The sequence below is a fragment of the Seriola aureovittata genome, chromosome 5, assembly GCF_021018895.1.
Source record: "Seriola aureovittata isolate HTS-2021-v1 ecotype China chromosome 5, ASM2101889v1, whole genome shotgun sequence".
Classification (NCBI taxonomy): domain Eukaryota; kingdom Metazoa; phylum Chordata; class Actinopteri; order Carangiformes; family Carangidae; genus Seriola; species Seriola aureovittata.
The window spans coordinates 5676950-5743576 of NC_079368.1; the positions used below are offsets into that span (position 1 = coordinate 5676950).

Consider the following 66627-nt stretch of genomic DNA (forward strand, 5'->3'; position numbering starts at 1 on the left):
CAAAATGCACAATTACAAAGCAGAGTGAAACATGCTGACTCAAAGCAAGTGGAGATACACTGTACCACCAATACACATTAAAGCTACCTAAGTTGTCACAACATCAAAAAATCATCAGCTGTGATTGTGATCACGTGTACAAACCAGTGATCAAAAGCAAACACATGCAAACCTCAACCTTTTACTTTACTTTACCCTTTACTTACTAAGCTGCTGGGGACACAGGTTTCCTTTTTACTCGGTCTCTATGAGAATGAACATACCAAGCGTGTTTTGGAAGCCTGTGTTCATAGTGTTTACATTCTGAGAGTGAAAGATCATCTCCAGCTTGTACCTTTATAAAGCAGACATGAGCGCACGTTCTTGCCAGACTGCTGAACATAACCACAAGAGCCAGAGGGGAAATGTTACTGTCCAAATCAGCAACCAGATACCACTGCAAAATGCATTTTATCTTTTTTAACGAAACACTCAAAAAAAAAAAAGCTGTCACTGATCAGCTTCTCTCAAACGGAAAGTTTAACAAAAAAAAACAAATAGTGAAGCGAAGCGCGTGAAAGAAAGCAAAAAAAAAACAACCAAAATGTACAAGAGCAAAAGCGGTTGCTGAATTAGAAACCTCCGAAAGGACAAAACAAAGTCAGCGAAAGTTCAGGCAGGCTGGCGAAGACACAGCGGGTTGAGGCGAAAAAGACAGAAAGTGAGAGGCAGAGAGAGACACAGAGACACAGAGAGGGAAACGAAAGGAGAGAGGGAGCTGAAGTGTGGCGTAGGGAGGTGAGGCAGCCGCACAGTGACACAGCATTTCTAGTGTCTGTCTGACGCTTTCATGTGGCATGGGAAATCCCCTCTGCTGACGTCAGATGGACCACGTGTGTGTATGAATGTGTGTGAATGTGTGTGTTTATGTGTGAGCAGAGGCGTGTTTGTGGTAGCTGGACAGAGATAGCGGCTGCTTGGCTTCAGTGTGCGTTGTTACAGGTGGACGGGGTAGTTGCAGTACTTAAGGCAGTGATCGTACTACTACTATTGTCATGGTACAAGCGTTTTAGTGAAGGCAGCAGTGATAGTAGGAGTAACTGTGGTTATGATATTTAAACTGGTGGTAAAATTATAGTAAGTAAAAGCTATAGAGACAGAAAAAGCAGCGGTTGTAGTAGAACTATAAATAATGACAGTGATAGAAGAGGAAATAATACTTCCTCTGCTATGTATTTATCTCACGCTGATATAATTTCCAAATAGGGCCTGTCAAGGGAGGGGTGTTAGAAATATCTACAGTGTTAAGAGGAAGAAACATAATCTAGCACATCTTTCATTTGATCAAAGCTTCAGACTTCTTCGGTCTTCAACACACCTGCCAATTACTGACAGAACAAAATCACACACAGATGCAAATCCTGTCTACTTGCAGCCAGCGTCATAATCCTGGTGTACACACGCCTTCATTTAATTTCATCTCATTCACACATGTCCCATCTGTTGCTGTTACCCACTCACATTTAACAAGAGATTAGGGGTCTCCCAAGACCTGCAAACTTGTAACAAACCGTCACAGTCAAACACACATACTCTACTCACAGACACAGAGGAGAGAGGCTCTTTACAGCCATTCCGATAGCATGCTGTAAAAATTTGCATTTGGCTGCAGGAGGATGGATGGAGGAAGATGAGGGTGCTGGGTTAGTTTGCCTGCAATTAGACTAATTGGTGTAATTAATGGTATTGATTAAGCTAGTCTGTCTGGTGTTTATACTGACAAAAGCAGTGCACAAATCTACTCTCTATTTTACACACATGGATTCACAAATTTGCTCACAGTATGGAATCTCAACCAGTCTGTTAAATAAGAAAAGGTAATGTGAATGCAAAGGCTCATAGGTAAAACACATATTTGAGGGGCACATTCAATCTATTGCACCTTCAGTAGATTGTTAGATTTTTAACAGCCAGAGGTTAAAAGCTGCTGCAGAGCAGTTGTCACAGGAGAAGATGGAGGATGTGGTTGCCAGGCAATAAGGGACTCAGCTGCTGCATCCATACAGAGGTCAAAAGGAACAGGAGAGATTGTGGGGGAGGGATATTGATGGATGGATGGATGGATGGATGGATGGATGGATGGATGGATGGATGGATGGACACTTAGAAACTTAAAACTGTAGAGATAGTAGGTCAATTGAAGACTTTGAGCGCTAGTCATAGTAGTTTGGAATAAAGCTGTAGGTTGTTATCATTCTGTAACAATATTGAATATCTGATTGATTATCAGTAACAACAGTGTTAAAGGAAGAAGCCTGGCTGTGATCTGTGAGAACCTGCATTATAATAGTGGGACAACATAACAGCGCTAATGTCCTGCTTTTAGGATTTGCTCAGTGTGAGCTGAATAACCTTGGCAGCAATGCATTATGGACTGTTGGCATTTATTACCAATAAGAAAAGGCTACTTTTACTTTTCTCATTCAAAATGATTATTACTGGACTGCTAACTATGTGACTGCATGGCTAAATGGATCTAGGTGACATAAAATTAGTTCCTTTCTTCTCATGTTACATTTCATTTTAGTTGTGTATCTACACACAGAGCAGCCTGAAAGCAACAGTGGAAAATCCATCCCTATATTGTCCATTAAAAATTGCAGGTTAAGTTATGATAAAAAATAGTTATTTAGAGTAACTACGAGGCACAGTATCTATAGTACAGAGCAAGTTTAGGGGGGGTTTGCCGTAAACTAAATCTGAACAAGCATCACTGGTATGAGGTCAGAGCTATCCAGAGAATGGCAACAACAATATTCCTGTGTCCTTAAAGTGTTCATAATAGATACTGTAGATACTGGACCAAGAACTAAGAGGAGAGTGGGAAAGGTTTGGCTGAATAGGGGAAGAGTTCCCTCAGAGGTCAGGGGTTTTGAAATATGGAGAATGTAAATTTCTTTTACCCCTCAGCAATGAGAGAGCTTTGAAAAAGACAATGGCTACAATTAGGAAACCTCTTTCAACAAGACTGTTTCTCTCTCAGCTGCTGAACTCACATGGCACGATCCTGAAATTTTAAACTGTAATGCCCATTGTTAGTAACAGCTTTTGAATATGCTTAATGATTCTTGTTATGATTATGAACGTCAACTGCTTTTCTATCACACAAGTCTAACAGGTATGCAGATGTCTATTTATGCTTTGCAAAATGCAACATTAGCCCACATTTTTGTCCCATTAACCAGTTTGTTTTTGTTGGTTTAATACTGAATTGTGTTACTGTAAATTGTGCTTCCTTTCCAGGACACCCCCATGTGCTGTTGCTGCCACTTTAGAAAGCTCTTACCAGACAGGACAGGACAGGCCTGGAGTGCACTGATGGAAACCCTGATTACCTATTTGTACCTATTACCTAGACTTCAGCCTTGCTCTCTTCAACACTTACATGTCCTTATCTACAAAGGCATGTACACCTCTGATCTACAACTGTAGACACACTGGGTGGTGGGGAGGTATTGTTTGTCTATTGTTCTAGTTGTGCGAACAGTATCTTCACAGTAGTTATGAAGTCATGCTTTAGCAGCCCATTCTGTTTTTTCCTGCTCCTCCTTCTCTAGTAGTGCTGGCCATTTACTGCATCTTCCCATCCTCCTCCTTGACCTCACAGCCCATCCCCCATCTCATCCTGTTTAAGACTCTGATGCAAGTACAAACGCACACATACACACTTCCATTAACACACAAGTGAACACTTTCAAAACATGCACTCCTTCTCTTTCTTCTCACATCCACACACACACACAAATACAAAATGGCCTAAGGTTAACCCCCACTCTCATTCGAAGCCTCAGAGGTCAGAGGACAAAGCACAGGCAACTGCAGGAATTCTCCACTGCTGCTGTTTGGTAGCCGTCAAAGTCTCAGCCACGCAAACACACACACACACACAGTCCACACACACTGTTAAAACAGACTACAACTTTTCACTGGTTTGGAATATTTAAGTAGGATGTGAAACAATTGGCTTTGGTTTAAGATACACATCTGCATCCTCAGCAAACACACAAAATCATACACTAACATTAATTAACTACATTTAAGATGAATATAAGTGGGTGTGTCCCTCTGTTTTTCTGACAACTAAAGGCAAAGTACACAAAGTACTAGATGCTTGAAATAGTAATTGAGCACTTTCAACCATGCTTTATAATCTGATTTTTTTAATATACTATTTGTTTTAATAGCTATAGTCGTTGTTTAATCATATATGTAAAACATACAACATTGTGTCATTGTATTAGGTGTTCTCTGTAAATATATCTGGGTTGGCAGGAACATGACTTCCATCAGTTCTGGCTCTGTTACACAGTGATTACATTACATTAGTGACAAGCAGAAGCTGAGACAGAAGTGGAGTTGTCATGAGAAGAATAAAATATTACACTGTGGATCTTAATGTATCAATTACCATTTGGGAATTTAAGTGCAACATGTATCCACATTATAGTATCTGTCATTTGCTAAGGACAAGCAGGTCTAGATCTGACAGAACACAAACAGTAGCACCAGGGGCTGTTAAGCTTAAAGCCATTTGTGTGGATGGACAAAAAGATATTTATGGTCTATAATGAAAATACTGCATGTATGTATGTATGTATGTATGTATGTATGTATGTATGTATGTATGGATGGATGGATGGATGGATGGATCTCCAATGCCACAACCAGAACTTACTTTGTCTAAAAACAGAATGCTTCTACAGAGAAAACCCCTGATGTGAGTGTGTAACCTAATAACGCAAGTGTGTTTTAGGTGGACAGAAAGTAAAACTCACCTCCCACTCACTCCGTCTCTTCTTCAGCTGTTCACATTTGCGCATCTTGCAGATCTGCTTGCCCGTCTTGCGGTTCAGACAGTTTGCGCAAGTACCACAGTTCTCTTTGCGGAGACAGGGAGTGCAGGCGCTGCATTTCTTTCTCCGTTTCTTCTGGAGGTCAGCAGCATCCAGGGAGGCATCAAAGGGAGAAAGAGAGAAGAGCCCAGCTTGCTGGTGTTCAGTCTCGATATATTTGCTCAGAGGAGATGTCTTCTCTACGGATTTCCTGTACAAGAGGAGAGACTGAGCCTCATCTGCATCCATAGAGAATTCATAAATGTCCTCAGGTGGCGGACCAGGCCCGTCCCTCGGCCTGGGCATGGTGACTGTCCTGTTTTATGCCTATTCAGTCTCTTAATAAGGGAGATTAAAAAACACAGCTATGTGTTTAAACAGTTAAACAATTATGTTTAAAAAATAGAGTTTAAAATCAACACCAGATACCATCCAAATGTACCATGAATAGGTTTGTCTGGTCCTAACAACAGTTTAGCAGGTAGATAGCTTGTTTTGGATAAGTCTTTGATATTGACTTTGTTTATCTAGATATTAAACCTGCTGGAGAAAGCCTTAACTCTCTGAGCTGTTGCCAAAAATGTTAGCTTTATGTTCATCTTGTCTTTTGGTCTGACCCCTCAAGGGGTAAACTTAATTGTTATTCTGTGCTCTTGCTCATCCGGGTGGCCCTGGAGAATCCAGGTGGCAACTTCCTTTATGGAGTCCATCTTTCCCAACTACCCTAAGGGATGGTTGGAGGTCCACCACAATCTGAGCAGCGTAGCTGGAGCGTGGGGAGTCAAAGTAGTGTCTGCCCAGCCTGGGCACAGTCTGGAAAGGGACAGACACGGCAAAGATAAAGAGGGATAAGACTAAACATTTGCTAAAAGAATAATATCTATACCCATATCCTTTTCGAGATTTACAGAGGGGACTCTGAATGTTCATGTTTATATCACTCAACAATTTTTGTCAGCATATGCATTGTTAAATGAAGGTGCAAGTTTAATATGGTGAGTCTAATGAGCTCAATTAAGAAACAAAGACAAAGCAAACATTGTTGGAAAGTATAATGAAGACATTAACGTTTCTTATACAAAGCATGCAGTGACTGGTAGGTAATAGTTTAAACTACAGTTAGTAATTTGACTAGACCAAACATTATCATTTCAGGTATCAGACACTGCTCCAAATCACTGGAAATGTTGTTATATAAATGATAAAACGGACTGTCCGTCATTAAATGATATTAGATGATTTGCCCTATGTTAGTGTTCAGTCTGACACCCCTGATTGCTGTCTGGATACTGTCTGGTTTCCAAACACAGCTGTCAGTGCTGTGCATCCAGCTGGCTCATAGCCATACAGGCTCACATGAGTAGTTTGAGAAGAGACTGTGTTTAATGGCAGGCCTGATACGGACGAGGTGAGGGGGTGGGGGTGCTTGTGTCATCCTAAATAAAAGAAGGGGGGTGATAAGTTGATGACAGGGACAGTCCTCTTTGTCTTGTGGTTGCAGGCTCCAGTCAACCGTCAATGAAGTGGATTGTGCTGAGAAAACCCAATGTTTCTTTGCTACTGCCTGGTTTCACAGCCATGCCCTTTTTATATATTAACAGCAATGCAGTGGAGGGTTAAAGCCACCAAAATTAAGTGTACCATGGGGTACTTTAGTGTAGTTGAACATTACCCAGTGGACTTGCACTTTACAATGGATTTAATATGGTTTGTAAAACTTGTAGCTATGGCAGGGCAAATCAAAAATTGACTGGCATTTTGCTTTGTCAAGATAAATACTAAGAGACTTGTTCGTAACAAAACACTGTATATATATATATATAAAAGAAAGTAGTTACGCCATTTAAACTTTTATCATTTAAAAGTAGCTTTGCTAACTAGCCAGCGCTTATCCTGAATTTTAACATTTAGCATTAGCAAAACAGCACTGCTAACTCAAGACTAATTATTTTTGTACATAAAAATATAAAATAAGCTACCAAACTTCTTAGGGAGTTCAGAACAAAACCTTACCAAATGTTTGTCCATGGTGTAGCTTTTTTAGCTTGAAGTGTTTGGTGTAATGAAAAGTAGACCTCTGTGACAGTGTAGATTTAGGGCAATGGTAACTGTTAGGTAAAAGACCAACGTCCTCAACGGATAGCGCAAATATAATGACATTGTTTCCCTTTCCACCACTTGGCTAATTGCAAAACTGTGATAGTAGATAACCAATGAGAATCTTAATAAGGTGGTTTGGGTTAGGCTGACCTACATGTAAATGCCTATATCATGATAAACAGGTGTTAAACTACACTACAGCAGCGGCACGCGCTCTGCCAACTTGAACACTAAGCACGTGTTAAAATAAGCACATATGTCGCGAGGCATCAGTTCTGTCAGAAAGTGAACGCGCTCTTCTCCGCTACTGTTGTCACTGTAACTGTGTGTCCACGTGGATCCCGACAGGAAACTACTTAACATCACTGTAGGGAGTCCGGCCAACCCACACCAATTAAAGCTATCAGATAAAGGCTAACAGGCATCCGTAGATTTACATTGAGATAGTGCTCGTTATCAACAGTAGGATACACAAAACTCATTTAGGGGTGTGAGTTGGGTCACTGTGCTAATTGGTTTGGGTGACAAAAAACAGCACTTTCACCGGGTGTGATTTACATCCACGAGTCTAAAACTTTGTTGCACAGATAAATGAATAAATTGTGATTACGAGCAGCAATAAAAGTCTCAATATTTTATTTTAGTAAAAGCATTATTGGAATAAATCAAACACAATGTATTCACACAACTTTCACCTGATTCATATATAACCTCATATATAGGCTAGCTCAGAAACATTTGTTAGTCACAATTGTGCACACACCCACGGGACTTGTTACCCACCGCTGTATCCACATGTGCACAAAACATAATAGTTACTATGAGTCTAAAACCTTGTTGCACAGATAAATACCCTCAGTGATTACGGCCAGCAATAATAGTCTCAATTAATTTTATTTTTATAAAAGCATTAGGGAAATAAATCAATCAAATATCATATCTTCACACAACCTTCAACTGCTGTTTCAAACAGAACAGAATAATGCAGCTCAGAAACTTTTGTTTCTCACAGTTGTGCAAACACATAAAAGCGGGACTTCACTTGTTACACACCACTGTATCCACATGTGCACAAAACATTTATAATAGTTACTATGAAAAGAGAACCTACCCGAATAGCTCTTTAAATGCCTCGATATTCCTCCTCACTTCCTTTAAGAGTTTTTAATGGCGTTTGCAAAATGAAAATATAAAAATCTAATAAAAGTCCTTAGACAGCATAATAATAATTATAAAAAAAAACTTTACTTGAAGACTATTCCACTTAAAAGATAGTCGTGCACAAAACAGGAGTGTGAGGAAAAAGTTTTAGCTTAATGACCCAATGACATAACTCTGTCTTAAAGCTGCTGTGTCTGGTCGATGGTGCAGGAGGTGAAAACGAGAGAGAGAGAGAGAAAGAGAGAGGAAAACCTAGTGAAGGGTTAAAGTCATCAGTAAATTATGGAGTGGAGTCCTGCCAGCCGGAGCAAAGGGGGGGAGGTGACGTCACACAGTGAGGATGAAGGGGTTAAAACTAGCCCTCATGATCTGAAGTTGAAGTGGTGCCTCAGCTCACTAGATGATCTGAAATGTTTTTTAATGACTGCATAATGGCATTTTAATTGGTAGCTCTGATGCCAAAGAGTGGGGCTTAAGTAGGCTGATGTCATGAGTGGGTTTTAAACCAGATGTTGTGACGTCATTAAGGGGCTGAGGATCAGGACTTTTTAAGGTCTGAAGCCCTTCTATCACCCTCCTGGACATATTTGGCTTGTTCTGTTCACATGAGCAGCAGCGGCCCCAGCTGACAGAGTTTAGGTGTCTCAGCTGCTGAACATCAGTCTCAAGATCCAGACCATCCTCAGCTGGTGGTGATGTAAGATATAAAACTTAATAATTACTCTATCTAACAAAAGGTTGGCTGTGCACACTCCATAATAGCTACATCTGCTTAATTACAACATAGATTATTTAATATTCATATAATGGTGTGTGAGTTTCTTGGAAAAGCTGAAGTGGATGACATAATTTGGTATCAGAATATTCATAAGCAGTCCGCCTTCCAAGTTGGCACATAACAATATCTTGTCAATCATCAGCTTTTTCTCCAAAATTCCTGCATATTAGCAGCTTTGGAAGTTATACTGGTAAATACAATTGGATGCAGGAACTCCCAGGAGTCTATGCATAATAACATTTGCTGCTGGTTCAGCTTAGAACTGCACCTTCTGAAGTTTGCTGCATATAAAGTCAAAAGAGCCAGAGTGAAATAGAAACAACCTCTGTGGTTTCACTCACAACATGGACTGTTTTATAATGCTGTGTAAAATCAAAATTTTCAGATGGAGGTGACCACAACGTCACCTAACCGATGCTTGTATCCTACTGTGCATCTGTTTGTGGTTCTTTGACATGAGAATATTTGTTTCATCTGCAGTGAAGCATCTCACCATCACTCCATGTAATAAAGTACTAATAAATGACATATCAAGATATACACATGAATACATTCACCTATGTGTAAAAACACTACAAAATAAAAATTAAAAGCTATAATGAATCAAAAATGTATCTTCAACATCTATTTAAACATTGAAATTAACAGAAGTAATAATTTCCAAAGGATCCTTTAACAGGAAACACAAACAAATTATAATCAGTGCTATAACACATCAAATCTTTATTTTTACACCAGTATAACACTCCATTGGAGGCTGTTTTAACAAACACACAAACAAAAGTCCATAAACACAAAATGCAAACCTTCAACATTACTTCTGAGTTACCGGGTACATAGTTTCATATATTCTTTTCATTTTGAGCTGTTCACACCACACTGTGTTTGCAACCATGCACCTCTATGCCTGTGAAATAAGAGGTGTGAATATGATGTCAAGACCCAGAGGCATGTACATATCACACCAACTCTCGTACTGGTTTAACCAGATCAGCCCAGTTGGCATGGTGATATTCACAAGTTACATGTTGTACAGTTTCTCTGACTGTAAGTGTTGTGATGCACTGAGAAAATTCTTGGATAATTTGGATCTCAGCGTCAAATTGACAGGGTCAAAAATCATTTTCATGTTTCTATATGTTGAAACCCATCCTGTTCGGCCATGATATGATATTAATATTAAATAACAAGCTTCTGTAGGGTTAAAGCTTTAATGGATTTAATGACAGAATGCAGGAATGGGAAGCATTGAACACAAAATATTACTTAAACAAATCCTTTGGTTTGTTTAATAAATAATAATTTAAGTTGAATAAAACATGCGAACATGTATGTATATGAAATCGTCATGGTAATAAATAGCTTGAACGGCTTCAGTCACTCTACATCCATCTCGCTTGCATTAAAATGAAATGTTTGTACCAGCAGATGTGAAAGTGCGTGATTGAGGACGGTTCCAGTATCATATTCTCATACATCAGTGTGTTGACTCCAGTGCTGCCGACATAAATCATCGAATTATTGCAACAAGGATACCAGGAGCACAAGAACAGAACAAACAGTAAAAAGATGAATGCTGGAGAAGGAAGTAGACGGGAGTATGAGAATTATATTTCATTTTCACTAGGAGTTCACGATGGGGAGCCTTTGGAACACAGATTATCATTAAAGCAGTTCTGTCCTATAAGATTTACAAGAAAAAAAGGGGGCAATTTATTTAACATTCTATTTAATAATAGTCAGACACAACTTTATCCAGACAAACATGACAGACAATGAAATACTTTGTGGAAAAAAGGAGGACAGATCACTTTTAAAGCTGAGGCTACGTCCACACTACTACATTTTTGTTTTAAAACGGCGTTTTAAATGAATATGATCTCCATCCAGACGACCGTTTTAGCTCCGTATCAGAAATAATCTCCATGCTATCACACCTGACAACACATATCTCATGACCATTCACGCACACCGGGCATGCACGTGCCGGTGTAAACAGGAAGCAGATCGTCTACTCTGCAGTTGCGCAGTTGCAGAAAATACTATGAACGAGGAACAGCAAAGACAGTTGTAGCATTATAAAATGCAGAATTTAACTGCACAACCGCTGCTAGCAAAGACAACAAGGTCAGTGATGCTTGTAATGTGTTATCCATGGTGCATTTACCACTGGTAGTTGTAACCATTGAGACCCAAACAGGGAGCAACCATGGGTGTCTTCGTCACCGTTTCCAAAGGTCTCCGTTTCTATCCGTCTACACTACAATGCAAAGTGTTTCCAAAAGTCTCCATTTTTGTATTTTCAAAAACTCCAGAGTAGTGTGGACATCAGGTGTAAATGTAGCAAAAATTATGCGTTTTAAAACCAAAATGTAGTAGTTTGGATGTAACGTCATACAGTACTGAAACAGTACAGCATCAGATTGTGGCCTGTTGTTTATTTGTTTGTTAGAGCTTGAACTTTATGTCTGAACTTGATGGAGCCTGAATTGACATAAACTAGCAAACTGCTTGGGTTTGATTTGGGCTCAGGATTAAAATTATCAGTGAAAATGGTGTTAAATCAGGAGTAATATAACTTGGTTCAGGTTGGGTAGAGATGGAAATGATTTATTGGTTCAAACTCTGCAGATTCACTCAAAGCTGTAACCTGTCGACTGGACGTTTGATGCTTTTAACTCAACAGAGAAATGGTCCATTTTCAACTGCTACAAGGAGCCTCCAGTTTGTGTAGGTAAATCCTGAAATGCATATACATAGGGAATGTACCAACTCCCCTTCCCCCATCACATCACCCTTCAGTCTCATTGTGGTTTGGTCCAGTAGTCAGAGAACAGTAGTCTTTATGTCCGGACCTGGAACTTGCCAGCCTTTGTCATGTACTTGATGCCTTTGAAAGGTTTATACTTCTCACCATACATGTCCAGTCGGTTCACCTTTAGCCCTGTTGGAGGACACAGTTACCATTAATTTATCAATACTCTAAAAATGATCAACCATCATAACTGTCCAGCATGAATGTTTGAGGATGTTGGGTGGCTCAGAGTGAGCATGCTGACGAATTTATGGATCTTCCAGAGAGATTTCTCAGCTCTGATCACAACTTAGCCCCAGTTCGTGCCTCTCATATGTTACCATTACATTCCTGTCAGCACAAAGCATCTGATTTTCTCAACAGGTATATGCCTGGTGAAACTTGAAAAACCCAGATGGTCGCTTAACTCTTACAGCTGTTCTGAAGACACTTCCAGAATCATTAAAGACTCTTTTAACTACCTAGATGAAAAAAAGGTTCCCAAGTTTCGCCTCTTTTATGTAATCCAAACAAAGATGGTAGCAGGGGATGATATATGTTTGTGCTCAATTTGTATAAAGTGAACCAACATTTCAGCTTTTACAATACATAATTTCATGCTACCTGGATTAGGAAATACATTTACAATTTGAGAGAGAGGCTGTCATGTAGCAGATGTAATATTTTGTCCTAGAGGATTCTGGGCTTTCCAAAACTAGAAAATATCTTAAAACCTGCTTACAGAGTACTCTCTGATATCATGTGTCAGAGAGGATGGGGTGTATTTACTGCATTTGGCACCATCTAGTGGCCATTATGTCACTGTGTTCAGAGAATGGGACAGTCAGGTGCTTATCAGCTGAGCAGGATATGTGACGAAAACCTCTTGTGTTAGTGAAATCTAATTATTCTCAATGTTACTGAGAGTAAAAGCAGTGAAAAATAATGACATTCATTAGTTAATGACAGAATGTGTGAGAGTTTAGCAGGAAGGTAAATAAGGTGCTGTTTAACTTTGACGGAGAATCAAATGAAAAAACAATGAAAAACTATTCCTACAAAATTCATACAGAGACACAATCACGACTGTATGTGGATAGGCTGTTAAGATGGTGTGTGTGCGTGTTTACCTGAGATGGCCATCTGCTGGATCTTGAATTGGATGTTGATGGTGGGGTTCTCGTCAGGTTTGGAGGCCCCCGCCTGCAGGCTCATGGTACCTTTCAGACTGGGAAGCTTCTGTGGGTTGATCTTACCAACATCCCATGTCAACAACTGGACAAAACAAAAGATATCAAGATGAAGTAAGATGAAGTCACTCCTTTTCCTACACAACGATAACGAAGAATGAAAGCAAATAGTGGCATCTTTGTTTTTGGTGTAATTTAAGACTTTTTGAGACTTTGAGACCTGGCCTCCAGCCACGTTCATGTACATGTACATTCCCCTACTTTAGGTGTATTAACAGCCTTGGACACAATTTTACAAGTACCTTTGTGACTGGGTCAAAGGTGTATGTTCCCTGGGAGGGGTTGAGGTTGGCGTTGAGGACTCCCCGGGGCAGCTGGCTGCTCACTAACACCGACTCCACAGCCTTGCCCATGGTCTGTTTGGGGCCAAGGGTCAAGTCAAAACGTCCCTGGGAGCTTCCCTCACGGAAGGTGATGTTGTGCTTGACGTAAACTGGGATCGCCACCAGGCTAAAGAAGAAGCAGGCCAACAAACAACAGGTGCCAGAGTCACATGAGCCAGTGGAAAAATATGTTTTGATGGTTGTCTTCTAATGTGAGTGCACCACTTGACAGAAAATCCTTCATACAGAACAGTATATTGGCAACTATTAGATAAATAACACATGGATAACATGCTGAATTAGTTAGAGGGGTGTTTCAGTTTTATGTGTCTTTGCCATAATGTGTCATAAAAAGACAAAACACTGACTTCTGAGAGCTGACGTGGTAGGAGAGCAACCGGAAGTTTCCATCAGGGGGAATGAAGGAGAGGATCCGCTCGGCTTCCCAGCGCTTGAACCGAACACACGGGTGGAAACTGACATCGTCCAGCAGCCGAGGATTCTGGGAGAAGGAGACCGATATCATTGGGTGGCAAGTAAAACAAAATATGTTTACCTGTAGCTGTTTAAGTCATTTTGGCTTTAACAACAACTTGATAGAAAAAAAATATTGTTTTCAAATATACTTCAAGTGATACATAGTGATATATGAGCTGAGGGTGAAAAGCATTTTAATCAGGTCTTTTATATATATATATATATATATATATACATACATACATACATACATACATACATATATATATATATATATATATATATATATATATACATATATATATATACATATATATGTATAACATTTATGTGGGCTCCAAAGACATGGCTTCTGCTGTTGAACTCAATGTTTTGCATTTCTCAGTTCTCATAAACCTGAAGCACTTTCTTTAATAATTCACAGATGCAGGGACTAAGCTGAGGCAGAGCACCAGCTGGTCTCTGTGACAGCTGAACTCTGTGTTATATACTCATGTATTTACTTCTTTCTATATTGGTCTGATAGTGTAAATCCACTAAGAGCTAACTTGTTGAATCCACAAGAGGTTTAAAAAAGAGTTGTGAAGTCACCATAAACGATAGGGTGAGGTCAGGCATTCCTGTCAGTTTTACACAGGCATCAATAACTCCCTGGATTTCTGCCGTAATGGTGGAGCCTGAGGAGAAAACAACAAAGTATAACATTGCTTTACAGACAAGGACTTGACTAAAACTCATTCTAAAGGTCGACATTGTTATTTGTGGAGTAAGATGTATGTCTATGTAATAAGTGCAGAGCCATACCTGATTTATCAATGATAGCATCGATCTCCTCCACCACATCAAAATAAGCTTCGTTGTTGGTGTATTTCACCCCGGTGCGTCGCCATGGCACCACTGACAGCTGGCCTGTGGGGAGCTGTTCACCCACGTTGGTGCTGCCTGGAAAACAGTGTTCACAGAAATCTCATGTTATATTGTTTTATAACAATATAATGATGACTGACACAGACTCTTCAGGTTAATAATGATGTACAGTGGGGTCCAAAACTCTCCCATTCAAGTAAAAGTTTTTTCCAAGCGGCAACCTCTGGGGCTGAAAAAAGAAGTTAACATGGGAAGTGCCAAAAACTGTAGTTCCTTATATAACTCACTCGTTTAAATTTTTATTAAGGCTTGAAGTTCTGCATAACTGAGGGCGTGGCAGGTATCAGGTGGGTCAGCGTATGTTCACCACAAACCGACATGCCAACACGTTGTATCTCACATCTGCATTTTGATCTAAACATTGGGAGTGTCTGACTCATTTTGCTACGGACTGTGGTTAACATGTAAATGGATTGTACCTGTGATGGTGTTGACCATTGTGCGGAGGATGGTGGGGGGCTTAATGAGTTCTTTGAGGATGTTCGACTCTGTGGCCAGTGGAAAGCCATTGTCCAGCATCTCCTCCAGTAGTTCATAGACCACTACCACATTGTCCTTGATGGCAGCTTCTGTACACACTCCGAAATAGTCCTGAGATCACAGAAAACAGTTAGGATATCGGTATTTAAAGTCAGATATCAGTCATTAACTAAACTATCAGTGGATTGAAAACAAAAAAACAAGTGAGCAAGAACCTGGAATGTGTCGACAACTCTGTGCAGAAACTCAATGACGAAGAGCGGCGGCACCTCGCTCTGGATGACTGCCACAAAGTAGATGCGATGCCTGAGCACACTGATAAGGTAGTGGTGCGGTGTGGGGATCACTGGTGGGACGTTCTCCGGCTCAGTGGCACGCTCCTGCGCCTCAAAGAAGTAGTCGCACACTGAACGGCTGACCACGCTCTTCCAGTGCTTCTCCAGGAAAATATCCCCTGAGGCGTTTACTAGGAACAGGCTGTGGATCATTTTGGCTGGAGGCTGAGAGGCTAATGATATAAAAGAGAAAACCAAAGCATTTAAAATAGGAAAAGGTTGAGCAGTTTCTTTTTTTTTAAAGTATATTTTTTTGGGCTTTTTATGCCTTTATTTGATAGCATAGTGGAGAGAGACAGGAAACGGGGAGGCAGAGAGGGGGAAAGACACGCAGCGAAAGGCCGTCCGACGCGGGACCCGAACTGGGGCCAACTGCAGCGAGGACCGCAGCCTCTACACACGGGGCGCCCGCCCAGACCACCACGCCACACGACGCCCCAGGTTGAGCAGTTTCAGTGAACTCTAAGAATAATGCGACACATAAATAAAGGTCACTGGTTTATACTTATTGTATTCAATGAGTGATGCAATATTATAAAGTCCACATAATACAAAATATTGAGTCATGTTGAAATGACAAATTGCCTATTATATGACCTGCTGCTACAATTATTATAATTATTATTTCTATTATAATCATCGTCATTATTATTACTGTTGCTGTTACTGTCACTATTATCATCACCATTGTCACTGTCAGTATTATCATGTCTCTCTCTCTCTCTGCCCACTCTGAGTCTGGCTCTGCTCGAGGTTTCTGCTGCTTAAAAGGAAGCTTTTTCTTGCCACCTGTTGCCAAGTGCTTGCTCATGGTGGGTCTCTCATGGTCTCTGTAATCAATGTCTGTATGTACGGTCTAGACCTGCTCTGTTTGAAAAGTGCCTTGAGACAACTTCTGCTGTGATTTGGGCTATGAAAATGGACTTGACTTGACTTGACTGTAACCTTCTTTAACACAATGTGTTGAAAGGATTACAGTATCACATATAAAGAATTTAACTTATGCTTAGGTATTTTATTACATATATGCAAAAGATTTGTATGGAGTTATAGAGTTATTTAGTCATTTCAGTGAGATTGAACATTTAAATAATAAAGTCTTTGAACAGGAACAATAAAAAAGAAAGAAAGAAGAAGGGAAGTAAGAAAAACAACTGAAAAGACAGCCCTTCCTCCTCTCACATGACACATTTCAGCAAGTTTTATGCTCTGGACAAAGCACAGACACTGGTCATACAATGTGCTTCCTTCAGCAGCAGAGAATACTGTTGGTCTGTGTGTCAATGTAACTACACAATGTAACACAAGATCAGTACACTCTTGTTTTTTAATGTGTTGAATAACAAATCATGTTTTCACATTTTTGCATCCATAAGCGGAGTCCGTATTCCATACTACTACTAGCTACTAATAGACAGCCATATATATATATATATATATATATATATATATATGTATATATATATATATATAATTTACATTGTAACTTTATTAGCTAAACTCACAGAGTACACAAACTTTCTTCACAGCACCGCACGAATGAATGGCTCACTAACTCCTATAATTGAAGTGTAATGGGTCAATTTAAAAGTGTCAACAATAAATTTGTAATTCTGTAAGTGGAGTTTTTTTCACCGCTCTCTCAGGCAAAAAGGGCAACAGCCAAGTGAACAGGGTTTTATTTAATTCAATAGTATTACGTGTTCGTAAGTAAACTGATGGTGGCTGAGGAAATATGACACCGGAATATTCATTAAATATGCGACAAAGATATCAAGTTCAGACTGGATATAACTCAACGCTACAAAAACCTGAACAAAGTGCAGCCACATGTAATTATAACCGTTATGACATTTAACTGTAATTAGTTGTCTGTCGCACAGTGGTTGAAGGCCTCCATCTCCACACAAGATGCTACATCAGTCCCTCCTCCTGCTTCAGTCTCATGACAGAGGAAAAGCTCCGTCACCCGGTACAGAGGATAGAAATACATCAAAATAACCACGCTGCTCTGGCTGAAAATTGACCATTTACTGCTCAAGCCATTCATAAATTGTAACCCGACTTACCGAAGACAATTTCTTAATGTTCTCGTCTCGCCTTTCACCTTCTTTTCTTCCCAATGAAAGATCAAGCTGCCGTCGTTGCTTCCCGTTTGGTGGAGCAGATCCTGATGCGTGAAGCATAGCGGAATACAGCGAACCAATCAGAAGCCGAGTAGACTCTAAAACCCCGCCTACTTAATAGGATCATTGGTCAATAATACGGAAGCTGAAGACTTGTGACTTGGCTGTGATTGGACCGTGGAGGAAAAGCTACAGTAAATACCAGTAAAGCTACCCGCTGATTGGCTCCAAGATGGAGCTGGTCTGACATTTTGTTTCAGTATCAGATTTCATCTTGTGGAGTCTCTCTCCATTCAATTTAACAGAGACAGGTGCACGAGGGAATACTGCAGAGTTTAGAGTCTAAGATGCTTTTTCAGTCAGCCTGCAACATACACTTCATTATATTTATTATTCTGTTATGCAAATAGAAAAAATACTTTTGTATTTTACCACAACACAAAGTGAAATTGTAAATGAAGAGATGAAAATTGGACAGAATAAATTCTGACATCCATAAAGAGAATGCTGATGACTGGGTGATACTTATTTATGCATAATAAAATGAAAGATCAAGATCAATTCATGTCATCGAGATGACAAATAAATACACAGTGCATAAATGTGAGATACACAGGACCCTATTAACCTTCTAAACCGTTTCCCTGTTGAAACAAAGTTATAATATTTCAAATATACAGTAATGTACACACCACTGTTATTTAAGTGCCCTATGTGGAATATATTGAATCTACTATTTATGGGAACACATTCCAAATGGAAAACTGACATTTAACACTTTTATCCTCTTTACCACAATCTGTTGTGTTATAACCTTTGATCATGTCTCACCTGATATGATTCAAAAGCAGCAAAGCAGCATTAACTAGTAGAAACGCTGCACAGAGTACATGGAGGAATGAGAACTAGGTGCACAGTGAATAAATTGTATTCATGTCTGAGAGTTCACAGTCATATTCAGTTCTACTTACTTTACAGGTGCAGCCCACACCCTGAAGACAAAGTTTACACACACATGCAAACAATGAACACATGAGGAATTGTACACACAAAATCGTCAATCAAAACCTCATAGTAGTGCTGTTTGTCTTAGAGCCTAAGTGCCGTTTAACAGAGGAGACTACACTCAGATGAAAAAATAAGTTTAATAAAGTTTATTAATTATTTTATGCATTCTACGTATTATTTTTTCTTTAATCTTATCTATGTCTTTTTTTTTTTTTTAAATGTCATTATCATTCAATTTATTTCATCATTATTATTATCATCTTATCATTGGTGGGTTTTATTTTCCATCTCATTCATATTATTTTCCATACATCAATTTTTTTTTTTAAGATTTTTTTGTTTATTTTATGTCTTTTTCATGTGAAGTAAGTCATTTCTTTGTTGTAGCACTTTGAGCTGCATTTCTTGTATGAAAGATGCTATACAAATAAAGTTTCTTCTTATTATTATTATTATCATTAAGAGCTGAGATAACTTCTGTTATGAGTCAGCGCTATATTGTATTGAAGACATCAGAGATAATTTATCCATCTGTTATGATCATAAGGAACAAGCTGAATCTCTGCTGACTGGTGGTGATTGTGAAAACAAAGAATGAAACAAAGATGTCATTTCTACATGCACTCAAGCAGTCAGCACTCACCCCCTGCAAATCCTCATTCTCTGTGGACAAAGATAAAAGCAGCAGCAAAGTTATAATATTACATGTTTTCACTGATATTACGCTTGCAGGTATCTCTCTTATTCAGCAGTACTAAAAGTTATTATAAACAAAAATTGTAATATGTCAGTGTAAGCCACTGACTGGTGATTATGCTACGTTTGGAAACCAAACATGTTCTGAGGTTTACATTATGTGGGTCTGACAAATGTGATTCCTGTGGGGTTAGACTTACATGTATTACTTTGTCATTCACCACTCAGGAAAATTCAGAGGAATATAACTTATTCATTATAATATAAATAAAAGATTTATAATCTATGTATGTGAAATTTGTTGAAGATAGAAGTGGGTGAGGAGATGATGTTTTCACATCAAGGCTTTTTGATATGACATGTTTGTGTTTTACAGGGACATCTAGTGGCCACAAGTGGTCAAAGCAATTCCATAAGTGACTGAACTAATGCCAGGAGTCCATCATCAGTATTGGCTTACTACTATGAGGTAAAAATGATCACTTAATTCCCAGTAGTGTGAAGTTTTAAGAAACTTAGTTTTAAATTTCTTAAATCGAAAGCTGGTCTCTCTTTTCATCTATTTGCTACATGAAATGAAAATCATATATGAAAATAAACACCCTAATCCCTGCCATAACCAGAGCTCAGGTAGAAGCCATGTCAGCATGATTTAGAACAAAGCATTTTTCATATGAATTCTGACTACCTACAAAAATTTCAACTGGAACAAGAATGTGGAAAAGAGTATTTAAAGAGAAAAAGAATTTTCTCAGTCTTATTATTTCACTATTTCATTTCTAAGTTGGAAAAGTTTTAGCAGTTTTTTGCAGAGATTTACCATCACTGTCATGTCTGGTGAAGTTCCCATATTGTATAAAGGTAGATTTCCATGTTCCTTTTTGATTATAAACCACCATCCAACCTTGTAGGATTTGGTTTCTGTGAGTGTTTACCTGAAATCTGCTATATTTTTATTCGATCACTCAGAAAACAGTGAGCCAATCAGAAGAGAGGCTCAGAGCTTCCTCTCATCTGATTTGCTCACTGACCTGTTGTTTCTAGAGCTCCAGAGAGAAGCCTGAGAAAGGAGATGTAAAACTACACTGAGATGGTTTTTGGTTCTTAAAAACACAAACATCTTCTTATGGATCAACACTTTAAACAAAACACTGTAAAAGGGTAAAATATGGGACTATTCCAAATTCAAATTTGTAGGTTTATAGAAGAGATTTGGATTATCTGTGACAACAACAATTCAAACGAACTGAATCAGATGAATATATAAAAAGCTCAAGGGAAACATGAATGGCTCAACATAATTTATTTTCATTTTATGTTAAAATGTACAGAGTTCTTTGAAAGTACTTGCTAAGAAAGAAAAAAAAACGAATAAATGGAAATACATACAGGGACAGAGTAGAGAGTCGAGGCTGCTGGGCGCAAATCAACCTTCACTGTGTGCCCAGCTGTCACTCCTCTCTTTATTTTGCGCCATCTCTTAGCATACAACGCAACATGTACAATTACAAAGGATACAAAAAGGGAAGCGATATAAACAGACAGAAATATACTGAGCTCATTTTTACATGCCTCTTAAATGTAAGGAAGTCATCCTATACACACACAAGAAGTAAAAAAAAGAAAAGAATGCCAAGTGACCTTTAGATATTTGTAGTCCTTTTGTTTAAAATAGCATTAATATACTACACAAAGATAGAAAAACTCTAGAGATGAGATGGAATGGAGAGGTTAAAGGCATCTTAAAGTCACTAAAAGTGAGTGGTAATTTTTTTAAATTTTGAATTTCTTAGTAATTATTACCCAAGAGGCGAGCTAAAAAATATGTATTGTTTTTTTTTCCTGAAACAGAAGTGAAAAAAATGACAGTACCAATATCAATGTCAGAATTTCCTTTTATATTATAGAAAAAACATTTTCTCTACAATAGGTTTTCTAAAGTCAAAAAGAGTCAGCTTGTGTCATAAAAGAAAGCTGCCCAGTCTGATAAAATTCAGAAAGAAACAAAACAAAACATAAGTACAGAACGGAACAATACACACAAAGTATGCACTGTCAGGTCTGTAAGAAAATGAAAACTCCTCTTTTGACTTTGAATACTGGTACATGGAGCAACAAGGTCAACCGTTTAACCCCTGCCAGTTGAACGCCATAGCCAACAGGACCTCAAACACTTACTCACTTCCGACCCTGCTTTCATATGAGTGTGCCTCTACGTGAGGGCCAAACCATGCGCTAGATCAGGCATTCAGGCACACCTTTTACAAAGGCTAACCGTCTACTGCCATATTTCCAGCCAATGGGAGTGCAGAGTTTTGCAGAAACAAAAAGAAAAAAGAAAAAAAACCAAAACAAAACAGTTTTAACAGAATACACCATTCAAAAGCAGACTCCTTGACCTCTTTGGGTCACTAACACTTAAGGAGGGGAAGTCAGCTATAGTTAACTGACTTTCTTTGAGGCAGTTAAATGGAAATCCCACCATTTGTTCTGCATTCCCTAAACTGCTAAAAAAGGCTGACATTGTACACCGTCTGTCAGTGGAGTGTGGAACAGCTGAATGTTTCCTGAGCCAGCCACCTATTGGCAAAAGCTAGCCAGTGTGTGTGTTTGTGTGTTTGTGTGTGCACGCTGGATATTGGGAAGTACCAGAATATTTACATCTAAACGTGTCAGAGAGGCGGCAAACTGGAAAATAACGCTACTTGTTTCATTTATGGACATATAATAGACAGTAATGCGCTCGTCTCTTCTGTGTCTTTGCTGTGTTTTTGGTACGACACCGTCCATCTGGGAAGACAGAGACTCTGGAAACAGCTCGACACCTCAAACACCGGAGGCCCCGCTCCTATGCTTTTCTGGAACCAGTTGAAAAGCTGTCTGACCAAGTGACCACAGAGATGTTTGGGTATTTCTGAGAGAGCAAGAGGGTGTATCACTTTTTCAGAATGCCACACATATAAAGACCAAAGCATATAAGAGGTCGGACTGCACACAAGTATTTCAAAAAACAATCAACAAAAACAACAACAACAAAAATAAGATTCAACATTATGTAACAAAACAAAACAAGAGTCCGCCTAATATGTTTCACTGTCTCTTTTTTCAAGGTAAGGCTTCCTATATCAATTAAAAGATTGTGTGCATGGTTGAATATATTCAGTTTTCATTTGCAGTCTGACAAAGCAAGGTACTCCTGTACTGTCTTTCTCTTGTGTATCTTTCTCGTTGTTCTTGTCCTCCCCTTCTCTCCTCCTGCAAATGAGGAGGAGGAGACTCCTGCTGGGTCTGTGTGAAACCACATTGGAGGACTGTGTAGGCCTGGCCTGAAGCACCATGGTCCATATACACAGCCCCCACCCTGAATCCTACCAACTTGCTCCCATACACAGCCAGCTGGGAGGAGAGGGGACACGAGCCCAAATAAAAAGGGACAAAATGACAACTAGAAAAACAGGAACCCCAAAGACCCTCTCTGTCTCCATCACCTACACTCCCTGGTGCCGGCCGAGGCACTGAGAGGGTGAACAGGGGTAATGGACATTTAGAGTACAGCGAGTATCAGCTCTAGCCTCATGTCTCCTTGCTCAGTTCTCGGCTGCTCATCTGCTCATGTACGGCGACTGTTTTGGGACACCGGCATAGCTGTGATGGGAGGGGCCGGTGTACATCATGTTGCCGTGGTGATTGGGCTGCATAGGCTGCTGTGGGTAACCCTGCCCTCCCATCATGCCCATCTGCATCTGCATGGGGTACTGAGCTGGCTGATTCATGTAAGGGGGATTGCCGTGGTAACCGCTGTTCATCATGGGCTGGGGCATTCGGTAGCCGGCTGACATGGCATTGAGGGGCGTCATGTTCATGGAATTGTACGGTGCCGGCGTGGGCATGAGGTTTGGCATCATACCGCGCTGCACGGCCAGGGTGCGCGGTGCACCCTGCATGGTCACGGCCCCTGAGCTGCGGCCGTAGAGCTGCTGCTGGTGTGGGGCCGGGGCCAGCTGCTGAGTGGCTTTGGACCGGATGGAGATATGGCCTTTGACTGTCGCCATCTGGCCCTGGAGCCTCTGTGTGTGCGGCGGGGGTCCCAGGCCAATGTTGGTGGTGGGCATGTTGCACTGCAGCTGCAGGGATCCTAGGTTCATGGAGCCAGAGCTCAGGTTAGGAGGTGGGGTCATAGTGGGCTGGCCCTGAGGGAGGGGAGCGTGGGGTGAGGGGGCCAGCCCGGGATTGGAGAGAGAGACACTGGTGGCATAGGAGGTGACAGAGGCTGAGTGAGAGTAGGGCATGGCATGTGGGTCCATGATGGTGTTGGTGAGCTGTTGGAGTTTGGCCAGGCTGAATGTGGCAGAGGGCTGGGGGTAGCCCCCTGTGCCAAAATCCTGACCCATGCGCTCATAGATGGTCCGGCCCCCTCCTCCACCTCCACTCTCTGGGATCTCCATGATCATTGGTGTGGAGGCAAAACCATTGCCCATGCTACACTGGGACAGGGCTTGCTGTTGCTGCTGCGGTGGCGGTGGTGGTGCTGAGGGTGGAGGCTGAGGGTTGGGGGCTTGCTGCTGGGGGGGCTGCTGAGGAACCTTTTTTTGGGACTGCTGCTGTTGCTGCTGCTGGTTGGTGCTGGGGGGTCTTTCAATCACACCACAGCTCTGAGGAGACTTAATGCCACAGCTGGGGGTGTTGGACGGTGGTGGGGGCGGCGGGGGCTGGGGCACACCGCTGCCTACATTACTGGCACCTGGCCCACTGTTGGGCCCTGGTCCTGTCTGCTGAATGAGACTGCAGCTGCCCATCGCTAGCTGGGACCCTCCGGTTCCTGTGGAAGATGTGAGGCTGGGGGCTGGCACGAAGGAGCAGCTGTTGGACTGTGAGGAGGACGGGGTGGCTGAGCTGGAGGAAGAGGAGGCTGATGACGAGGACGCTGTGGAAGCTCCTGCAACTACAGCAGCTGACATTCCCCCTCCGTTCCCCCCGTTCCCTGTTCCGTTGCCCCCTCCGCCCATGGTGGAGTCATAGCTGCTGGGGTTGTCGTAGTTCTCCGTCGTGCTCTCTATGCTGCCCAGGTCACTGAAGCCGCTGTCCACCACCTGCTGCGAGTGGTCTGACACAGATGGTACGTCCATCATGGGCGACGTCTCCATGTTCTGCTGGGAGGGGGCAGACAGAGAACTGGGATGCTCCGGTGTGATCTGGGTGTACCCCGCTCCAGCACCGCCACCATTGCCCCCTGCTCCAGGGGGGCCAGGCGTCCCTCCCCTCTGCCCTGCTGACGTTGTGTCCATGATTCCTGAGGGCAACCCTGGACTGTTGACCGAGCGCACCGATTGACTTGGTAGGGGCGGCACTGGAGGATTGGGGAGGGGGCTGCTGTGCTGGGAAGCCCCACACTCCTCCACTAAGGCCAGCGCCTCCTCCTCTGCCTCCCCAGTGTGGCTGTAACTCTGCAGGGTCCGGCAGGCAGCTAGGGTCTCCTCACAGTCCTGGTAAGCCCCGTGGTGCGGCTGGGGTTCAGTCTCTTCATCCTGGGCTTCCCCCTGTGTCAGGGACTGAACGGCCTGCATAGTCTCCAGGTCCAGCTCATTGGAGTGGTGATGGGGGTGGTGTGGGTGGTGGTGGCTCAGCTCCTCTTTGAAGTCAGAATGCTGGTGAGGGTGGGAGTGTGGATGTGTGTGCTGGGGTTCCATCAACAGCGTGACGTCCTTGTCATCCGGGTGCAGAGGCTGGAGCTCCATGGGCTCTGGGGGAACAGACATGGCTGTAACAGTTTCCACTGCGGCGGCTGCAGCAGCAGACTCCTCCTGCTCTCTGCGCCGTCTCTCCTCCTGCTGCGCATCGGCAGAGGAGGGCCGACATTTGGCCTCCTGCACCTCCTCCTCAGCCTCCTCCTCCTCCTCTTCTTCCTCCTCCTGCTTGCTGACATAGTCCCGGGCCACGCTGTTCTCCATGTCTAAAAAAGCCTCTCCGCCTTGGGGTTCTTCTTTCACTGGAGGAGAGCTCGCACGGGAGGCAGGCTCCTCCTCCTCGTCTTCATCGTCATCTTCATCTTCAGAGTCCTGACTTTTTCTCTTCTTGCTGCTGTTGTTGCTGCTGCTGCTCTTGTCTTCTAAGTGTCCGTCACCTTCATCGTCTGCATCATGGTCTTCGCTGCGCCTGCTTCCTGAACCTGGCGTGACCGCTGTTCTCCTGTTGATACTGCCGCCTCCGCTGCCCATACTGCCACAGTCCTCTTCCTCCCTCTCATCATCATCATCGTCATCTTCCCTATCACCCATGTCTGTGTCCTGAGGCCGGGACTGCGGGGCCCGTGGCCCTGAGGTGCAAGAGGAGGATGAAGGGGAAAGCAGGGGACGGGACGGTGGACGGCTGGGTTTGTCCTCCTCCCAGGCTCTTTCAGTTTCCTCCTCCTCATCCTCTTCCTCTTCCTCCTCTGGCTCAGAGGTGGGAGGTGGTTTGGGGGCAGGCTGTGGTGGCTGGCACAGAGCGCGGTTCTTGGGCGGTCTCCCTCGCCTCTTGGGCACCTTCTGTTCAACAGGCTTCGGGAGATAATCATCTTCTTCGTCAGAGTCTTTCAGTTTGCTGTCCCTGTCAGTGTTGGTTCTGCAGACTCGCTTGCTGTTACGATCATCTTTCTGGAGCAGCTGAGGGTCTTTGTCCAGCTGCTGCTCCAACAGCCTTTGTCTCTCCTGCTCCTGCCTCTCTGCCTCCTCCTGGGCCCGCTGCAGGTACCAGCTGCGGGGCTTGCGGCCAGGCTTCATCTTGATTTTGGGGGGTGGAGGATCCCCACCCTGGGCCTGACTGTCTGTAGCCATTCGCTGGCCGAGCCCACTGCTAGGTGGTTTACCAGGTCCCCGTTTCTTCCAGTGCAGTGGTTTACGGCTCTTTCCTTTGGGCCAGCCTTTCTTCTTCTTAACTGGGACCTCAGGGTTGGCTGCGAGGGTCTTTGATGGAGTTGCTGGCAGAGCAGCCACAGGCTTCAGCACAGGCGTTAGCTCTGAGAGGAGGTAAAAGATAAGTGTTAGATAAAAACACACACACACACATGGGCATAAATAACCAATAATCACTAAATCCTGCATCTCAGCTCTGCTCACCATCTTCCTCTGAATCTGAGAGGTTGGAGTGCCGCCCCCTTTTGGGTGCTGGGTCTGACAACCTCAGAGCAGAGCGGGCTGGAGGGTAACGGCGTAGCAGGTGGCCCAGGGGCGTCTCCTCCTCCAACCTGGGCATAGGCCTCTCTGAGTCTGAGTCTACAAAGGGCTCATCCAACACCTCTGTGGTCTCAGAAATCGTCTCTGTCACCACGCTGCTGTGAGGGTGGCTACGCTGGCGAAAGCGGCGTTTCCTCAGGGGCTTCTGGGTAAAAACGGGGTGAAGAATTAGGTGTGCCTTTGAATTTAGTCTAAAAATGACAACTACAGACCTACAGGATCGTAAATGAATTTTAATTCTGAGATTTTAAAATCATTCAGTATTGATAAATCTGAACACTGATTCTTACCTTGCATTTGAGCCCCATGGCAGGCTTGGTGAGGATGGGCGGAGAGCACGCCCTCCTGTCTTCATCATCCTCGTCGTCGTCATCTTCCTCTTCTTCACTGCTTTCACTGAAGCAGCCCTTCCTAACAGGCGGAGGCTCATTTAACCTGGGAGCCAGAGGAAGCTGTGCCAGCCCCTCTCCAGGCCCTTCAGTCATTCTGGGCTTGGGGCCTCTCTTTTTCCTCGGGGGCCGCCCTCTCCGTGTGGGGGTTATGGAGGGGTGCCGGGCCATGTCCAGCGAGTGAAAGGGTGTGGACTCTGCTTGTCTGTCCAAAGAGAAAAGAGAGGGGAGGCTGCTGGCAGCGCCTGTGGTTTTTCCTCCCTCTACTCTCTCCTCATCTTCATCGTCCTCATCCTCCACGGGGCGGATCTTAGGTGGCCGTACCACCCGCGTGCTGTCCTTCACCTTGCCCCAAGGCCAGTTTTTGGGTGGGCGCCCCCGTGGCCTGCGTTCTCCATTTGTAGGGGGTGGGGGTCGTGGTGGTTCCTGGACAGGGAGTGGACAGCGGATGGGAGGGGAAGTTGGAGAGCTTTGGCTGATGGGAAACCCCAAGAAGCCCTTCCTTTCCTCTTCCTCGTCCTCCTCATCGTCGTCCTCCTCTTCATCCCTCTTCTTGCCTTGATGCATGTGCCAGGACAAGGGCGGGACCTTGTGACTTGGTTTAATCTATTCACAGATAAAATAAATCAAAATCAATAAGAATCTACAGTAAAGATCAATCCGTTATCTCCACTTAAAACATATAATCATTGCATTTACCTCCTTGTGGTTGTCTTTCTCTGGTTCTTCATCCTCCTCGTCATCATCATCATCTCCATCAGCGTCAGAGACCACGGTGTTGGTTACAATGACGGGAGTCCAGCGGAGACACTCTGGGTCGACCTCCAGCTGCCGTGGGCGGGCCTTCAGACGGGCCATGTGGGTCGTCACCAGCTTCTCCCGTCGCACCAGAACGAGTCTGAGGAAAACCCAGCAGACAGAAACAAGCATTACAACTCTGTATGAATCATTCTCTAAAGGCAAGTGTAGATACATTAGATATAAGTGTGTGTGTCAGTGTATGTGTGTGTGCATCCATGTGTTTACGTTAGCTTGTAACATCCATGTGAGGTATTGTGTGTATGATTACTGGTGTGCATGGAGATACTACAATTTATGCGCTCTACGATTTTTTCACATTTTTCATTTTGTATCACAGTATGGGCTCAAGCGTCGCCATCTACATTCAGACCCCTCACATCCTCATACAATCAGGCATTGAAAATAATGGACAAAAAGCCTGTCCGATGGCTGCACTGTCACATACTGAAAATATACAATCTACTTAGTTTTGAGAGCTTTATTCATCTTTGCTTCCTCACATTAGTTTATAAATGTATCAAGAGTATAGCCCCAGTCTCTCTCCAGATATATCCAAAGACAGGACAGTAACAGAGTAACTAGGAGTGTGGTAAATGACAACTGTAAAATATCACATCAAAGATCTAAATTTGGACAATCGCCATAAGGGGTCGTCAACTCTGGAACACATAACCAACTAAAATCAAATTCACTCCAGACAGATTCCTTCACAACAAAGGTGCTAGTACAAAGGTGTTGGCTGAAAACTAACCACGGCTGTACCATTTTCTAGGCAATTTTGTTTAACTACTTGTAGCTAGTTGTGCTGTTGTTGTCTCTTTTTAGACTGTAGATCTATATATTTTTCGCTAATTGTAGGGTCTATCAATTTTGTTGTCTGTTTTGTGTTGTTTTTGTGACTGTTTTAATTCAATTACACATGTAAAAACCCAACTAGGGACAGGAGTAGAGAATTAGCAATAGCTATAAACTTTCATTAAATTTCATACCCTGTATTGAAACTATGTTAAATTCCATTGTCCCTATCAAATAAATAAAGAAACAAACTAAACTGATCTCATCTTTGTTCACATTGTGACCCAAAACCCAGTCTCATAAGTCAATACAGTCAATGACAGAAAATCAGTCAATGACATTAACTGAAACTGTGGTAATTACACTTATTAGACTAATTAGCCAGCTGCCCATCATTCTTCCCTTTCAATCCAACTATCCTTGCTGAAATTTGGGTGGAAAATGATTAGTGTCAAATTGCTCAGTTGTGTGTCAGCGTTGCCTGCAGTGTGTTACAGTGGGCCACTTCAGGATGTAAAGATGTTTTGGTTGCTGAGATACAGCAATTTCATTCATTCATTAATTTCATTGTAATTAATAATTTTATTAAGTTTCCAGGGTTTCAGGTGAATTAATGAATTCAAGCAGCAATCAGATTGCACCCACATATTATCATAGGGACAGTGTGAACAATGATCCCTCTAAAGTCCACTTTAAAGAGTAGCTTTGTTTACATCAAGTGTGTAACGTGGCATATTCTGTTTCGTTTGGGTTACACTACAACAGTCTGCAACATGATGTGATTGAGTGCTGTCTGGCAACCAGATCCTCCTTCCTCATTTCACTGCAGTGTAGTAAATTATAGTGTGCTAATGATGGAAATAATACAACAGGTACAACTCACTGAGAATGAGAGGAACTTCCATTTACATGGGAATATACTGTGAACCACTGGAGTGCGCTTTTGACTGATTTATAGGAATGAATAATTTGGAGTGTTTCGGATTGTGTGCGGGTCCTGTCTCTGACCTGTCTCCTCGCTGCTCCAGCATGTTGAGGCTGTGCAGCGTGGTGGTGATGTCCTGCGGGCAGATCCCTGTCAGTTTGCTAAGCTGCCGTATAGTGATCTGCCGGTCGCGGACCTCATGGAGACACTCCAGAACCACACTGCGCCAGTAGGCCATGTAGGACAGCCGACCTAGGTCCGAAAGAGGCTTCTCTGGAGATCCTGGCTGGCCCTCACGCTTTGACAATAAGTAGCCTGCAGGGAGGCAAGAATAAACCAGCAACACCATATTAGACATCACAGATATACAACACAACATTATTTCTACTTTTGTATTATATTATTATTATATATTAATCTTGTCTGTCAAAAAGAGGAAGTTAGTTCCAGTTTTTGGCTGCTGCCCTTACTGAAGTCGATGAGAAAGCGTCCGTAACCCTTGCGCTGGTACTGTGGAAGAATCATGATGCACGATACGTTGTATTTCTGTTGACAGTGCTTCTCCTGGAGAGGAGGGTAACACACACACACATCCCACCATTAGAAAAAAAAATAAAAATCACACATGGAACCACATTACAGAGCCGTGTACATGTACAGCTGTGTGATGATGGTAATGCGTCCGCTCACTAACTGCAGTATTTTGGCAGCCAGGTGGCACCATGTTAATGGGAGCACATACAAATGCAAACTCCACAGAAGGGAAACAAAGCTCACAGCACCCAGTGTTTATCTGAGAGACAACGTGAGCATTTGTATGTTTGGAGGAATGTGTCACTGTGGGTGACGCCAATGCATTTTGGTTCAATTAGCTGTTTCAGTTAAGTTTGTGCAGGGTGATTATATTTTACAGAGCTATGTATGCCTTGAAAATGAAGGAACCACAGTGGAGTGGACACTGAAAATACAAAACTGGCTCAGAGGCTGTGAGAACACGGATCCAGCACAGGGATGATGTTGGGAACATCGTGGCCATACCTTGGAGAAGTAGCCGACGAGGTGGCAACCTTTGCTGTCGTTCTGGGTCAGGACATAGAAAAGAAAGGGCTCCACATCATAGTAGAGGGTCTTGTGGTCCAGGAACAGTTTGGCCAGCAGACACAGGTTCTGACAGTAGATTGTGCTCACATTCCCATCGACCTATTGTGGGAAAAGTGAAGAAATACATCAGTGTCAGCATCATGTGTATCAGTAATGTTCAGTCCCAGGAACAGTCCACAAGTACATCTTTAAGCTGCTGTTAGAGAGCTGGGGAGCAAAGTAAAAGTGAATGGACTAGAAGTTAGTGTCAAGCAATGATCTCAGCTGAGTCTCTTGAGACCCTGACAGATAGAGAGGGCAGAGGAGAGAAACAAAGAGCTGTAGAGAGAGAGAGGAGGGAGGTTCACATTGGCAGCTCGCCAGTTATCTCTACTCTCCTCCGAGCGGGGATGGACTGCAGAGCGGGGAAACAGGAGCTGCAGTGGCCGTGGCCTGCAGGCAGCGAATCTACTAAATCTGCTGCTGCGCTACGAGACCCAGAAGAATAGCTCAACTGTGGATCTGTAATTATGAATTATTCTATTAATAACACTGATGAAAGAATATCTCACTGTAGTAAGCAGAGATGTCAATTAAACATTATAAGGGACATGACTGATAACCATTCTGTTTATTCATAAAAATGGTGGCAACGCACCGGTGTGACACGCATATGATTAACCTGTGATCACACTGATGCTCATAGTCTTAAATAGCAATTAGTGGGTCTTAGTAAAAGAGTTATTGCACCTAGAGTCAGGTGGTGAGAGGAGGTGAGAGCATTTAGTAAAATGTTTGGCTGCAGCAGCACTGTGGTTCAATTTAATGGAGGCCTGTCTCTCTCTGTTACAGTGTCATCCACCATCCCTCACTCACATTAAATTGTCTGTCATCATTTGGTCCATCTTTCCTCACCTCAAATACAGAGACTTCATCCTTCCTGTAGATCTCGTTGGCAGGGGGGTGGAACCAGTTACACTTCTTCATGTGCTGGTAGAGGATGCTGCGACTCTTCATGTAGCGCAGGCAGAACTCACACAGGTAGAGCTTGGGTAGTCTGCACAGGGAAAAGGAAGGGGGGAACAATGACACAAGGAAAAATGAAGGATGGTTGTAAAAAAGTCACAACTTGAGCTGAAATGAACAGCTGATTAATTCATTAGTTGAGAACATGTATCAGCACTTATTTTGTCAAATGATTAATTCTTTGTTAATTCTAATTCTCTGTTTCCAGCCTCTCCGACATGAATATTTGCTTGTTTTCTTAGAGGTCTGTGATAAGTTGTAGTGAATATGTTTGACTTTGGCCTGTTGCCCAGACAAAACCAACAAAAGGAACAAGTGAACTTGGGCTTTGGGAAATTGTAACGGCCGTTTTTACTAATTTCTAATATTTTATGGACAGAATGATTGAATAATTCATTGAGAAAATACTTGGAAGATAAATTAATTAAAACCATTTTCACAGCTTGTTTTGAAAGCTGCAAATATCACAGCAGGCTGCAATGCCCGAGACATATGTGAAACTAACAGGGTTCGAACATTTTAAGGGTTAATATTGATATTTCTGTTCTGCATGGCTTAGAAAGAGCATATTTGTAAGAATAGTTCGGCAGATTTTATTCAACAGTTACATATGTGAAAAAAAAAAAAAAAAAAATCACTCCACCCTCAGAGAAGCTGAACCTAACTGCCTCCCTGGCTCTGGCTGAGTACCAACCAAAGTAAGTGGTACTGTAAACAACCTTATAATTGAGCTCCATTACAGTGGTGGTAATTTCTGCGCCTACAGAGCAGGACTGTGAGCTAAGTACATTATGCTGCTGTGCTTCATTATGGTGCATTAGCTTACCTGCTGTACTCCTGGGGGTAGGGAGATGAATACCACGTCTGGATTTCAAACTTGCCGAACTCGATAACTGACGGACAGCGCATCTGAGGGTCCGGTGGACCCGTCACCCCCACTTTCTGTTTGGGTCAACAACAAAGATGAAGGGAGAGAGGGAGGGAGAGACATGGAAGGTCAAATCCAGGTTTACTACAGGAGGGATTAGCAGATCATTGAGCAGGCAGATGAGCCTTTACCGGCTGAGGATCTTAAGACTGCAGGGTGACAGGTAGGGAGAAGACAGGCACATAAACATATCAGCATCACATGGAAATGTGCAGAAGCAACAAAGTCCCATCACTCAGAGAGACCAGGCTACCTGCTAACAGGACTTAGAGTTATAAGTGAAGCTGTCATAACACATTGCTGGAGAATTTTATCAGACTGGTTTGGACATCCCTGCCTGCCGTTTATGATGATCATGTACTCCACACCACTGCTACTCAGCCTCAATAATCACATCAGCCCTTTTCACACATCATTAACTCTTACTACTCTGCATGCATCAAACACTTAAACACTGGTGTGGATGTTCCAGTCGGGATGGTGTTTTATTACGACTCCCGTGACACTGGCCAAACACCCACTCTCTGGTCAATCTGCTGCAGTTACGCCATCAAACGGGGCATTAATGTGGCTAATTTATGTTTCCTCTCTGTAACTACTGGCTAACCTGTCTGTGCAGGACACTGTCATTACAGCGGCCCTGTTCAGAGTTCACTCTATCAAACACCAACACTAACTTTATGTGTCGAACTGAGACTTGGCAGAAGCCTAATACGCTCTAATCTACGGTTACACCGACCAGCCCTGCCCTTCCAAACAAGGATAGATAACTTTTTGGTGTTTCCTCCTTTCGTTTGAAATGCTGTGACACTCTTTGCATACTGGCTTTTGTTTGTCTATAACTTGTCCCTGCTGATCTGTATCAAATGCAAAATATCTCCATAAACCTGTCTCAATGTGTTGCTGCACCTGCCGCTGCCATTCCACATGTTAATGTTATTGTTTACTGCGCCTGCCTTCTTCTCGTCCAGTTTGGTGTCAGACCAGGACGCATGTGGGGTTATTACACTGCCCTCATCAGACCTGGAAAAATCACATCTACAGTAGGGTCATGTAGAAAAACAAGTCCTGGCAGAATTTTGGCACTGACTTGCTACCAAACTATGGGGTCTAGTGACATACCTACGCTGTAAGTAATCGAGTACTTGTTCATAAGGTAATGAGAGTACTCGAAATTTTTGAAATGACTGAAAATGCCATCCCTACTGCGCTGTTGTTCAATCACGACTTATTATTTGCAGTTACTGGTCCTTTAAAGCCAAACCTTAGATCCTCAATGAATCCTACACTCATCACCCAGGTCTGCCCCATACGCCCTGTATCTACGGTAATGGATGATTTTAATATACATGCTGAATCTGGCAGCTGCTCCATGGCAAATTAATTTCTTTCAGTGCTGAGATACAATCAGTCTCTCACAGCTCATTGACTTTTCCACCCACAAACGTGCCTACATCCCACAGCCCTCATCTGAGCCAGTGACCAGCTTTTACAACTCGGCTGCTGTTGACTCTGCTCTTTCTGACCACATTTTCAACATCAAAGAAATTCAGCTCCTCCTTTTCACACTCTACGTCTACATAATATCACGTCCGATGACTCCAGCCTCAGTCGTAGACTCACAGGCCTCTCCCAAGTTCCCCTGCTGATGCTGGCTCCCTCTACAACTTGGCTCCTCTTCACCTCCTTCCCTCCCATTGTCCCATATCTGTCTATTTACCAAATTTTAAAGACATTTAATATTTTTTCTATCTGTGTGTGTACCTGCAGTGCCAGCTCCTGGATGTGTCTGAACAGTTCAATGTCTTTTTCCGTCAGGTTCTCGTGGCCAGGGAGTTTGTCATCGTCGTCACGCCAGTCGCTGCCTTCCTGATTGTCTGGGGGTTGAAAAACAGGTGTCCAAATTAATGCAAATCTAATGAGAGGCTTGGAAGACAGGATGCAAAGATGCCTGCTGATTGAATTTTACAGTGGTGCTACTGCCACAGAGTGCAGACAGCAATGAAACCCTTAAAATAAAACCTGATATGCATATATATGCATACCCCCCATTTTTCTTTCAAAAGACCGGCATGTGGGTGAGCAATATATCCACAGTCATGTATTCTTAATGATAAAGCTATCATTGTGGCTGATGTGGTTTCAAACTGTGTCATCCATAGATCTGGGTGCTGGTGGAAGTTGAAGTGAATGCTCTTGATGTGTCTGCTCTGTCACATTAATTCTCTGATTCGGTGTGACGCTTGTGACTTCAGTGTTTTTGGCCCCAGAAACTTCAGTGGAAATAAAACTGCAGGTGGCCACTTCAAATTACACAGCGATTTCTTTTACTGCATAAGCAACAATTTCCTCAGGCAGAAAATGACAAATCAATTCCGCACTGTTTTTACCCTTCAGCTACAGTTTCTCAATAAGTTACATCAGGGCTGGATCATTTTAAAAATAGGACAAAGAGCCCTGAAGCACTGCAGTCTATGCATCACAATGATAGCTGGTAGTGCTGAGCCTGTTTGTTATCAAACCATCTAACAACACCTAAACTGAGTCTGATAAATTTATTGTAAAAGGCTGCATGAAGGTACAGAATTCTTTTTAATGATATGATGCTGATGTCTCATTAAAGTTCAACTGTTGCCAAATTAAGTGGTGAAATTGATTGAGACTTTAGGCCAAATTTTCATGTTATGTGAGGTGACATCCATGTCAAAAACATGAATTTTAAACTTATCTTTGGTCAGTTTACTTTAACATATTCTAAGCTCTCTTCTCTAAGATCTTATAGTTTGTATGGTGATAAAATACTAATTTTTAAGGAAAAACTTGGATCTGCTTATTCTGCTGGACCAGTGAAAATCTAAATCCAATCTGGCATTGAACAGAGCTGTTTATCTGCAAACTGAAATTGATCCTCAAGCAGTAATGAGGTGCTATGTATAAGCAGAATGTAGCTAACCCTTACCCCCCCTGTCATCTCCTTCTCCCTTGCGACTGGCTTTCTTACGGATGCGGCACTGCTGTGAGTAGTCCACCACTTCTTGTCGTGCCTTGCGGCCCTCGGGTGACGGCGTGAAGAACTTTGTGAGGGCGTCGATGAGCCCCTTGGTCTTGTTGTTGAAGCGCAGGCTGCTCTGCGACAGGTCGTCGTCCTCCTGCATCGAAAAAAGCAGCCGGTCGTCACCGGGATAACCCTCGCAGGAGGAGCTGGAGGAGGAGTTGGCTGAGGCCGAGCGCTTCCGCCGACCACGCCTGCCAAGCTTCTTGAAGGGCCGCCCCGGCCTGCAGAGGAAGTGAGGAGTCTGGTTATGACTGTGTGTCAGGATATGTGCACACTGCACAAGAACTGAACCCATCATCAGGTTTTTATAGATATACACTGATAAACTGGGCAGAAAGGAGAAATAACGATCAAAGAAAAGTCATTCTGGAAAGTCATAGCTTAGATACATGGTGTCTTTCTGCGGCTCTCTACTGGGCTGACATTGACGAAAGCGGCATTAGTTGAAGGCAGTTCTTTACCTGTTCTTGGGCCGTCCCAGTGGTGCATTGTAGCGCCGTTTGATTTGTGCTGCCTTTTCGTGTAAAAGCGTCTTTCCCTTTTTCCTGGGTTGGCAGATTTGACAAATCCACATGCCTGTGAGAGAAAGAGAAAAAGCACAGGTTCACATACACTGAGGTGAATTAGACAAGACAGGCTTCATCGCAGGTGCTACTCTGATTCTAATGGTCATAGAGTTGTAATGTATGAGTTGTATGTTCCCTTTCAGCTGAATTTATAGGGTCCTGTTTAGAGGTCATTAAGTGGTGGGTTATGAGTTTGAGGAGCAGTCTCGTTTATTTACCTTTCGGCATCCGCGTGAGGGGAGGGTCGCAGCACTCCATGTGGAAGCCCCGGTCACAGGAGTCACAGAACAACATGTTGTCCTGCACGGAACAGACACACACAGTGCTGATGATTATCAAAGATGATTATCAGTGACCTGATTCAATAGTGATGTGTTAGAACAAGATCTAGAACTAAATACTGGAGCGAAATTGTACCTGTATTAAATCAACTACAGGTCAGTCAGTGTGATCAATGTCCAAAAACACAAATTAGTGCCACTGATCAAGGCTCCAGAGCTTATTCTCTTTACACACTATGAAAAACATTATACAATATACACAAAAACACATTAAAACACTTTATATTTTACTACTAGGAATTAGCCAATTAAAAATGAATCACACTGATTCAAGCAACTGCATCGTTTCAAAAGATGTATTTTATCATCGTGCATCTTGATAGTATACTGTGCATTTTGTCTCACAGTTTAACTTCACTTCCTACAAACATTTGAATAACAATGACTTGTAACTTAACAAGTAAGAGAGCCTGACTAAAATAGCTCAATCCCAGGACCACAGATATGTCTATTAGCATCTCTATCTGGCACTTAAGCAGAAAAGAGAGTGTTCACAGACACTGTTCGGCTGCCAGTCCGCCATATTCGCTCATCCACTCACCGCATTCTTCCCTTGATCCTGACAGCTGCTGCAAGTCTTGCATTCAATGCACTGCCACCACAGAGCCTTGACACGCGCTGTGAGCTCTGGGGAGAACTTGAGACAGGACGGGTGGCCTGCAGGTAGATAGACAGGCATACACAAACAAGTGCGTCAACGTCACAGACCTTTTTTTTTGTCGCTGCTGACTGACAGCTGTGACCCACTTGCATCATTGTAAGAGGAAAAAAAAGAAAGCTCCTTTTGGAATTAAAGCCCTCACTGAATCAAACCTGGCTGCAAAGAGAGTGTTCAAACATAAATGACAATCTGTCAGAGCTGTGCGTTTGCTCTGTTTGAAGAGCAGCAAACAAGACGGCCTTGTCTGGGACAGAACCCCGCTGAGGAAAGAAGCGAACACAATCTGTCCTCTGCTTTCACTAAGCAATGTCAGCGTTAGCATGTGTTAGCAAGAACACTATAACTCCTGGTTGAGAAAACAAGATTTTATACGGAATCCATCATATCTCAATTTTATTGAAAAGCAGTATGTGTGTGTTCAGTCACTGTGCTCATATTTCTCAGGTATCAGTTTATGCAGCTGTGAATGAAATCAGGAAAGGAAAGTGGCATTAAAAAGTAAATGGCTAAAATAGTTAAAACGATACCTGAAATTAAAGTACATGTCAAGTTCTACAAGAAGCTGAAGTTGTTAGCATTGAAAGGTTGAAGTGTAGATTTAAGTGTAAGTGAAGCTGAAGTAAAAGCTGTTGTAAAATGTCAGCTGTAATGAAGGCAGTGGGAATATAAGTTGTCATGTAACCACTGAAATTAGCTAGATTTTTAGAGTGAGGGATAAAAGCAGTTCAAATGTCACTGGAAGAGTAAGAAATTCATTTATTTTAAATGTCCTTCAAGAACGGAGATAAAAGCAATTAAAAGGAAGAAGTTCAGTGTGTTAAGTGTGTGCACTGTAAATAGTTCAAATGTGCAGCTTCCGAATATTACACTTGGTCATTATGGCCACAGTCTAAATGCTTGCTTAGTATTGTGCTTTTATTTATTAAAAAATAAAAATATATAAATGCATTTATTTCATCCAATTACTGTATGTTTTGCAAGCAGCTGATTGTGGATCTTCTTCTAGAAATGTGTAACCAAGTCAAAGACTGAACTGGTGCCAGGATGTTTTTGAAGACGTCCAGGTGTTATGGGTTACAAATGAACACTCACCACTGTTGCCACAGTCAGCGCAGGAGATGAGCTCCTCCGGCTTCTTGTCGCGATTCTGCTCCTTGGTGCCCAAACAGAAGCTGCAGATGGGGATGGGCTCTGCCACCGGCTGGCAGAGGGACAGAGCAGAAGGGAAAGAGGGATGCAAATTGAGACTGTCAGTCAACTTAACAGCTTCATTGTACAAATGAAGACAACAAAGTGGCCTTGTGTGTCCTGCCACAGTGGTGGACTGTTGCCGTGTGTATTAACAAGCTAAAAGCGGACTGAACACTACAATGACACCATGGAGCATGTGGATCTGTGAACACTGAGTTTAGGGTAATGAAGAGCGTGAGATTTACTTTAATGAGTGAGCTTGTATAATTTATGTGACATGTCAGGCTAGAGGCTGCCATCGTGTGCCAGTGTCTCTTGATGACTCCTGAGCTGTTTGATCAAAAGCTGTAACTCACTGCAACATGTCCTGATCTAACACCAACTCTGAAACGTGCCATCAGACATTTAGTTCTGGGGCTGCATAAATCTTTTAGTGCGTCCCCAAAAAACACAAACCGTGTCAGCAGGTGTGTTCTCGGACACGAAACAAACACATTATCTGAAATGCACAAACCTCAGACAGATTTGTGTCCAGGAAAACAAAAGGCTGGATAACACTTTACATGTTGTTACACATCCAATAGGACTTTTGCGAACAATAAAGCTGAAAAATCACATCCCTGAAGCACTGCAGGTGCACTTCACACAGACACAAACACGGGAGAGGAGGGGCCACAGGGTGACTCTCCTTGAAAGTTTCTGGAGCCTGGAAGCCCTGAGGGGAGCGGTGCCTTGCTGCTACCACAGAGTAAACCACAAGTAATTTTCAGCAAACACATTTTGTTTACTGCTGAGCACCATCCAGCAGATATAAGTAAGTCAAATTTGTTTTGCTGTCACTGTAGCCATAAAAATCTTTATTCTTTGGTTGGTATATTTACAACTCACATAAATGTCCTGTATACTAATGAATTTTGTGGCAACAAATGCCAGGAGAACTTGCTCTATAATAGAGCTGCACAGTGATTTAAAGTGCCTGTAAAACCTTTATTTTGCCCTTTTCAAATTTTTATCCTTTAACAATAGTGAAAATCAGTGGGTGTAATTAGGAATTTCTGACAGTGATCGAATAAAAAAACAAAACAAAATCTTTACAAATGAATGCAAACACATTTAAAAATGCAAAATACCCTAGGTAACCAGCTGCTTATATGTTTACCACTTGTGCAGCCAGTTGTTTTTAGAGGCCACATGCTGTGTTGAATGAAGAACATCTGTGTGCAATCAAGGTGATGCCAAATACTTCTAGGTTAAATACACTGTATCTGGAAGGTTCAGCCAATGTCAATCATCATTGAAAGCAAATGATGGAGAACACTTTAATGAAAAGTACAGCTCAAGAGAAGACTACTAGACGATTTCTAATGCACTGAATGTCTCCTCAATACAGTATGTTCATCTGGAAAATGAAACTGTGTATAAATGTGGCATTGCATACATGTGTGTCTGTGTGATAAGAACACAAGTGATGGACACTGGAGGAGCTACAGGTCTCCACGGCTGAGATGGGAGACACTGTGCGTACGACAGTGTCTCGGCTGCTTCCACATCTGAGCTTTATGGCAGAGTGGCAAAGAGAAAGGCACTATTGAAAACAACTCACATGACACCTGGACTGGTGTTTACCAGCACGCATGTGGGAGAACCGGGACAAAGAAGCTTCTATGATCCGATGACACAAAAGAGGAGCTTTTTGGCTGTCTTATTAAACTCTGTTTTGTATGAACCACACACTGCATGTCGGCACAAACACTGCATATTAGCACTGTGCTGTGAGGATGCTTCTCTGCAGCATGCCACTGACGGCAGGGGTTAACAGGACTGCAACAATATTTGCAAGAGAGACTGATACTACGTCCACACAAAATTCTGTTTTCAAATGAAAACGATCTCCGTCCAGAACACACCTGAAACAGAAACCCATACCTGGGCAATCACGTACACTGGGCATGCGCGAGCCAGTGTAGATTGTCTACTCTGCAATTGATTAGTTGCAAAAAACACTATGAACAAGGAACAAAGACAGCTGCAGCGCTGAAATGCAGAATTTAACTCCTCAACAGCTGCTGGCAAAAATAACAAGGTCAGTAACACATGTATTTCATTATCCATGTCAATTTCTCCACTAGTCGTGGAGGCTGCTAAGACCGAATCAGGGAGCGGCCGTGGGTGTATGTGTCGTTACCAAAGGTCTCTGTTTTCGCCCGCCCAGACAACGCAACCCCACATTTTCAAACTAAAACGGGGCCAGCAGCAATTTCAAGTGTCAGTTTTCAAACACCAGAGTAGTGTGGAAACGTAAGAAGCGAAGCGAAAACATAGCAAAAGAGATGCGTTTTAAAATTAAAACGTAGCAGTGTGGACAAAGTATGAGTGGGAGAGGAGTCCAAACATGAACAAAATTTCAAAACAACAATGTCCTGAAGAGGACGAGTCCGAATCCAGACCTGAGTCCAAATCAGAACTTGTGGCAGGAGTTGAAAATTGCTGTTCATTTACAGTCCTCCTGAAACTTATCAGAACTTGAGCAGTGTCACAGCTCTACTTAAAACTTACCTTAAGTGGATGAATAATAAAAAATAAATGGATAAATAAATAATGAGTAATTATTGCTAATTAGTGTCAAAGAAGCCTAATTATTCCACTATTTATTCAACATGACAAAAGGTTTAAAAGCCTGGGGCAGATGAGCCAAATCTTTTCATACTGTGAAACTTCATAATAAAGCATCTTTTGTATTATGTATCCCTTTAACACATAGGATCAGGTATTTGTGTGTAAACATTATTATTCATTGTTCACAATTAAAGGATGTGCTTACAGTTATTATGAAGTAACATAACAGAGCAGCAGCATGTGCTATTTTCACAAATCATGAATTCATGTGTGCTGAGACTGCCACAGTCAGGCAGATGTTGATGCGAACGTTCAAACTCGTTTATGAAACTGAAGCTTGAGTTAGCAAACCATCGGTGAGCACGGTAACTCAGCAGAAAATTACATATTTGAAAGGCAGATACCACTAATGTAAAACTTGGTTATTTTTAGCAGAGCCTCAAATAACTTCTATGACAACTTACTCTGAATTAACAGACTGAAAAATTAAAATGAAGAGGACTCTAAAGAGGAAGAGTTTATACTATATAGCACATCCCTGGTAACGGCGATGAATCACTGAGATACTATAATCTGTACGTTGTAGATAGTGATGTAACCTTGACACCATGAAAAAAGGATTTTTAACAACCAAGGTCAAAACATCTCTCCCAACCAACAACAGACCATCTAATCCTTTATTTAGCTGGAAAACAACATCATGACATTCACTGAAGTTGGGGGTTACGAGGTTTCCTGCAGGACAGCAGTGTAAATGCACATAGCTGCAGATAGCTGGGTAGGCACCAGGTCCTGGCAGGGAGGAGACAGGGACAAGAGCTTGATTTATTGGGTTCATTTCCTTCTGACTCAGGCTGATTCCAGCAGCCCCCTGCTACACCTCACCCACCCACATAACACAGCACAGGGACAGACAGAGAAAGAGAAACAAAAGGTATGGAGTGAGGGAAAAAAGAGGTAAACAGAGAGAGGAAGGTTGCAGAGAATGAGTGGTGAAGAGAGATGAAGATAAGGAGACATACAGCCTCCCGAGAGAAAGACAGAACTCTACCAGCTCGCTTTCTATTTCTGAAGCCATTTCACATTTTCACAGGTCAAAAATAATTAATAATGGTGAATGCACAATAAAAATAGCTATACTAGACTACAAAACAAACCAAGGCAGTAAAGAGAAATGTAAGTCAGCAACAAGACAGAAAGAAAAGAGGAGGAGAGGAGTATGAAAAAGGCAGAGCACGGACAAAAATAAGAATCCAGAGGGCAAGAGAGCGAAGGAAATGGAAAGCGTAAAGAAAGAGAGAAAATCTGCAGCAGCAGTCCTCTGAGCAGCCTGCGTGCGACCAACACCTCAATCATTCCTGACGCTTAACCCCTTCCCCGCTGGAGGAGGTCAACTGCTCCCGCTCACCCTGAGAGCGCTCGAGTAAACACGAGCCCAGAGTGAGCGAGCGACGAAGCTAGCGAGCGTTGCATTTCACACACGCAGACACCTTGTATAGAGCTTCAGTTACTGACTGCCACTGTAAATTAATCCCCAACAGATACTAAAAAATGAAAAAGCTAATCCTCCTCCATGACAGGGATATTGGAACAGTGAAACACAATCCTCAGATTCCTCCTGAGAGCTGGTTTTCCTCCTTGTTTCAGCCTTTTCTACCTCAGCCAGAGCTGGCTGCACTTACACTACAGCAGCACTAGAAATTTCTCACATCGACGGACTGTTTGAGTTAAGCATCATGGCCGACATTGGACTTGAAATGTGTGTGTGGATGTGTGCGTGTCTATTTTTAAGCCTGTGTCTTCATGTTTTGTCATGAGCTCTTTTTTTTTTTTTTTTTTATATATATAATATACACAATATAAGGAGGATTCAGGAACAAAATGCGTTTCCGAGCCACAGAGACACACCGCGTGACAACTGGATGCGTTAACTGGTTGGACTTGGCGTGCCACCTGAAGCCGATTAAAACATGTCTTACAAGTTACAGGCTCCTTTATGAATACACGCCTACACACAATTGGACAGGTGAGGGTGCTCTTGTATGACTTAGCTGACACACCCACCCATGCTTTATGGATCACTTAAACACAACATTGTCACACATGTCCTGTAGCCTTCTGTTTTCCCAGTTCTTCATTTTGTTTTCAAAGAGTTGAAATTAATACTCGAGGCAACATGTAGCTTTGTCTCAGACCTCATACAGCAAGATAATAGGTTATAGAAAACAACTAATGGTAGCCTGGTTTCCCCTTTACATACTGACTTCTGTTATCCAAAGACAGAAGACAGGAGAGTGAGACAGGAAAGAGAGAACAAAGGAGGAAGGACAAAAGGAGAAGCAGAAATGGAGGAGGAGGAGGAGGGGAGAAAGGATAAAAGGCAATGGGAGAAAAGAGAAAGAGGGAAAAGCGTTACTGTTGTCCTTGTCTTGTCTCAAGTCAAGGATCTCATTAACATGGGAGCCCGATCTCAGCACCCCCCCACCGCACTTCCCTTATGGCCACCCCCACCTCGAACACAAACTCATTGATCACTGTTACAGGACACGGCATGCAAGCAGAGACAACACGCAAACACACACGCACTCGTTCCAAAAGTCATTACACGCACTAAGAGCTAGCAGTCACGAGTCGCACCTTGACACACCATTGTTCCACTTTCATGGAAGAGCACACAAACATTCATGCGTGGACATTCAATCAACAACAGTTAACAGACAGATGAGTATATGTGACACTGAAATAAACTTATCTAAATTTTCATGTGATATCTACAGAGCTGAGGAGGACCCTGTCTTGTGCCAGCGTGTCCTCCCTTCAGCCAAGCATCACCCTCCATTAAAATCGAGGTTAGCCAGGGAGCACAAAGCTAAATCACTGCATCAAACGGAGCAGGGCTGGCCGGGCTCCAGCCGTCACTTCCACAGCTGCTCAACACATTGGCTCTATTTGTGGGGTGGTGAGGTTAGCCATACGCAAGGCCTCACACCGCTACGCTTCCCGTGCCAAATGCCATTCACATCACAGTCACTGGTGAGCTCGAGGTAACTGCTCCCCTTGGGCGCTGACGCCACTGCTAATGCTGTTTCTATAGACTCGTGGGCAGCTCGGTCTGTTCTTGGTTGTTCTTGTGCTCCTGATAGGTCAAAGTCACTGATAGACACATGAGGACCAATGCTAAGGCTTCACACTGGTAGTTTATAAAACACTATCCAATATGTGTTTAACATCTGACAAGACAGACACAGGCATTACTGCAGACAGTTTCGTTGACACTGACATTTTTTTATACAAAAGAAGTAGTCTAAATTAAATGTTGACAGTGAGGTCTGTGGATTATCTTGAGTAACTGGGACACTTTCTGGAAAAACACTGCCATTATTTTATTCTGATCCATTCGTTTGAGTGGCAGCAGAAATATTAGAAGCAATAACACAAAGCATTGCCACATTAAACAAAAAGTATCTGCATGGAAAGAACGGCGAGTGAGAAACTGTTTTGTTAAGAGTTGAACTACTGACTATTTTCAAATAATCTGCAGATTAATTGATAAGTGATTGATTATCAAAATAGTTAAGTAACTTTCAGTCCATCAACTAACTGTTGCAGGTCTATTATGATTGGTTTGAATTTACCCTTTAAATAAATAATTGTTCATCAGTTTTTCCATTTCTCCGCTGGTGTGTACCGCTAAATGTCAAATAAGAACTGAGTCTGTGGTAGCAGCACAGCTTGAGGTTAAAGCTGGTGTCAGAGAGTGGAGCCAGCCTTTTTTTAACTTTAGGCACTAATAATGGGTCAACTGAGGCCAGGGCTCTGGCAAAATGCAAACAATAGACGCCTGTCACAGAAATGGCTGGCAGAAATTAACGATTTCTACAAGTTTCAACTCCTCGTTGAAAAATAGATCAGTCTGAAAACTGAAATTCAAGAGAAGTTGACAATACGAGTCAAGGGAGACCATTTCACGGCACCCAACTCGGTCATTTTCCCAGCATTCCTGTGGTGTAGCGCTATAACCCTGGCAATATTTCCATCCATCTAGCAAAGACACACAATCCTCTCCTGTGGCTACATAACATGATGTAGGAGCAACGGGGGATGGGGGAGAAGAGAGAGAGGTGGATAGAAAAACAGATGAAGAGGCAGGTTGCATCCAAGGCATATAATCGATGTCTGGGGGCATTTTGTATTCACGGTCCTCTGAGTGACGATACATGATGTCTTCACCTTGAGCAAACACAAGCAGAGACGTAATGTGTGTGATGTTGGAGAGACAGGTGGGGGTCGATGGAATACGAGCAAAGATGAATGAATTACACTGGATAAATTTCTCCATTATGGTTCATAATAAGCGATGCCTAATGTAGCGGCTCTACAACCACTACCAGCAAAGGAACCATTAGGTGCAGGATGCTAACACTAGCCAAACCTGTTAAGGGGTCAGTGGGACATTTTGGAGGGAAATCACCACAGCACAGTGTATGTGAGAGTGGGAATGAGGCTGTGCGTGTGTGTGTGTATTTTGACCACGAGTCACTTTTCACACGTCCTCGCCATGACGCTGCACGTCGACATCGAGAACTCTGGTTCACCCCGCTCCAGCTGTTGAGGAGAGGGCAACCGCGGGGCAGGGAGATTGCTCTTGCCTATTATGACAGGATGATCATCACACACACACACACACACACACACAAACAACTATACACCGAGACGGATATACACACAAAGGCTCAGCGTCAAGCCCATCCCACCTAATGGCTGTAGCCTCATACTGCTAACGGGTGCTCAGGGAGGCAATGAGGTTTGCCATCTATATCCATGACCCCTGGTTGACTTCGCCCCCCATTCACCTCCCCCTTCATGACCTGGCAATGGCACCCTATTAGGGTGAGAGGGGGGACACAGAGACAGAAATAGGGTCTGGGATCTTGTTTGAATGGAGTGCCCTGACACAAACATCAGCGCGTTGAGTACACAAATCTCCCTGCAAATGGGGTCAAAGCCAGTGCTTATCCGTTTGTTTTGATTTTGCTCCACCTCCCCCTTTTCTTGGGAAATTGAAACCGTTAGCAATCAAGCAGAGCAATATGGCAATGATGCACTAGTGGAAGAGTCGTGGAGAGTGATCATGCAACACTTGTCTCTGTGCACAGTTTCCTTGACACGTGCCACTTGCACAAACTAATAAATACATCAAGAACACACCAAGACTCAAACGTAGAACACATGACTGAGCAGCAATAAGGCCGATTCCTCTGGAGAGATATATCAAGGCAACAACGGGCTTGTGTGAATGCCAGATACAAATGTCAACTTCTTCACTGCTGCAGCAGAGTCTTCATGACCTAACTAGCCCGAAGAGGAGCCACACAAACAAACAACAAAACTCCCCTCTTCATATCCAAACATTTCATACATGATCTCAGACTGATGAGAGATTTCACTGATCCAACAGGGAGGCATTTACAGGAGAAACACTTGTGCTAAAATTCACTTCCACCAATAATTACTTTGAATGTACAGATGTGATAAGAGCTCCCTGGTGTGTTATAAAATAATATAACACAGTAATTGACCCAAGTAGAAGCAATGCTTTCACACTGAGGTATGCGTTATTTCTCAGTATTTTTTTTTATGTGGTTCAGTTGGAGAAGCAAGCTGATCAGTAGCTGAGTCACAGAGGAGGAAGTGGTTGATCTCTGTTTGTCTTAAGAGGTGGACCATCTGCAGCCAAGCAGGTCACTGTGCTAGGCAGACCCCATGTGACTAGAGCCTGCTCTCTAGGCTAATCCTACTGTGTGTGGATGTGTGTGTGTGTGTGTGTATGGTCATCCTTACCAGAGGCTTCTGTGGCTGCACAGACACTTACACACCCACACGGGGGCCAGTCAAAACAGTGTTTAGGAGCAGTGTAGCGTCCGACTGGCTGTGTGATAACCTGGCTGACACATGACCGGATGATGGCCACAACATGGCAGATAGTTGTGCGTAGTTGTTACAGGTTTATTTACATGATGGTTGTTAAAATGCATGTTTACATGCCTGCAGGAATATGAAGACATGACATGTGAACCATTGTGTTTGCGATCTCGAGTCAGAATGCATTGAGTTTGTGTTTATGTCTGTCTTTCTCTGTATGCAGTAGTAGAGAGTGTGTGTGTATGTGTGTGTGTGTGTGTGTGTGTGTGTGTGTGTGTGTGTGTGTGTGTGTGTGTGTGTGTGTGTATGTCTGTGTATGTGTATGTGTAAATGTCCCTGGCCCTTACAAGCAGAGGTTAGCAGGCGGCTGCTCTCTCTGATCAGGTTACAAAAGTGGGTGTGTTCCCGCTCTCCTCTGTCGCCTGCATGTCTGCCTCTCCCTCTCTCTCTCTCTCTAACTCTTTCTGTCTCGCTCACTCTCTTCTCCCTCTATGTTTCTGCCTCTCTCAGTCTTTCTGGTTACAGAAGCCTGAGGCTTGCGTCATCCAGGCCTCTTCCTCTGGCAGCACTACAGACCACCTCTCCCTCGCCTGTCTGTGCTCCTCCCCTTCCCTCTCTTTCTTCCTTTCTTTCTTTCTTCCTCCCATCTCCTGACAGCTCCTGACAGGGAGCAGCCCTGCAGCTGGTCCACACTCCCCGCAGGAGGCTGGGAGCCATGTGACTCTCTCCCTTGACCTCCTACTCCTCCTCCGCTGCTGAAAACTGGCCCACCAGCCGCCCACCCAGCATCACCCTGGTATTGCTAGCCTGGACCACAGCAGACACAAACACACACCTGGGATTCTGTCACTCACAGGGCACCCACTGAAGCAATGTAATGCTGACCGGCTGGGTTCAGTGATGTCTGTCTAACATGTATTCTGACCTGATAACCCTCATCTTGCAAACAGACATTGACAGCATTTCAAACACAAAGATATAAATTCCAGTTTGTGGAAAGATGCTCACACTGGTTTGTGCCTGATCTAACAACTGTTGCCAAGTCCTTCTGAGCCACCTCTAAAATAACTGTAAATTGCTACACCATATGCTGGATGAAAACTCACAACTGACAGTCATACATTCAAAGACCGTACTGTACTATAGGAAATGACAATTCAGCAACTATTGTGTCAGTAGAAGAGTTTTCTATTTTTCACAAATCACACTCACGTTCTCTCTGTTGCTCCAGAATGTTTTAACTTGAGAGCACCTCAGATTTGTTGTCACAATTACAACTCAGCCACAGCTGTTATTTCAACAGGATATCCGTGATCTTATCAGACACATCTGATGCCAAAAGACCAAAGTGCGTTACATCCCTGTTGTCTTTTTACATGTGTACTGCATTTATACTAAAGATTTTACCATCAACAGTAATCAGCAACATCCAAATGGCAAGTATCACATCCATGTGAAACACCAATAATGCCCATAATAAATGTGATCAGATGTTTACAATTCAACATATTATATCAGGTGTATGCACACAATTTCACGTTTGTGTTTGGTGCACGTATGATGAGACATTACCTTGTCCTTCTCATGGGGCAGCAACCGAACAGGTGGCAGCGACTCCAGAGACACTGTCCCGGTCCCATCATCCTGGGAGCTGCTGCGGCTGATGAGCTGGAACATTGGACCCTGCTTAACCACACGTCCATGGGCGACTGCCCTCTTTAGGGCCACCCTCAGCTGCTGGTGGAAGAGGCCAGGCCCCATGGAGCCGCTGCCCGACAAGTAGGCCGCCACATCAGCCTGGCACTTGAGAAAGCGCTCAATGTTCTTTAAGCTGGAGCCGCCAGGCTCGTGGAGCCCCTCCAGTGCCCGCTTGATCAGCTTGTTCCAGTCAAGTCCCGGTTTCTTCCCCGAATGGGAGTGAGAGCTACCGCCGCCACTGCTACTGCTGCCTCCTCCGCCTCCACCTCCACCTCCGCCTCCGCCTCCTCCTCCTCCTCCTCCGCCTCCTCCTCCTCCTCCTCCTCCTCCACCTCCTCCTCCGCCACCTCCTCCTCCAGAGCTGCCACCACCTTTGGGTTTGGGCAGAGCCAAGCGCCCAGGGTTATCAGGGTCCTTGTAGGAGTTTAGACCTTTGTTGGTGACCTTAAGGATTGTACCATCCTTGACACTGAGTTCTAACTGCTCCAGAACCGTTTTGCGGTCCAGACCATGAGACATGGAAACTGCATTGCAAATGCGCTCCTCTGATGGTCGCTGCTTCTGCTTCTTCACCTTTTTTATGGCCTCTAGGATCCATTGGGTGTACATTGGGTTCGCCAGTTTCACCATGGCTGCGGTCTGGGTGGGTGCGGGGGCCCTGAGGCCTTACCGCAATGACCGCACACAAAAAATAGGGACTGTAAGCCAAGGAAATACCTGGCCTGCGCCGTAGCGCCGCCTCCTCCTCCACTTCCTCTTTGCCCTCTGCCTGCCGACTATCCCTTATCCTGGGGTCGCACAGAGAGTCCCTCAGAAGCTGAGTATGAGCAGCACGGAAGGTAGCAGCTAACCATAGCACAAACCCCTTGAGCCAAACCTCCACCCAGTAAAATCAGGTCCACCCACCCACCACCCACTCCCAGCCAGGTGACGGTCCCTGGCAAGAAGCAGGGGGAGTGGAGGAAGTAACAAGTCTACTAGCAACTTAAACTCCCACAGCACACAAGGTAGGGCAGAGTAGATCTTGAAGAGGGGCTTTCAGAAATATAGAGTGTTTTCCACCTTGCCTATCACAAAGTACCGATACATGGATAATAAAGCCTGTTCAGTCAGTTTCCTGTTGCTGGCAAACTAGCCAGTTCTCAATGCGAGTTGTGAAAGATGATCATGGTCTTCAACACATGAAATTGGTGTTTCAATCATAAAGGTGAGGGCAATACAGTAAATATGTTTTATGTGGATAATGACATTCCATAAGATGAGGATTTTCTCTGCATCCACGCTCCCTTGTTTTCACTTGTTCTCTCAGTCTGGGATTCTCAGCTCGGGATTCTCAGCTCTGGGACGGAACAGATATCTCACCCCAGGGAGCAGCTAGGGCTGATCACCTTCATGCCTACTGCACTTCAGTAGCTGACAAACCCTGCAGAGAAAAACAAAACAAAACACAGAGAAAGAGGTTAGCAAAACCCTGCAGAAAAAAGTGAATCACTTTTTTTTGAATGAATAGGAAAAAGGACAGCAACAAAGTTAAGTCTTTAAAGGATGATGAGTTGCAGTGAGATGCAGAAATCCTTAGAGAGAGTACAGACTTTTAAACAACACAGTTACAGTGCCCTCACATAGATACATAAATAAAGCCATGCTTGCTCTCAGAAAGCACCATGTGGTTTAGCCACACACTAACAAAATTAGACATTATGAGCAAACACTACCAGTACATTTTACCTCTCAAAAGATTGCTCATCAGTTTTGTATAAAACCATGCGTTTCTCTTATTACATCCATATCACTGCCAAACCACAGCCAGTATCACACAAATACTGTCAACAAACAAGCATGACTACAACCGTTGCTAACTACTAGAAAATGCACAGATATAACATTGAATGATATAAATGATGATGTGTAAGAGGGGGTAAACAACGCAATCTTAAAAAACTGCACTAGGAAGTTAACTATTGGGCTAGTTTGGTTGCTAACGTAAACATGATGCAGTCAAAACACAGACTGTTAGCAAACATTAGCCGAGATGCTAGCTAAAAATCAAAGCCAAGTTAATTGCCGCATTGACAAACTGGTTCCTGCGATGCTGTTTACCCTCAATGATATGATATGAAGCAGCTAAGTGTCTGACAACAAGCCTTCCCGCTAACTGCTGTTGTTTAGCAAGCTAACGTTAGAAGCTAGCCAACGAGCTAACGTTACGATTATGTTACTAACGTTACTCGCTAACCCGAAACGTAAACAGCATGAAACGAGAGGTTAGCCAGCGCTCCTGCACAAATAGACAACATTTTCCCCTTAGCCCAATATTTCAGACAATACAACCCACCACACCGCAGCAAACACAGCGAATAATATAAATCTGAATGACATTCAGATATTAACGTGAGATCGCGGCCTTGCAAAAGGCACAATGCAACTTGCAGACGGCCATCTCGGCTAGCGGGCAAGTGCAAAAATGAAGATATGATAGCCGCGGATTCCGCAGTATTACATGTTCTGCGGCGTCCCTCTCAGGCTTTGGTATGGGTGAGGAGTCTCTGTCCGCTCAGAGGCGCCTCTACCAGCGGTCCCCACCTCGCTGACTTCCTCCCTCGACCAACCGCCCTCCCACGTAACGCTACAGCCTGCGGTACGGGGAAGACAAGGCCGCTAGAGCGGAGTAGCTAGGCCTCGGCTCCCCCCTCCGTGCCCCCCACCCACCTCCGCGATCATCATCCCTCCGTACCCCTCTCTTCCTCTACCTCTCGCGGTTCCCCAGAAAGCCCGAGCTGGTCCGGTTCTGGTTTCCGAGGGAAGCTCGAGTAAAGCGGACCGTGTAAAAAATCTCATATCCCCCCATCCGGCTTCCGCTGCTACTCACCGGAATTTCGTGTCGAGCCACCGAGGAGAAGGTGCCAAAACCGTGCGAAACGGAGACAACAACAAGCCTAAAAATGCAGCCAGAGACCAGGGGCTCTAGAGCCGACGCCATCTTTGAGTGAAACAGGAGCACGGCTGGTGGGGGAGGGGGGAACACTGAACCGTCAGGCAGGGCCAAGGGACCGTCTGCATGGTGCGAGGCGAAGATCCAGGGGAAGAAAAATTCACTGCAAGGCGCGGGGGGCGGCGGTGGCGTGCTGTTGCTATGAGAGGGGTGTGGATATTGCTTGAGGACATGAAATGGAAGAAAGGGACAGATGGTGGTGGTGTTGGAGGAAAAAAAATAAAAAGGGAGGATATGTGCTCTCGCATTCTCTGCTGCACTACAGCTAAATAGAGGGAGATTCAAGGGAGCGTCTGCATTTTGCCCAACAGTTGTAAAAAAAAAAAAAAAAAAAAAAAAAGAAAAGAAAAAAAAATCAAAGCCAATGAGCATGCCTTAACGTTAGAGGGTATTTAAAGATCAAAGTGAGACACCCCTCCACACTGCAGTCTATTGTAGCAGCTGTGTGTTTTTTTAAGCTGAAGATGGGAAGCAAGCCACACAGATCCAGTCCCCAGAGATGATCAGATGTTGCAGTGTGTAGCTATCCGGAGTATTACAGTACATGATAAAGCATGTTATTATCTGTCTATGCAGAGTAGTCCACTGATGCTCTGCTCGTCCAACTGTGAAACAGAGTATTATCTTTCCACCATAGAAAATGATTATGTAAACTATCTGCAGCAGACCCACTTTGTTACATTTCATTAAATGACAGCAGAGTCTAACACCTTTTCCTTATAATTTATGTTTGTAGGAAGGAGGGGCTTTTACAGCTCTTGGAGCATCATAAATTACAGCATCTGGTGACAGATGGAAGCAACATAATGTGAAGGTGTCACTCTCAGTGCATTTTAAACTGCAGTGTTCTCCATTTAAAAATAATTTGCACTGAATATACGCAAGTAATGGATACTTTAAGTCCCAATGTATATTAGATTAAAAACTACAACATTAAAAGTGAGAGACTATTAATCATGGCTCAAAAAACACAGACTTCTGTACAGGGATTAAGTATCACATATTTATGAATATGCCTTTGGGAAGTTTGAACAAGTTAAATACAGTCTTTTTATTATTCATAAGAAAAACAATCAATATAGGAAAACTGATTCTGTTGCTACAATTTCATGATCATAGTGATACAGAGGCGCTTGTGTTGGAAATCTGGCAGCAATCTTCCTTTTCTATTACAGGCTAATGCTGAAAGCTCCCTGGGTGGAAATTAAATTATCTGCAGCTTTGTGTAAAATGACGTGTACAGCAGTCCTCAGAGACAGATTATAGAGTGTCTTATAGGGAGCAATTAGACCTGAGGTTTTCCCATGTTAGAGGTGTCTTATGAGATGTTGAACTGCACAGTGGTGATCAAATAAAACTGGTAAGGTCACACTTTACTTGCTGTTTATCTTGCACTTCTTCAGGGACAGATAAATCACATCCCAACGACAAGGCACTAATTTTAATTAATGGTAGTGTTATTACACAGATAAATAGTGTGAAGCGTTAACACATGAACGGCTATTAGTACGCCTCCTGAGGACTCACATATTGCATTAGTGAGTACAGTAGGCCAGCTAACAGATGGACAATACTCAGGAGAAGCTTGCACCACATCTATCCTTCCCGGCCATGAATAAATAATGTCGTGTGCCATGATCCACAGCAGAGTCCGTGTTCACCAATACACAACAACAGAAACAAACTAATCGAGGTGGGGCGTGTGGGTGGAGCCTTGGGGAGTCGTTTCACTGTAATTTTGATAAGATCATATTGATTTTCAGTCAGATAAATGTAGGAAGAGGGTCAATTTGAAGAGTTTTACTTATTCCAAATGAGTGCTTTCAACTTCTACAGTAATCTATAGTAACTGGAGGAATGAGGACATAAAATTTACCAAATTTAATTTACATAAATCTTTAGTGGAGTTAACTCCACTTTAAAAAGTAACAAATGATTATGGGCTAACAAGCACACTCAGTTGTGCACAATATAAAAGTAATTTACTCTGCCTAAAAGTATATCAAATAAGGAAAACTTACTCGAGCAGTGATTAACTGATAAATTGATCAATAGAAATGGGAAACCATTACCCAAATACCCTTATTTGCTATACAAAAGGAAATGACATGTTTATTAGTCAGCTTTAGAGGTGCCACTAGACTTTGTTAAATTCAAACAGAGCCAATAAGCTATTTCCCCCTTTTCCAGTCTTTATGCAGCTGCTGGCTCCAGCTCAATAATAATTGGTAATAATAAATGGATAGATATGTGAGTGGTATCAATCTTCCTATCTAACTCTTGGCAAGAAAGTGAATAATCATATTTCCCAAAATGTCAACTTTATAAGAAAATTTATTAAGCGAAAAATGTTAACACTTCTCTGGGTGCAGCTTTTCAAATGTGACAATTTCTTGCTTTTCTCTTTTGAAATTAAAGGTCTTTAAACTCTTGCTCAGATAAACAAGCAATTTTGAAGAAGTCACCTTTGACCCCGAAAAATTGTGATTTTTCACTATATATAAAAACAATTGATTGACTCATCTAAGAAATAAATTATAGATTAATTGATAATGACAATTGTAGGTATTTGCATCTATAAAACATGCATTTATGTTTAAAATCCAACCTTTTTGGTTTGTGGACCTTTTCAATTCCCACTGCCACACTCCACAAAGAAAACATATCAACTCCTATTTTAAAACATAGTTTCTCTAGTTTCTGATCCTCAGGATGAGTGAAAAAGTGAACAATTAGCATCACGTAATAAATCGCCCCTAACCCACACATGGATGTTTTGGTATGAGACCCTTTGGCTTGTATTCTATCATGAATGGAGAAAAGGAGACAAGTAATCCTTAGCTTCCTTTCATCCCCTTAATCCCTCTTTTTTAATTTCTGTTCTCTGTGCATCCACCTGCTAGGGGCCCTGAGCCCCCAACAAGCTGCACCAGTGTCCACCTGCCCCCTGCTACCCTCCCCTCCCTGACACACAGACATAAATACACACATCCCGTCCACCTGATGCACAGCAGCTCCTCCTGCTCTCCAGGCCTGCTGTCGGGCCTGCTGGCTCTTGCTCTGCTCCACTTTTTCCTGCCTCCGGTTTATAAGCTGGACCGATGCCAAGCCAAATAAACTTACTGCATCCCTCTCAGTCTAGAAAAACTTTTCATGCTACAATTACCATGCTTGCTTTTGTTGTTGTTGCTTTTTGTTAGCAGATTTTTAATTGTGAGTTGGCTGGTTTCCACACATCCTTTAAAAGGATTTTGCTGTTGTTTTTATTCAAAATCCTTCTGTGGTTACATGTCAGATCCCCTATTGTGAAATGTGCTTAAAATAGGATCTGATTGATTGCCTGTTTAGGTTCAGTAAGTGAGGATGTTTACATATTGAGTCCAGGAAAGGCGATGTTTCTAAGTAAACATGAGCACTTGACTCATGACTAATTTGATATAAACTCATACTGAAACCGTAGTAGCTTTGACTACTTCTGTATAGAGGAGAAGTCAGGTGTACTTAGGGTGAATTGAGGAGACCTGAAGAATCAGACATTATCAGAAGGAAGTCTGGAAGTGACTCATCTGAAAGGAAAAATGCATCCTCTCTAGCTGGTGCCTTTTACTTTGTCAACATAAAATAAATAGATATGAATATTGAGTGCAGTTGTGAGTGTGCTGCAGTCAATCTGTGCCACCACCCGTGCAGACCACATTTCTGAGTTCCTGTTTTTCCGGGTGATAACTGGAGTGCTGCGCTCAGATAGCCAGGCACTGTCCAAGGCTGCTTTTTTTGTCCGTGTGAAACTAGCAAGCTTCCTGCTGTGGCTGGCTTGTTGCCAAGTCCCCAAACCCCAACCCAACCACCGCCCCCCCCAACCCAAACTCAAACTCCAAACCCCTCCCATCCTGAAAAGAGCTGAAACATACAACGGAAATTTCCAGGGCCTGTCCACCCAAGAGCGTGCCCCCACCCGTCCAATAACCCTCACCACCACCACCACCACCACCCAAACCCCTCCTCCCACCCTCCCTCCCTCCCTGTGGCCCCTGCTCCCTCCCCTGCCTTGAATCCAAAGGGACAGAGAGCAGCTGGAAGGTGAAGTGCAGCTTGTGGGCGCTGAGCTGAAAGTCAAGCCAGACACCTCTCGTGCTCCCTCCAACTCCTGCCGTCTGGAATCTCCCTGAAAACACCATCTCCTTCACTTGAACCCAGAAGTGCTTAAGAGGGCCGCAGAGTACACTTGTATGCCAGATATAAGCGGTGGAGAGACAGGGAGGGAAAAGTGGAGAACTACTCTATTTGACAAATCAATTGTCCTGTTGTGGTTAACATTCGTTGCAAGTGTACGTACATTTCAAGCAGGGCCCTCTGACAAAGCCATTAACATGCACAAATAGCTCTGACTTTAACAGCATTAAGCACAGCAGAGGAGGAAAGTCACTGTAATAGATAGTGCTGAAGCAGGAAAACCCCCCTGACACATCTATTCCCTAATTTACTTACTTTAAAGGCAGGAGTCATATGGTTACTATTTAATCAGGTGGTTTCACTGATATCAAGATTTAAGAGACCTGAAAACAAGAAACGTTCATAGTCAGTGAGGGATACAAGAACACATCAACAAGAATCAAGCAACAAAATGCAATAAATCAAAATCATGACAGGAGTAATGAAAAACATTAAATAGTAGATTTTTGTACCTTTGGACGGAGCCAGACCAGCTGTTTCCAGTCTTTATGCTAAATTAAGCTAACTGCTGTTTCCAGCTTCATATTTACTGTACAGATATGAGAGAGGTGTCTATCTTGTGTATGCAACTCTTGGCAAGAGGTAAACGTATTTCCAAAAATGTTGAACTATTCCTCTAACAGAAAGCACTTCTGATTTTAAGTTTTGCTTCAAATGTTGAAGAGGAAGTTGAATGACTTTCTGCTGTCCAGCCAAATCCCCATGTGTTTGACTGGTTCAAAAGTGGGAAGGGCACCATTAAAAGCTGTAATGGCAGAATAGTGAGAGACACAGGTGGATGTGGAGGTGTCACTAAAACAAGTCTGATAGTCAATTAGAGATAACAGCATCAAGACAGACTGAGGAGTCAGCGCCGGGGTATATAAAATAGTATCATCTACATAAAAACTGACGATGACGCATTCATTAGGAAGAATAATGTTATTCATATGTAATATGTATAGAAATCAATAAGGTCTATAGCATCTCAAGCCGTGACCCCTTCAGTAGAGTCTGTTATGATTGGCTGTGGGGTACAGGAACGCCCACTTTTTCTTCTTTTCTAGTTTTCATCCTTTTTGTCCAATGTCATTGAATAACCATTTCCCACTGAAACAACTTTTCTGCAAATACTTGACAATTATTGAAATCTTCTAAATGATTTAAAATGATTCTCATAGAAATGGACCAAAAACTAGACCCATGCAGCACCCTGTTACTGATGACAAGAGGACCTGAATTAATTATAGATTGTTTTTTGTACAGATTAAACAAACAGATACAACATGTTAATCAGTGATCTTTAGAGATGCTGGAAGGTGATTTTGTTTCCCTTAGACTGTTTCCAGTTTTGATCCCAAATTAACTTAACTGCATCTTTTGTATTTAATGCAAGACAAACATGAGACAAATATTGATCTTCTCGTCTTATTCCTGGCAAGAAAGTGAATAAATGTATTTCCCAGATGTTAAACTTTACCTTTAAGTAGTAAAAAGCTGAGTAAGCAATCTTTTTTATTTTGGATTGTAGGGTTTCAGGTTCACTCTCTTTATTTTCGCCTCCAATACATCCCTACTTTTTTTAGTCCTGATCACATCTCTGGTAACATGACCCGTTTCTTTGCTTTAATATTCACCAATACTATGTATGGCAGCTTTATTCTTCTGGTTATACTCCAAGGTACTAACAGCAGTAGCTATAGGTAGAAAACCACCAAGAAACCAGACAAGTTCAAACAGTGAAGAAGAAAGCAGGCAGTGTACACACACTCAAAATACTGTGCTCGATACAATGAAAGTGGAGGCGATAAGATGGGAAGGAGGATAATTAAAAGACAGTGATTGCCATGGCCATGCCTTTTAGTCACTATTTGTTCCGGTGGTTTTCTTGTGTTCACCCTGGTTAAGTAGCATCAAAGCATTTTTTCCGAAGAGTGAAAAAGTTCATCTGTGACTAAACAACTGCACTACAGAGGATTTTTTGCTTTCACACAACAAACAGCAACTATATCACATGATGCCTTGTTTGGCTGTTTGGTATCCAGACCTCCCACATTACAGGCTCCTTCCCAAGTCCAGGCTTTGGAGTATAGCGATCTGCAGTGTTTGCAGAGCAGGATGCACCACAGACAACAATGCAGCCTGCAGGACTCTCACACACACGCACACATTCCTGTGGGCATGGTGTTGGGGTGGGGTGGGGGGTGGCTTAACCTCTGGAGCTCAGCAGGCTTTGTCTAATTCTCCCCCACCCTCCCCACCTCCATGTTACCCCCACCTTTTTTTTCTTCTTTTTTTTTTTAACCAAGTGCTCACTTACTTACACAACAAGATTTTCTCACATCAGAACATGAAGACCTCCTTAATCAATTCCATTAAGAGTCAGGAGTAAGATTTATGTCGAAAAGGATATGTTGGTTAATGGGCGAGTGATCACAAATGATGTGTGATTCCTTGATTTCATCAATATGAGCCATGCAATATATATTAAAAGCCATTCAGGTCGCAGTCATTTATATTAATGATACCACTTTCAGATTACTGCAGGGTAATGGGGGCAAAAAAGTGTACATTCCCATGAGTGATGAGCCCTCCACGGTCGTCCTAAATTGCATTACAGAGGCAGTAATGATCAGTGTTGTTATTATGTAAACTGTGGTGAATCAGTTATTCATTCAATATGGTTCCTAATTGAATAATTAGATTCTTGTCTGTGTAAAGATATGCATGTTTGTCTTCCCCTGTGCTAGCAAGAGGCAACAGATGGAGCATGTTATGTAATGATATTGATGTAAATTAAAATCACAGATTATCCTGAGAGACATGTAACAATGTGACATGCTTATATATATATCATACTGAAGGTGATGAATACCTTCAGTCCGTTTGGATAACAGTATCTAGCCCAGGTGACAGTGACAGAGGGCTTGCTGTGTTTTTCATATGGAGAAAGACAACAGAAACTGCTACTGAGAGTGATGATTATATCATGTCTCATCCATCCAGGCTTCCCTCATACACATTTCCTGCCTGGAAACAAGCATCTACAGGGGCGGAGTATTGGGTAAACACTTGTCAAATCAGATTTTCTGCCTATTTATGTATGGGTTACATATTAACCACTTTATAGTCTGACGTAAATCTCAAAGGGGGAACATTTTAATAGATTTTTAATTAAACTGATGGTTCTTTGCCTTGTGTAGTTTGTCTGAAACTATGGCATATGCACATTTTGAATTTTCATACACAGAAAAATTACACAGTCTACCTGCACACCGGACCAATATACAGTACATGTCAGTATTTTTGAACTAATTACATATATTTATACATATTTTTATATCATGACATTTGGTGGTATTGTCAGTCAGTTGTCAGTCTGTCCACGACTTTTTCAAGAAATGTTGTGAAGACATTCATGGTCCCCAGCAGATACATCGTATTGCCTTTGGTGATCTCTGCTTTCCTCCAGCTTCATCATGATGTTCTTAGGTGAAACGTCTTGAATAGCATCTTGGGAATCTCCTGACTTTTCCGTTAGCTCTAGCAGCACCACCAGGTCAACAAGACCAAGAGTCTGGAAAACAGTGGCAGCGTGCACAGCTCTAAATCCTGAGCGATCGGGTGCATGGTCTAGGCTGACTCGACAAGATGAATAAAATAACAGCACCCACAGTTAAATAGTCTTATTATTTAACATGGGACAAGTCAATACACAAATGCATTTCAGCTATAAGCAATCATCAGCACCAATGCTAATGGTGGTGCTATGTGAAAAGTCGAGGAATCACCAAAGCTATTACGATTCATCAAGTTCAAGTTCTGCGGCAATCCATTGAATAGTTGTTAAGATATTTCAGTCTGGACCAAAGTGGTGGACTAACTGACCGATCCATTCCTAGAGCCACGATTTTAGGGTCAGAGTTGAGCAAGTCTAAGAGTCTACATGCTACTGGCTCAGTGAGGCTGTGCTTACAACCAGGTCTGTGCTTACAGACCATCATTTCACTCAAATCACAAATGTCTGGGTGCTCAGGTAGTCTAGCGGTTAAGGCACATACCACATAACTGTATAATCTAAATAAAGTCAGGGAATCACCGAACCATAGATATCTCTATCATATTTAACAGCAACCCAAACTTGACCAAACTTGAGGAACAACTCACTGACACTGCTGTCCCTACAGTTATGTAAAAAAAATATGAATGTAACTTTAAGCTCTAATCTTCATGACAACAGCAAGTCACAGGCAGTCCACACAAAGGCTGCCACAGAGCTCCAGTGCCAGTGAACTTCCCTCTTTGAGGTCATCAGTCCAAGTAATTCAACTTAACCCTGCAATAGCAGACACTCCAGTCTGGCCCTGAGGCAGTGAGTCCTTCCCTGACCCACAGAATCACAACATCCCCTTTTACTAAAGCGGGGGCCTGGAAGTCATCATTGATACTGGCAACACACAGGGAGCACTGAGGTCATCAATAATGACTCCATTTACTTAACACCAACCCTAACACCTGCTCATTTATCATGGCTGACACATGTCAGCCTGGCCCATTTCTCACTGAGGAGCCGGCCAGCCACTGCAGATCTTGATCAGGTCACTTTGGCTCTGAGAGGGCTCTAGTGAGTAGATTAATACACAGAAGACATACAGAGTTAAGTGCAAATAGTTAAACAGTCATGCTTGTAGCATAACTGGCTTTTCATTGCAACATCCGAGACTTTGCCCAGAAATTGTGCATGGATTTTAGGAATTCAGAATACTTTGATTATACTTGGTAAGTTAAGTGTTTCTGATGTTCGTTGCATTTTGCAGGACATTTGTGCACTAATTATTTTAACATAGGATTCTGTCCCATTTAAACATTAGTATGTGTAAAGGTTTGTCTGTTCTTGTGCTAAAACATCTCAGGAGAAAGACACTGAACCGTTACACTGTACCATATACATTATCATTTACATTTAGTCATTCGGTGGATACTTTTATCCAAAGCAACTTAAGAAGTGAGAGACATCACTAAAGCTTAAGTGCAGTAGGAGACCTTGGTGTAAATACTACCTCTATTTAATAAGTGCAAGGAGATCAAGAAAAGAAGGAAACTGGAGGAAAAAGGAAAGGAAAAAAATGAGAGAAGGAACATCATGAATGCAGATACTTCTACACAAGGACACAGGCACTCATGGTTTGATGAGAATGAAAATGGTGTGAATCATATGCTTTGGTCTGTGGAGCCACCTGTAACTCAACTGAGCACCTATAGGAGAGCTTGTGGTGGACCTCCACATACTGTAACTAAAGCCTTTCCACTACAGAAACTTAGCAAAACATGACAGAATATGTGACCATGGTCACACGTTCTGCATCTGTTTCCACTGTGGTCGGGACGATATAGTGTTACTAATTCTGTTCTCTGCTTTCAGGACGAGTTCCTGGAACTCAAATTTACTACGGCATTTTCATCAACAAAAATGCTTTAAATATGAATAAATTTAAAGAATGAATTGAGACTCTTGACGTTGGCTTTTCCTGTACTTGTAATGTTACATTAAAAATGTATCATTTATATCCCATACAGAAATGCAACATATGACATATGTGTCCCTTTATCAAGATGTTGCCATATATATCACCTATAAGAGGATATATTATTATCATCACATATATACTGTACATCCTCTAGATATATAAATATATAAGTTTATAACATATATGAAATACTCATAGTAAATGTTTTTATATAGACATATCAAAACATTTCTATGATAGATTTTTAGATGGTATGACATGACATGTTTTCACATGCTAATATATACTAATAAGTGTCTAAGAGCTGAGGCTCATGGGGAAGTAATTTTGCAAGTATTTGATCATAAACCAAAGCAGTGGACGAAAACATTTGACCCACAGGTTGGGCCAGATGAAAAGTCAGGGGATAACTTAAGCTATTACAAATCAGCCTGCGGGAAACGGGATTGTCTGTAATTTCATGACAATCAATCCAGTAACTGTCAAGAAATTTCACTTGTGGTGGTGCTACAGGAAACGTCAGGGGACCAAAGTCAGTAGTTTTCATCCTCTGGGGACTCTGAATGCTAAAAATGTCATGGCAATCCATCCAACAGTTGAGATATTCAGCCAGGAATGTGAACAAGCTGCGGGAAAACTGACTGACTGACTGACGAAATCCCTTTTTTTAGCTGTTAGAGTGTCTAAAAGATATTCAGCATGTTTATCTATTTATTCTGTTCCTGTAAATGACAAAATAAATGTTTTTTTAAATGTAAAGATTCCTTGTTTATGAGTTTAACTTTCTTTTTTTTTTTCTTCACCAGGACCGAGTTTGTTGCAGTTCTTAAACCAAATCTCTGAGGACCCTTTGCAGAACAAGTAGTAGCTTCCTTCAGTGGCCTTCAGCTCGATGCTCACAGAGTAGAACACAGAGTTGAAGATAGAGCTTCCTCAGGGACTTCATCAAGAAACTGTTCTCGTCTTCCACACGGCCTGTTTTCCCTGGACACACAGTGTTGATGATGTTGGCTCAGCTGACTCTGATGCCAAGGTCTAGTGTGTCTCAAGTAGACATGATGTTGATACATCTGAGCATTTATGGTGGAAGTCAGTGCACAAGTTTGTTCTTTTTTATGTTTCTTGTTCCTCATACCTGCTTTTAAAGTGAGGGGGCCTGGAACATTTCCCAGCATGCAACAGGCAGCGGGGAGAGAACACTCTGGACAGCTGGTGACTGGTCCACAACACAGTTACACAACACACAGATAAACGGATAGCTCATATCCAGGCCCAGGGGGAATACATGATTCAGGAATGTGGAGGAAACTCTTATGAACATGAATTCAAACCCCACAGGACGTCTCTGATGCACCACTTTCTCATTATTTTTTATACACTTTCAGTCTCTCTCTGTGGATATAAAAAAGGATAATAATTATATTGAGTTTTAATAATAAAACTGGTGATGGAAAACACAAAATCAATTCTGATCACATAGCCTACAATTTAATTGTTATTAAGAGAAAAGAAGAACCTGATGCATTTAATCCTAGATAGTGCCTCCTTTTCAATAGCTCAGAAGATTGATTCTTTTCATGTTTTTCTTTTTTATTGTAGAAAATTAGATAATAGATCATTAGATTCATGGTTATTTTCTGTAAAGTTGATTTCTTGAGTGAAACATTTGCTGTCCTCCTACTTTAGCTCACCATCAGACCTTTTTAATAAAGTCCAAGTTTCCTACAAATCTGAGATGTAGCTCAAACAGAGACATTAATCTAATCGTTTGTTTCAGGATGAGTAAATATGTTGGAAGAGTTAACATCCAAGCTTTTCCTCATGTGAAGACCAAGTTTTCCACATTGTATCGGTGAGGAGTAACTCAGGTTCAGACATGCCCAGGAGTGGTGGAGATTTGCTCAGGTATGTTACTGGGCAGATGTGTGTGTCCTCTGTTCCACTGACAGGCGTTTGCCCTTTGGCCTTTAGTTTCGCTCTGACTGTATCTTTAAGTATGGGATGTGATTATTCTTACATTTCAATATAATCCTTGTTTTTTTAATAATGTACCTATTAGTGAATGCCTGTTGAAATTTCCCTTTTCAAATGAAATACAACCCTTTTAAAGATTTAATATATCATTGTCCAATTAATCATATTACATTCATACAGCACGCACATCATTTTCGTATACAATTAAGACTGTGGTCAAGATAATTAGGATCCTCCACATAGCTGCAGTGTTGTTAGTCTTAGTGTAAAAAAAAAAAATCCAATTTACCATAAATCCTGTTGCTTCCTGACACAAACAGGATGTTGCTAGTTGTCTCCTTTTCCTCCTCTGGCCTCTTCATGTGTTTACAGATAAAGCAGAAACATGGAGACAGTGACAGCGCTAAAAACACAAAGTGGCTTCACAGTAAGAATTCTCTTATTCTCTTTATTTATAGCTCGATTAAATAATTCCTCCAAGACTAAGAATATGTTTCGGAAGAAAATTGTGTTAATCCCTTCAGTAGATTTCCAGATGTTTTGTAGAACATATGCCAAGCAGCACTGAAGCTGTTCTGCAGGCTCAAAGTGGAAGAGCACTTTACTAAAACACTTGTTGGTTCTTCCTTTAATCTGAGTAATATGATTTTATCAGAGTGATTTCAGTCACCTGCACAACTGTGCCTTAACAGAGGGGAGAAGGATCAAAATTAATGCAGCAGAGCCAAACATCTTGACTTTTTTTATCTAACACATTCTTCTTTGTCAAAACCTGCCTCCAGTGTTACCTACAATGACTGTCTGTCTGATGACTGTCATTTGGTCAGAGGTGTTTTCTATCTAGAGACGAGGAGTGGGCTGCAGAGGTCTGGTGAACTCACTTCTTGCTAACTCCACACCTCCAGATTCTTTTCATTTGCAAACTTGAAGTCTTCAGCCTGAACCAGTGCTGAGGCAATTTATCAGACACAGCTCCCTCTGGAGCCACAAAGGGCTTTATACAACTTTATACTCCCAAACACATGTGAGGCAGACTTTATAATTCCCTAAATGCAAGTTCAACTAAGGCAAGGTAACAGGGATAAAGACTGACAATAATCATGCTTATTGATAGTATATAAATGTCCATCCATCCTGTGAGGGTCACAGGAGTTAATCCCAGCTGACACAGGGTGAGGGTGGGGTTAAACCCTGGACAGGTCGCCAGTTTATCACAGGAGAAAGTTCCTGTATTTGGAGAACATACTAACTCCACACCGAAGCAGGGTTCAAACCCAGAACCTTCTTGCTGCGAGGTGTTAACCACTACACCACGGTTTATAAATGTATTCATGTTAAATACCACACATACTGTAGCACATCTTGTAAAAAGCAGTTCACTATACATTTATTCAAAGCTCTTTACAGCAGTGTTGGAGGTATTGTATTGGAGGTCTGCAGCACTGAAGGCCAATGAAAATATCTATTAAGCCAAATCCAAAAAGCTTGAGTTTTGTGTATAGAATGACTCTATATCCAAAATACAATGTACAGAAAAACAAAAATTTAATAAATATTGCTGCTACAAGGTTGAATAACTCTCAATGAAGATGTTTACCGAGTGAAAACTCACCCGCACTGGCAATCTTGATCATTTAAATCATGGATTTATTTTTTTGGTATAAGCAAGAAAACATTAAAGAAAGAAAACAACAACCGTTACAAATGACTCTGTGATAATGAGAGCTGCAACAACCTGTCCAGTAATCAATTAATCAATCTACAGAAAATTAGTCAGCAGCTATATTGAACTGTTGGTTTGAAGACATCACCTTGGAATTGAATCAATTAAGTGACAAAATAATCTGCAGATTAATCTGTGAAGAAAATAATTGTTAGTTGCAGTGATGAGACACCCACAGAAAAGCTGTAGCTGTAGCATGCAGACACAGTGGCACAGCAAACCAAACAGAGAAGCTAGAGGGTCTCTTGTTGTTGTCCTGCCTTTGTTTTGTTGCCCTCCTCCTGCTGTCTTCAGCTCCATAGGAGAGCTGTGCAGGGCTTACAGAGTGCGCCTCTCAGCATCAATAATAGAGGGCTCACAGCACAGAGCACAGAAAGGACTGAGGCAGCGGGACAACTTAATACCATTCAGCTACTAATTAACTAATTGAAAGACGAAAGTCTCTAAATCTGGAAGTACAAATAACTCATTATGCCTCTTTGTGTCTGTACAGAAAGTGCTCATCTGTTTTAAAATGAGGCGTAAAATCAAGTGTACAGTGAGTGTGAAATCTTGTGGCTCAGCCCTATATTTGTCAATGAGATCAATGCTCTCTTATTACTGACAGCCACCACAGCCCATAAAGACCTGATTTGTTGTTGTCTCTTTGACTGTTTTTTTGTGTGGAGGAATTGTAGGTCGTGAGTCGAGTCCATAAAGTCAATCACAGGAAGCTGTAAAATGAGATGTTACCCACATTCATAAGGGCCTGGAGTAGAGGAAGACAGGGAGAAGAGGGAAAAGATATAGAGTCGGGGAGCTTCAGTGGAAAGAAATGGACTCCATTTTTGTAAGTCCTCCTCTCCAGCTGTCAGCCCGCTCCCTATCCCATGGGGGGTTGCCACGGTGATAGGAGGCCACATGTCTTGGGGGCGTCGTTTTGGTCAAAGGACCCCATTGTTCTTGTGTTAAGCCGTCTTCAGTATGCCCGTCTGCCAGGGACAGGGGACTCGGCTTCACACCCCTCATACATACACACACACACATACACACACACACACACACACACACACACACACACACACACACACTCACACACTCTCTCTCTCTCTCTCCCGCCCACTCACACTCAGAAAACACACCCCACACCCACTTCTATAGAGGTGCAGTAGTTTGGCTGCGCACTTAAGATGTTCCCAATTAAGTTTTAAAATCAGACAAGGGAAGAGCACAGTCATAGCACGAGCAGCATAACATGATGCAGTTGGAAGAAACACACAGGCCTTAAGGGCTCAGCAGTGGCACACAAGAAACTCTTTTCACACAAATGAATGTGCTTCTAAATTATTCCCTCTTCCGCGTGAGATAACATCAGTTCTTGTTACTTCTTTTATTTCCTCATAATTGATTAAGTTGACAGCTGAATAACTAGCTATGTGCAACTCCCGACAGCCGCCACCAGATGGCAGCGTGGCCCCACTGCGTCTGCACAGCACTGCATTACTGGCTTTGTGATTCTGTCCATCCCTCTTCCATGGGAATAAAGAAGAGACCTTGGCGCACACACACACTAGGAGTCACAAACCTCTGGTGTCCTTCAGCCAAGTTAACTCTGACTTGATGTAAAAGGAGGGAGTCAATTACCCAGTGATGGATAGATTACGGCCATGCATCATTCTGGAAGCCAA

General features: G+C 42.6%; 2 protein-coding genes across 5 annotated transcripts; both read right to left on the bottom strand.

Annotated features, from left to right (window-relative positions):
• Window positions 1–9616: 9616 nt before the first annotated feature.
• On the bottom strand, window positions 9617–17679 carry ap3m2 (adaptor related protein complex 3 subunit mu 2). Its single transcript, XM_056377077.1, has 9 exons — window positions 17566–17679; window positions 15377–15669; window positions 15101–15272; window positions 14559–14696; window positions 14346–14431; window positions 13646–13779; window positions 13197–13404; window positions 12835–12979; window positions 9617–11854 (listed from the first exon to the last, which is right to left on the bottom strand). Exons 2-9 carry the CDS (start codon window positions 15647–15649, stop codon window positions 11754–11756), a joined length of 1257 nt encoding a protein of 418 aa, XP_056233052.1. The 5' UTR covers window positions 15650–15669; window positions 17566–17679; the 3' UTR covers window positions 9617–11753.
• Window positions 17680–20612: 2933 nt separating this feature from the next.
• kat6a (K(lysine) acetyltransferase 6A) lies at window positions 20613–52200 on the bottom strand. 4 transcript variants are annotated; one of them, XM_056375651.1, is made up of 17 exons: window positions 51401–52200; window positions 48406–49954; window positions 38197–38305; window positions 36985–37100; window positions 36321–36402; window positions 35998–36112; window positions 35483–35757; window positions 34246–34358; window positions 32380–32495; window positions 31443–31584; window positions 30486–30647; window positions 29918–30011; window positions 29531–29762; window positions 27626–27824; window positions 26828–27532; window positions 26421–26682; window positions 20613–26320 (listed from the first exon to the last, which is right to left on the bottom strand). In XM_056375651.1, the coding sequence occupies exons 2-17, from the start codon at window positions 49159–49161 to the stop codon at window positions 22929–22931; spliced, it is 6870 nt and encodes a 2289-aa protein (XP_056231626.1). In that variant the 5' UTR covers window positions 49162–49954; window positions 51401–52200; the 3' UTR covers window positions 20613–22928. The 4 variants fall into 4 exon arrangements, with proteins under 4 accessions (XP_056231626.1, XP_056231624.1, XP_056231622.1 ...); XM_056375649.1 differs by having other exon boundaries at window positions 26421–26679; window positions 35441–35757; XM_056375647.1 differs by having other exon boundaries at window positions 35441–35757.
• Between the last annotated feature and the right edge of the window lie 14427 nt (window positions 52201–66627).

Excerpts from the sequence above, each read along its gene's own strand:
- kat6a (XM_056375647.1), bottom strand. The coding sequence starts at position 49,161 with ATGGTGAAACTGGCGAACCCAATGTACACCCAATGGATCCTAGAGGCC. Across the intron at positions 27,533-27,625 it reads AGAAAGACAACCACAAGGAG|ATTAAACCAAGTCACAAGGT; the intron begins GTAAATGCAATG and ends ATCTGTGAATAG. Across the intron at positions 26,321-26,420 it reads CTCAGATTCAGAGGAAGATG|AGCTAACGCCTGTGCTGAAG; the intron begins GTGAGCAGAGCT and ends ACCTCCTCTCAG.
- ap3m2 (XM_056377077.1), bottom strand. The coding sequence starts at position 15,649 with ATGATCCACAGCCTGTTCCTAGTAAACGCCTCAGGGGATATTTTCCTG. Across the intron at positions 15,273-15,376 it reads GAGTTGTCGACACATTCCAG|GACTATTTCGGAGTGTGTAC; the intron begins GTTCTTGCTCAC and ends CTGTGATCTCAG. Across the intron at positions 14,697-15,100 it reads AATGGTCAACACCATCACAG|GCAGCACCAACGTGGGTGAA; the intron begins GTACAATCCATT and ends ACTGTTTTCCAG.